The 68,322-nt window shown below is 41.3% G+C and overlaps 4 protein-coding genes and 1 pseudogene across 4 annotated transcripts; 2 read left to right on the top strand and 3 right to left on the bottom strand.

Moving 5' to 3' along the window:
* Nucleotides 1-18,087: 18,087 nt before the first annotated feature.
* LOC122669251 (protein DMP2-like) lies at nt 18,088-18,693 on the bottom strand. Its single transcript, XM_043865973.1, has one exon. The coding sequence runs from the start codon at nt 18,649-18,651 to the stop codon at nt 18,088-18,090; it is 564 nt and encodes a 187-aa protein (XP_043721908.1). The 5' UTR covers nt 18,652-18,693.
* A 12,863-nt stretch (nt 18,694-31,556) lies between these two features.
* On the top strand, nt 31,557-32,500 carry LOC122668438 (uncharacterized mitochondrial protein AtMg00810-like). Its single transcript, XM_043865002.1, has one exon. The coding sequence runs from the start codon at nt 31,557-31,559 to the stop codon at nt 32,364-32,366; it is 810 nt and encodes a 269-aa protein (XP_043720937.1). The 3' UTR covers nt 32,367-32,500.
* A 9,130-nt stretch (nt 32,501-41,630) lies between these two features.
* On the bottom strand, nt 41,631-42,189 carry LOC122669636 (protein DMP2-like). The gene has a single exon (XM_043866439.1). It carries the CDS (start codon nt 42,142-42,144, stop codon nt 41,635-41,637), a length of 510 nt encoding a protein of 169 aa, XP_043722374.1. The 5' UTR covers nt 42,145-42,189; the 3' UTR covers nt 41,631-41,634.
* A 15,795-nt stretch (nt 42,190-57,984) lies between these two features.
* Nucleotides 57,985-60,013, top strand: LOC122666726 (probable indole-3-acetic acid-amido synthetase GH3.6). Its single transcript, XM_043862784.1, has 3 exons — nt 57,985-58,315; nt 58,423-58,530; nt 58,626-60,013. The coding sequence occupies exons 1-3, from the start codon at nt 57,990-57,992 to the stop codon at nt 59,962-59,964; spliced, it is 1,773 nt and encodes a 590-aa protein (XP_043718719.1). The 5' UTR covers nt 57,985-57,989; the 3' UTR covers nt 59,965-60,013.
* Nucleotides 60,014-67,240: 7,227 nt separating this feature from the next.
* Nucleotides 67,241-68,322, bottom strand: part of LOC122668437 — a 1,265-nt pseudogene continuing 183 nt past the window's right edge.

Genomic DNA, 68,322 nt, shown 5'->3' with positions numbered 1-68,322 from the left:
AATTGCTTCTCTCCCAATCTTTGTAGTACTAGGCGGAGATGGTCTGCGTGCTCTTCTTCTCTCTTGAAGTAAACCAAGATGTCATCAATGAACACGATGGCATACTTGTCTAGGACATCATGAAACACTCGGTTCATTAACTCCATAAAAGTTGTCGGGGCGTTGGTCAATCCGAAGGACATGACCAGAAATTCGTAATGACCGTAGCGAGATCTGAACGTTGTCTAGCTTATGTCACTACCTCTGATTTTCAACTGATGGTACCCTGATCGGAGGTTAATTTTTGAAAACACCTTGGCACTTCGCAGTTGATCGACCAAGTCATCAATTCTGGGTAAAGGGTATCGATTCTTGATCGTGAACTTGTTAAGCTCACGGTAGTCGATGCACATTCGCATACTACTATCCTTCTTCTTCACAAACAACACTAGTGCTCCCCACAGGGATACACTGGGTCTGATGAAACCCTTCTTCAATAGGTCTTGAAGTTGTGCTTGTAGTTCTTTCAACTCAAATGGTGCCATCCTGTAGGGAGCTTTAGACACTGGGGCTGCACCCGACATCAAATCAATCATGAATTCTGTCTCTCAGTCCGGTGGTAACCGTGTGAGGACTTCTAAAAAGACATCCGAAAATTCTTTCACCACATAGATTTCCTCGAGTGGTTTCACCCTTGCCTCAACGTCTATCATTGACGCTAAATAGCATTGGCATCCCTCACTTATCAATTTTTGGACTTGTAATGCGGAGACAATTAACTTCTTAGGTTTCTTGCATTTGTTGCCCTTGAACTCAAATGTTACACCCTTCCTTGGTTCGAACAATATCCTCCTCTCCACATAAATTAGGCTGGCTCCGTGCACTGACAACCAATCCATCCCCAGAATTACGACAAAATCCTTCATGTCCAGTTCTATCAAGAGGGCTACCATCCCTTTATCATTTACCCATACACTTGATTGAGATTGGTGACACTACCAGTAGGCGTACTAACCCTCAAGCCTTGAGACAACTATCTCGGCTTTGTGCATATCTTCTCAGGAAATGATGGGGAGATGAACGAGTGAGAAGCCCCTGAATCAAATAACACATATACAGGTTGTGAACTTACACAGATTATACCTGAGATGACATTAACAACCAATCATAGCAATAAAATCTTCATATGTGTACCATATCAAGGATTGAGTTGTGATACCTGTAATAACGTTTGTATCAGCCTAGGCCTCCTCATTAGTGATTCAGTAGACACGCCCTTGAGTTTGACTCGCAGTTGGGACAAGATGTGGATGACTCATAGTCCGTGTTTGGGAAGCCTTAGAAGGAAGAGCAGTAGTAGGGCCTCCCTGTCGAGGCTATGGATAGTCTCTAATCATATGCCTAGTTTCATTGCAGTTATAGCACACTAAAGTCTGTGTGCCATAATGAGGTGATGCAGTTGTCTTGGGCGCTTGAGTCGTATTGGGTCTATACTAGCGAACCGGGGATTCAGTGGTGTAGGATCCTCTCTAGAATTTATTGGCCCCGTTGTAGCCAGGTGAACTCATGGGCCTCTTGCCAATTTGTATGGCCTTGTAGCTTTCCCTCTGCTGATCCTTGATGATCTTAGCATCCTGAACCACCTCAGCATAGGTGGGGTAGTTGTGTAGCACCACTGAAGTGCTAATGCTGTGCCTGAGTCCCTTCTCAAACTTTCTGGCCTTGATGTTGTCGGGCTTTTGGTGTTCTGGGGCAAAGTAGAACAAGTCCTTGAAGCCTGTTGGTACTCAAGGACTGACTTAGATCCCTGGCTCAGACTCAAGAATTCCATTTCCTTCTTGTTGTGAAAGTTCCATGGAAAGTAGTTCTCTAAGAAGGTTTCTGTGAACTGGGCCTAGGTGGCATTAGGGTACTAGGCCCAAAAAATTTCCTTGGAGGAATGCCACCAAGCATCAGCTTCACCTCGAAGCTGAAACACAGCGCATCTAATCTTGTCCAAATCATTGCACTGTAGGACTTCAAAAATCATTTCAAGATCCTGGATCCAAGTTGCCGAAAATAAAGAGTCATGGATCATCTTGGAGAATGTTGGGGGACAGTGCTTTTAGAACTTCTCCGATAGCTTGGAGGCATTGGCCCAAACTGGCGCCACAGCTTGGACTTATGGAGTATCAAGAGTAGGGGGAGGAGGTATTTGCACCACTTGTGCTAGAGGGGTGCCGACAGCAGCAACAGGTGCCGGTGGAGGAGTTCCCGATGTAGTAGCAGCCACAGGTGCTAGTGGGGGAGGAGCCACTGGCACCACAAGGGGCACTTGTTGTCTTTCCCTCACAATGACCCTGAGTTGGTTAGTCATCGTCTACATGAAAAGACATTGCTACTGTTGTGCATCCCTGTGCTCCTGTTGCATGACTCGAAGCATATTGCTTAGTAATGCGGTGGCGTCCGCACTGTTGTTGATTGGAGGTGGCACCGGTAAGGCCGTGTTTAAGGCATCACCGACATCGTCTCTAGGAGGAGAGTGGTTCTTATTCCGGGTATTAACCATGGTGGACACCTGTTCATGTTCAAGTTATCCAATATGGTTAAAACATAAGTCACACAGAAGTTACAAGACATATGATAGGCAATAAGCACAAGTACTAAAAGAGGGTGCATTAAATAGGGGTAACATACAAAAAGGTAAAAGTGGGGGTCCTAATATAGGTGCCCACCAAAGTTCTGTACAAAATGGCTTTTAAAACTCGAACGGAACTACGGATGGAAGCAGTCCTATGAGTCCATTCGTTGTTCCGTTCCGAGAGTTGGCAAACTAGGAAGGACGAACTTATGGACAGAATCAACTTTGTGGTTCTGTTCGTTACTCCGCCGTAACTGAGTTTTTACCGGGTGGAATGGAACATCAGACAGAACTTCGACCATGGTTTTGTTCGATAACTGCCTAGTTCAAAAGTTCGATTTGCTCAACCATTACACTCAGCTGATAATCGGACGAAAGCACGATAACTGGTTCCGTTCGATCATCCGTCGTGAAATTTTTATAAGTGACCCAGTCTATGATTTTCAAACTCATTTGGGGCTCTTGTTTTGGACAGAGGGCAGAGCAAGGAGAGTCAGCAATGCATCCGTCCGACCTTCCACTCCCAAATCCTTGCACTTGGGAGCCTTCAATCAACCTCCCAACACCTCCAAATCACTCCAGGTATGGTTTCCCTTCTCCATCCCCTGTTTTCTTTTCCAGATTTCTAAATTTCATTATAAGGTTTGGGATGTTTCTCTTTTCTTCTTCTTATTTTTGTGAGGCTTGTAGGGGGTGTTAATTGCATCATTATTTTGGTTCTATGAATGGTATATAAGGTGCACATTATCCTCATTTTATCATGTTAGAATCAACTAGGGCTTGAAAGGACCAAGTCCATGTCGAATTTGCTTTCCACTATGTTGGGACATCAGCATTGTATGATGAAGTTCATGATTTCCCTCTAATCATTACTTATACTTGTTGATTGAATACCTTTACTCCTACTTGGATTGTTTAGATGGTTTCTAGTTGATTGTTTACAATGGATTCCATCACTACATTGGATTTCTTCCAATTCTCCTTAGTTAGGTATGAAATGCTCATAAACATTAGTCTAAAATTGTTTCACATATTTGCTTTCATTCAACCTCATCCATTACATTTGTTTAGATTCCTTTATGAATTTATTTCCTTGTTTAGGTTAATGCTTAAGGAGGTTTAAATCCCTAGTTGCTGCCTTTTTAGGAATGTTTGGGTGATAGGCCCTTGAGCCTTTGACCTTTTCATTACCATTTGTAGTTTTAGGTTGGTTGTTGATGACTTCGAGTTTTATTTGAACTGACCTCCCCTCCTTACCTTGTTTCTTTGGGTTTTCTTGTGTGTAGGCAAAAGGTCATAATGGTTAGAGGGTGAAGAAATACCCCGGCTGCGCCACCACCATTGCCTCCATTCAATGCGAATTGGTTTGTATCTGCAGAGGCTGAGGGGAGGTTCAACCAATTCCTCCATAATAGGATGATTCTCACTGGGAGAGATGTGGTGGTAGATGAGGTGATTGCCTTCAAGGTGGGGCAGAGGTTTGATAGATTGGGATGGTTCAGCATCCTTTCGCTTCCATCCTACTACTACCCAACTTTGATTAGGGAGTTCTACTCCAATCGAGTCCTCATCCACGAGGGCGAGGTAAAGCGCAGGATCACCTCCTTCGTGAAGGGAGTACCCATTACCTTTGATGAGGTAGAGTTGGGAGCGATGCTTGATGTGTCCCATGAGGGAAACAGAGTCTACCACCTGCTAGGGAGAGACCCCAATACCTGCCTTCCTAAGATAGCCTACAAGAACTTGTGTGAGGTCCTCACAGACGGCAAGTACACTTACAGGGAGAACCTCACCACTTTTGGCCTTTTTCAGTGAGTCTTGACTTACATTTCCAAGACCAATTTGGTTCCAGTCAAGGGAGCCCTCACTCATGCCTGCCCTATGCCATCATCAAGCACATGGCCTAAGCAGTCTCCAAACCCTAGCATAAGGTCACACTGCCTTATGGGAGGCTACTTACTCGAGTCTTCCTGCACTTTGAGGTAGACCTGGGCAGTGAGGCTACATTTGAGAGTTTTGAGGAGCCATTTGGTTACAATGCTTTCGCCAGGATGCATATATAGTATGATGTCTTCAATGATGGGGAACCTGTTTATCCAGAGGCAGAGGGTGAGGATGATTAGGAGGAGGAGAATGATGAAGAAGAGCATGTGGAGCCAGTATAGTATACTGCGAGGGCTTCCAGCTCAGGGAGTACCGACATGGGTACAGTTCTTGCTGTTATTGGTCAGTTGGGTACTAGTATGACCCAACTCAACACTAGCATGACACAGGGATTTGCTAACATTAGGGGTCAGTTTGCTACGTATGACAAGAGGTTTGAGAGGCTCGAGAAGGAGATTAATGACATCAATGCCTATCTCTAATACGAAGGCAATGATGAGGAGGAGGGGGACGAGAGTACAGTGATGACATAGAGGATTAGGCTCCATAGTATCAGGGTTATCTTTTTCTTTTCTTGATTTAGTGTTGTGGTTGTTTTCAACTTTTATTTCTCAGTTTGTGTATGGATTCTGTGATATCAGCTAAAATTTTGTAATGTTTGCTTTGGTTTCGGACTTCATGTACTCACCTTCAGGGGAGGTTTTTATGTAATCAGTTGAAATATTGAAATGGAATAGATGTATGTATACGGTCTCTTCTTCCCAATGTAGTCTCCTATTATTTGCTATAGTATTCGGCTTTCACACCTAGCTAGTCTTCTTCCTATGTTCGCACACATATCAATTATTTTCTTTGAAAGCTTTTAAATTAACCCTAATTGTGTAGAGTAAATCAAGAGTCTCTGCTAGATTGTGGTTGGTGCGAAGCATCACACTCTGATACCATGCTTTCACACCCCCATTATAATAAAGAATATAATAATAAATAAAGGGGTGACTGGGACGATACACGTCATCCCAAACACTACCAGGATCATAGATACAGTGTCTCAATCCATAATCCTAAACTAACATCAATGTTACATTAATATCAAAGTACAGAAAGGAAATAAATATTACATTCCTAAACATCAAATGTATAAGTGGATGCGTTTAAAAGGGGGTAGTAGTTATAGTATGTTCAACCGACTAATGATACATAATACAGTTTTATTACCGTCATCGACTGACCATGACATAACTACACAAAATATAATATAATATGAATGTTTATACAAGGCTCGAGGCCCAAAAGTCAACAAAAGGGGACCACGTCCCAAGAATCACCATGGCCCGTAGGCACAATCATCACACGGGCATCCATCATCGTGTTCCTCGATCACAGTCTCCGGATCCCCAGTGTCGATATCATCATATCCCGAGGGCTCTACCTCGAAACCAACAAGATAGTCAGTACCTGTATCATCATCTAAAAAGATTGTGTACATGGGGGTCAGCTCCACTGAGCCTGTGAGGGGATGGGGATGCACATACACACAACAACACAAATAGTCCTTGGTGCATGCCATTATTAATCCAATTACCACCTAACACACAATGCTAAGTCAATAGGTATATGTTACTATGGTAATTTGGGAATACACTATGGATTCTTCCTTTCGATGCCACAATGCAACCTCAATTACCACATTGGAGACCATGTTGGTCGTAGTCATCACCACCCAAAGGCAGACCCCAATAACCATTATTCCAATAACCATTACTACCCCTGACCAGGCCTCTCTAACTCTCCAAAGGTATTAAGTGCTCTGGTTACCCAACACCTAAACCCCTGTTGATAAGGGTCGTAGCATAAGGAACGAAGTCCTAACCACAGTTATACTACATGGTTCCTATCTTGTCGAGAGGTATTCCAGGTGTATCAACGTCTCATTCCTCTAACACCCGGGTACCAGCATAAGACGACGCATACAGGCCATCATGACATGTAATAGTAGTTCTCAATCCTGGGTCCCAGTGCCGGTTTGATCCGACACTAAAACCCACATACCAGTATAATTCAAGTCACATCACTTGCATTCCATAATCCATATCATCAGTATCCAACAAGAGATAGATGCAATAATGCAAGCATGATCATAATGATGCAAGCAGTATCATTAAATGTATAGATGCATATAGGCAAACCCAAACAGCCCAAACCCACTCACTTGTCATCCACGTATTATTTGGTGCATTTATTACAGATTGCCTAGATACACACTCCATCATATTAATTAGATCACCTAGGGATGCGTGAACATGGTTAGAAAGTGTAGGAGGGGCCCCAAGGGGAGTTCACCAAAATAATTATTAATTTCATTAAACACAGCACAAATGGATTCAAGGGCAGAGGCAGCAGGGTGAGTCAGTCCCTGGATCAGCCCAGGCATTTGGGCTCAAATAGGTGGAACGGAACATCGAACGGAACCTACCACTAGTTTTGTCCGTTCGTTCGTCCATGACTGAGACCAAACTAAGGGGAACGAAACATCAGACGGAATCACTCTTAGGGTTCTGTTCGTTGTTCCACCCAAGACTGAGGGCTTGCTGGGAGGAATAGAACCATGGACGGAATCACTCCTTGGATCCGTTCATTGTTTCGCCCGACCATGTTACCCAATTGCATGGAACAGAACCACAGACGGAAGCACGATAACTGGTTTCGTTCGTTGTTCCGTTCGAGGCAACACATGCATTTTGTAGGTTTCCATCTCCCAACCTTTTCCCTTTGGATTCATCAGCCACAAGGGCTAGGAGGGGGTGTCCTAAACCTTTCTAAGGTCACTAGCACTAGGTTACACCATTGGCCTCGAAGAATCCATAGATTGTTCTCCCAAGATCGATTTTATTAGGGTTAGGGTTGGAAGGATCATTGGACTGCAACAAGGTTGCAATTAGGATTCCATGGGAGTTGAATGTAGAGGGTGGAACCCATTGGGGAGGCTCATTGCATAGCATAGCCCAAACCTTGGGTCCCAAGTGGAACCCTAGGTGAAACCCATTCCCTAGAAGATCCCCAAACCCAAAATAGAATGGAGGGAGAGAGAGAGAAATGGTGTTTACCTCAATCAATGTAGGAGTTTAATGCAATCTCCCCCAAGTTGGAAAGCATTCAAGCCTACCACCTCCTTCTCCACCTTTCCTTCTCTTCTCTTCAATGCCCCAATGGATGTGGTTGGAATGAATAATGGCCAATGAGGCCAAGGGTCTTATTTAATGCAAATGGCCCTAAGGCCCTGTTTAGTTTACCCTAAGTCATAAAACTCACTTATTGTCTAAGTTGAGCCCTGTGGGCCTGCCTATATGGCCCAATAAGGTAAGTGAAGGCCAAGGGTGGGGTCTACCACACTCGGGGGCATGGACACTATATCCGGAGTGTGGGGTTATGGGTCCCACGCACCAAAATTCCCAAAATAACCTTGACAGCTAGAACGGACGATCGAACAGACTCACCAGCAGTGGTTTCGTTCGTTGTTCTGTTCCTGCTGTCAAGGTTGAATAAGCCAAGAAATGTCATGGGCTTTGACCCGCACTTAAAGGGCTTCGAGGAGGGTCCAACCATGTGAGTGTTGGGGTAAGGACTATGCCCATTGTATTTGCCCACCTTTCATCCAAGCTCAGTTCCCGGACCCCAAATAGTAGTCTCTTTTCAATACACATGGCACAGAGGCACCACTTGTTGATGCAAGTGACCACCGGGTTCTCCTTGCGATCCTCTTCGCTTTTGGGACAAGTGCTAGGAGGGCAATCTAGGAAATCACCATCCATGAACCTTTCCTAGTCTCGGTTAAGGAACCTCTCTTCAACCGGGAGTCCAGTGCTTCGATCGACGATCTTATGAGTTGGCTTGACGACCATTGCAAATAATTCCCCGGCGTACGCTGCTGCCTCGCCTACGTGGCACAATATTACAATTTTATATTAGCTCTCTGGGTGCGGTTATAACATTAGATGTGTCACACCCTCATCCCAATAAAGGATATATTACAAGAAAAAGGGGTGACTAGGAAGATATGTGTCATCCCAAAACTACCAGGATCATAGATACAGTGTCCCAATCCACAACCTACCCAATATCAAGGCATGATAGTGTTAGGGTGCGTAAACCAATGGAGTAAATCATTCCAAGAATAAGTAGATCGAATTCAGCGGAAGCGCAAATCATTTTTAAATTGAATATTACAAGAATGTCGGTTCACTGATGATAACATATATTACAGCTACTATATCCCGTATCCATTTAGTAAATTCCATAAATTTATACGTGGAGTCCGTTTATGACTAAAGATGATTACTAAAGTAAAAGTTTAAATTACGCCACAAGGGCACCATTCTTGGTGTACATCAAGATCCAAGTTCAAGTCACTGGCTCCACTTGATTCGCATCAAAAGTAGCACATCAAGAGATTACCTGCATATTAACTAAAAAGAGGTTGCTCAACGGGATTAGCTCCACAAGCTAGTGAGAGAGCAAGGGGAATGGACATACACACAAACACACAATTTGAAATCAATCCATGATGCATGCACATGTTAGATTCATGTTTCACCTAGCACACAATTCTAAGTCAAGTGTATACTACTATGATAACTCGGTAGACACTGTAGGTCACTTAACTTATCGCCACAATGAAACCTCAGTTATCACAAGGGAGCCTACGCTGGTAGAAGCCATCAGACTATCCAATGGCAGACCCCGATAGCCGTCACTACGCCTGACCTGGCCTCTCTCCCCCACAGGCAATAGGTGCTCAGACTATCGAACACATAAACCCCTGTTGGTAAGGGTCGTAGCATAAGGGAATAAGAATCCTAACGACAAGTATACTATATGCAAGTCCTATTGTCCCGAGAGGTATTCTGGGTGCATCAATGTTCCATTCCATCCAGTACCCGGGTACCAACATGACACGGCACATACAGATCAGGATGACAACCAACACATTTTATAAATATTTCTGGGGTTCCGGTACCGATACACCCAGTACCATGACCCGATACAATAATGAAACAATTAACATATCCACTTTCGAACCAGTTCACAATCAAGATAGATAATGCAAATGTGCAAGATGCTTATAAGTCGTATAATAACATGATATGAATAATTAATGTATAGCAAACCCAAACAATCACCCAAAACCCACTCACCTAATTCGGGTATCACCCGACGTGGTTGACATGAATCTCACCGGTGCACGTTCTTTCCAACGAGTTGGGTAGCTTAAGGACGCGAGAGCAAGTGTTAAAAGATGTATAGAGGGGTCCTATGTTATTCCCCCAAAGTTAAAATTGGCTTTCAAACAAGATAGCACAGACGGACTCACGGACGGAAGCAACAGGGTGAGTCCGTCCCCGGCTCCGTTCAGGCTAACAAGTCAAAATACAAGGGACGGATCCACGGACGGAACCTCCACATGAATCCATTCCTGCATCCGTTTGTAGACGCTGAATTTTGGCACCTTGAAAGTGTGACTTGACAATGATGATCAAAGCTTGACTGGCTTGCGTGGTGACCAAATGGTAAAAAGTTACCAATTTACCCTTATCCCACTTTTTGTAACCAAACTGTCCCAAGTAGAGCCCAAATCCCTAGGATAGCCTTAGTTAGCCATTTTAAGCCCACATGTGAAATTTCACTCCAATCTGACACCTATTGTCAAAATGATTGTTTTACCCCTGGTCTGGTTCTCAGTATCTGGACCGCCCGATTTGGCCCAAAACACTTTGGATGACCTTATTTGGTCATATTAAGCTTGGATGTAAAGTTTAGGCCAATTCAGATAACTTTTGTGAAAATGACCGTTTTGCCCCTGACATGGTTCTTGGTACCCAAGCCACCCGATGTGACCTGAAACCATTTGGATAACTTTATTTGATCATATTGTGCTTACATGTAAAATTTCATGTAATTCTGGTCATTTGGACCTTGATCAATGTGAAACACCATTTATGTACTTTCCTTGATATCCGTGCCATTTTAAGGTAAAATCCGGCCATATCTGCCACACAGATGGAAAGTACGTGTTGAGACCTTCGCGGAGATATGTGGTGCGTCAAAATGGGCCACACGGATTGGGAGATATCAGTGCTTGAATATGGACCCTTAAAATGGAATCTTTTGAAAAAAAGAGAAAAAGAAAAATTAAAAAAAATGTTGATCAACCCAAGCCAGATCGGATTAACCTGACCAGACCAACCCAAGCCAACCTAGCCTGGCTGAGCCAAGGCCAATCCTTTGGGAGCCACACTAGGCCCACCAACCACCCCCACATGGGCTTGGCCCCATGCCCACATGCATGTGTGCCAGCCAAGACAAGGAAGGCTGCACCTGCTTAGGCTGCCCAACAGGCCTAGGCACACGCAAGCCCCAGCTGCCCACCCACCTTATCCCCAGCCATTAAGGCCCAAGGGTCTTTGAGACATTTCCTCGAATGGATTTTCTCCTATAAATAGGAGGTATTTTGGAAGGTTGAAAGACCCAGAAACTTCATGAAAAAATTATTTTTGTGAAGCTCATTCTCCCCTTTGTCCATCCATGCCAGATACATCCCTAGATCATGCTCCCAAAGACATATAAAATTCCTCAAATACCCCTTGTTCACCACTCTTGCCATTCGGGGCAACCACACTTGGAGTGGCTTTTGGTGCTTTCCAGCGATAATTTCGGCCATCCAAGGATATGTAAACTGAGTCCAGACACTTCCACGCTTCAAAGGTAGTTTTTATATATTTTTATTTATTTGTTATGTATTTCTTTTGATTTTTTTTAGTTAAAAGAGGCTGTTTTCAGTTAAAAACACTTCAAAATAACACAAGAGTGGTAAATTTCTGAATATTTTAGGGAATATGTTTCCCGCTGTGCTTGATGTCCATTAATTTTCCTGAGATCCAAATCATGTTTTATGTGACACTTTTGCCCTTGTGAGTGTTTTAGAGTTATATGCATTCTGATCCTGTGGGTGGGGATTTGGACAGAATCATTTTGACCATGTTAAAGAGCAGGTTTCCATTAGTGGTTGTGGGCTTTGGTTTGACCCAATTGGGATCTGGGATGGGGATTTTGTATTTTTCTTTGTTTTCCCTTCTTTTCAACACTTCAAAAACATAAACAAAAAAAATAGTATAAATGCATAAAAATTCACAAAAAATTTATGGGATACGTATTTCATCAGGCTTAATTTTATGGGATCATTAGTCACTGACATGAATGTTTGATCATTTTCATGTGTTCCCTACCCCGCTTAGGGACGTAGATGTCATTTTCTATTTGTTGTGAAAATCCAAGAAAATTAGAAAAACATAAAAAAATATATGTATTTCTAAGCATTAAATTCTGTTTTAAGTTGTTTTAGAATGTTTTCATATGCATACATGCCCTCCATGAATCATAACCATGTACAAAAAGTCATTCTTGCCCTCGGGGGCATTTTGGTAATTTACCAAATGCAAGCCCATTATGCCATCCGGTAGTCTTACTCGACATGTTTAGTAATTTCAGGTTTAATGACATATCAAATGCCTGAAATGACTTAAAAGTTCTTGTTCTAGCATTTTTACCATTTTGCCCTTTAGGGGTATTTTGGTTGTTTTGTGACCGAATAGTGATTAGGGCCCCAAAAAGGTTGCTGTCATTTCCTTTGCATTTTTTAACATTCATAAGCATGTCTTAAGCATATTTTTTTCTTTTTCATGAGTTTTTCATGCATTTTGCCCTCTAGGGGCATTTTTGTAATTTTGATCATTTTGATGCTTAAGCCATTTTGTTTATCAAACTTATCCATGATATTACCATTGCCCTAGGATCTTAATAATTTTGCACAATTGACTATGTTTTTTACCATAGAGTTAGGTTTTCTAACTTAGGTAAAATAAATCAACTAGATTAATTAGGGCGCATAATGTACATAATCACCTAACTTAGGGGTAGTAATTAGGATTAAAACATTAATTTTAATGAGCCTAATTAGGTCCATAAATTTCAACAAAGATAATCAAAACACAAAAAAAAAAGTTTAATTAGGTACATAATATGTATAACACAATAGTATACAATAGAGTTTGGTCTATGAAGACCGACCGTAGGCCGGGCGGTTGTTGGGTGCCTAACACCTTCCTAGCCTGTAATTTGACACTTACCCAGAGATCTGGAGCAGACCATCCATTGAGTCATTGGAGTTAATTTAGCACCTTTCTGCGAAGGATGGGCATCATTTGTGGGTCCTAGACCCTGATCTAGGTGACGACTCCCTATACCATTAACAACAATCCCCGCGCCGCTCCCATGCTCGGGTGCACCACTCCAGAAAGAGGTCGCGGATCAATTTTCGTTCGTTGCGCCTCCACCGTTCAAACCCTGAGACATTTCTGAGAGGGAACGGAACCACGGACGGAGGCAACAGAGTGAATCCTCGCTTGAGCCAGTTACCAACATACAATGGACGGAACCACGACGGTGGCTCTGTTCGTGCATCCGTCGAGATTCTTTCCGAGATTTCATAAGATTTTCTTCTCCATCTTGGAACCTGGAGTTCACATGGCCCTCAGGGTCAAGGAGGGGAGCCATAGGCCTTCCTAGGGTCACTAGAACCTAGTCCTACCTCTTGGGTCCAAGATCACACAAGGATCTAACTCCTTTTGGTCCAATATAGGGCTTGGGGTTTGAAAACCATAGAATAGCAACAATGGCTGTAAATTGGCTGAGTGGAGCTGACATTAGGGATTGGTCTTCATTAATAGAGTCTCATTAAGGACTAAGCTCCACCTTGAGTCCCAAATAGAACCCTAGGTCAACTCTACCTTAATAAACCTATCTGAACTTAAGAATAAATGAAAAAGAGAGAGGTACCATGAGATAGAAACATACCTTGGTGAGTGGAGCTCAAACACCAACTCCAGCCAGCCTTGAAGATCCACCTTCTCTTCTCTCCTTCTTCCCTTTTTCTTCTTTTCTTCAATCCTTGCCTGGACAGCAAGAGGAGAGGAGGTAGGGCAGCAAGACTCCTCTTGCTTCCCCTTTTTCTTCCTTCCCCTCCCATTCCTCTTTCTTTCTCCTTCTTCTCCTCCACGGTTTGGCTTGGAGGGGGAGAGTTGGGAGAGCTTAGAGTTGCGCCCTCTCTTTTAAAAGATAAAATGGGCCTTAGGGCTTGTTTGCCTAGGTACCCCCAAGGCTAAGAATCCTTTAAGTTCAAGTTGGCCTTAAGGCCTGTTTGGCTAAGGTTACAAACCCTATTAGGTCTAATTGGTTAGGACCACTGTTAGCAAAAACGCATTTAAAACTCCGTTTTAAACACGTTCCTGTATTTTACCGTTTTAAACACGTTTTGCTGTATGCTTTCCAAACATACGGTAAAAAATGGCAAACGGCAAGCATTCCCGTTTTAAACGCATTTAACACACGTTTAAAACACGTTCCCCTTTTTTTGGCATTTTTTAAGACCTTGGACTTAACTGATCATATCTCTCTCTCCCGAACTCTGATCGGCTTGATTCTTTCACCGACGTAAAGATGACTCAAAGGGCTACATTTTTCATGGTATCACCTTCAATTCAAAGTCAATGCATGAATACCGAACATAGAAGCATGTATTTCAAATAAAAATTTCTCAATTTATATGAGAATAGTGGCCTTTTTTTGGTTCCGTTTTTTTGAAATATAAACGTTTAAAACCCGTACCGCCCATTTTCTGTGTTTTACCATTCTCTGTTTTTTTGCCCGTTTTATTTGACCGTTCGTTTACAATTTTTTACCGTTTAAAAGTTGTACCGTAAAATTCCGTTTTATTACCGCTCCTGTTTTTGCTAACTATGGTTAGGACACATTTGGCTTAGCCTAAGGTCCTATAAAGACATTTTAGTTTTAAGGTTTGTTTGGCTCAAGCTAAATAAAAGACCCCATTGTTCATTTAAGTTAATTCTTGTGAGCCAATTTCATGGCCCACAAACCAAGAGAGGGTAAGGGTGGGGAGTCATCTTGTCCGAGGACCTAGTTACTGTGTCCGGAACACGGGGACGTGGGTCCCACATGAAAATGTAACAAAAGGGCAAAAAACAGCACAGATGGATCCACGAACGAAACCAGTTTGGTGAGTCCGTTCATGACTCCGTTGCTGCTGTAAGGACCCAAATTACAAGGAAAATTACGGGGCTTTGACTCACACTTCCAGGACTTCGAGGGGATACGTATAATAAAATTTAGGGTTCAAGTTTTATCCAAGGTGGGGCCCAATCGCCCATCAAGGTGTGAATGCAACCCTCGAGTTCTAACTTTCCTCCTCTTGACTGTTACAGTCCAAGGTCACAGGTACTGACCATTGGCATCGTGGCATCACCCGTCAGGAAAAGTTCAATTTGACCCGTGGTATTAGGGTGTATTTCGGGTATGGGTGTAACAAGATGTGTATGAAACAATATAATTTCTCTCATGTAAAAAGAAAATGAAAAATAGAATTAAAGGGTACAAAGGTGAAACCGGATCTGAACCGATATTATAAATTATATGTAAACTGATTGTTAACCGGATAACGAAAACCAAATAGAAACCATTACAACCACACCATATATAAAATAAATCTGATTTTGAGTGATTCTTATTCGACGTGATTTTGATTTCTACCTTACAAAATGTACTCCAAACAAAAATCACATCGTATAATCAAAACCGCACCGTTTAACATTCTGACCTACAAAGTCATCTTAGACAGTCCCTCTGATAAGTCCAATCACCGAATTTAGCTTGTGGGCCAATGAGGGGGTGTTTAGATTGAGCACGTGGGGGTTGAAATTCGGCCCACTATTTACTGGCAGAAAAAAAATGATTGTTGCACTTTTTACCGAAAACATGTCGAATGGGAATGTAGTTTGGTTGGGTTGAGTTGGATCGGTATCAATCCTAACGCAGTCAAGAGTACATTCCCCAATCTTGATCCTGCCAGGCCCAATTCTACGTGAAAGTTTATTAGCCCTAACCCAGACTGGCCCAATTAACCTTACAAATTTGGGCCAATGGGCCCAATGACAAGTTATGTCCACCACAGGGCAAATCCATTAGGCCCAAATTTTATGGAGAGATTCAACCCCTTTTTTGTAGGAGAGGTAAGCTCCTAGGTCCCTCGGACGGATATGCTCTGTGGGAGAGCATGATTGAGAGAGGTGTAAGGAAGAGAGTTTGTAACCCTTTTTTTGCATTGCTAGTGAAAACTACTCTCATCACACCGTGGATATAGGCATCTTGCTGATCAATCCACACATATCCTTGCATCGTGATTATTTGATTATTTTTCTTTTTGTGTTATGTTTTCTGCATTGCTAATAGGGTTTCGTTTCTACAGTTGGGACATATTTGAATCCCTAACAACCGCAAAGGAATTCAAGAAAGTGGATCAACTTGGGGGAGGATACATTTGTAAAAGGTTACCACCATCCTTGTTTCAAGTTCGGACCGGTTCCTCATAGGTGAAGGCCGGCTTCATGTATGGTTTTATGATGACACAAATTTTCTTTGACTTTCACAAATACCCCTCTATGATGCCATTAAGAGTATTTAGAAGGGCTTTGTGGAAGATAAAGGACACATGTCACCATGAAATTATACGTGAAGAGTCGTTACACTCCACACACGAGGAGTTGATCCATACTCCATTATATCATTTGATCCATCTATGATGGGTCATAGAGCAAATTAAGCCTAGCGAACAATGTAATTGAGAAAATAGTCCCACATCTGTTACCTTTGCAGTCTTTTGTCCCCTCATATACCTGTGAGTCACTTCATCCAAAAGTTAGTTAAGAGTTTCTGAGATGGACATCTACATGGTATGAGAGAGAATTTTCTCTAGTCTTGATGCAGGTGCCTCTAGACCTATCTTCATTTATCTGAATCTAACTCCTCTTAGGTTCCCTGTCCGGTCAGGTTCTTAGGTTCCTCTCATAGGGAGCCGGAAATGACGACCTCACCCCTTGCCCGAACACATTGCCCGGGTGGGGTGAGGTTGTCATTTCCGCCCTCCCTATGAGAGGAACCTATGAACCTGATCGGGCAGGGAACCTGATAGGAGAAAAATTCCATTCATCTGTGCATGTGTAGGTAGTTTTGTCCCCTTACATGTGAGGGGGAATTGTGAAAATCGTTTAACATCAATTACCTTAGGGGTTTTTCGTCCTCTCATATACCTATGAGTCCCTCCACCCAATTGTTTGAGCTTTTAAAATAGAAATTTACACACAGAACCAAAACAACATCAACATAACATCTTTCGTAAGTTGCCTCCATTGCCAAGTTTGCCTTCTGTTGCACTATATCCCATAAATGGATGGAAAGGAATTTCAGAATCTTCCGAAACAAAACCCAAATGAGATCAGCTATCATCAGAGCTATTCGCATGGATGTGGAAGATTGTTGTCGTGCTTCTCTTCCCAAGGAACACAAGTTCTCTAGGAGCTTGATTCTATCTGATAGATAGGGGGTGCATCGCTTATGGACCCTTAGGTCTTGGCCTTAGGTTTTTCTTGTTGGTGTTGTCTTGTTGATCCCTTCTCTCGGGGTGGGCTGGCTCTCTAGGGGTTGAGATGGTGGGCTGTAGTTGGCCGAGGATCCTAATCCTCGCATACAGGTACCACATGTTCATGGTAGGTTATAAAATTGCAATCAGCTAATCTAGATTGGTTTGGAACAGATATTCCGATTCAAAAAGAGGAGCTAGAGAATCAATATGGCTTGTGGACTGCAAAAATTCCAATTCAATATGGGTGATTCTGCCAATTTGGTTCCAATTCCTTGAACAATATATGCTAAAACCTAATCCAATTTTCTATTATTAAATAATCTGTAAATGGACCTACTTATGTCAAGTGTGTTCGAACTGAGTCACGTACGGGGGCTCTAGGGTAACTAATGTGAAATTATATGGCGAGGAAATCTTCTTGGTTAATCGAAGACAAAATTAATAATACAAAAAAATAATGATATCCAATTTTTTAATTATCTTTTGTCTTATATGATCGTATCAAATAGTGACAGATTGACAAATCAACATAAATTCTTAAAAAAAAAAAAAAACAAAGACAAATCAACATAAATCATGCATGGTACATGGAGAATATACTCTCTCCTAAGAATATTGAAGTAAGAAAAAAACAAATTATAACTTGCGTACAAGAAAATCCTTTGAAGAAAAGAGAAAATTAACATTCAATGCTAACATATTAGAAAAACAAGAAATTCCACAATGCAAGCAAAACACAAACTTCCCTAAACGGGAGATTGTGTTTGTTTTATTTGTTGGGGAGGGTTGGGAAGGGAACCAAGAGTTCATCTTATTGAGTTGGGTTCTATCCTCTGCAGTGCGGGAATCTGGCGGTGCACTGCAATGTGGCTCTGAGAGCTCAACATGTAGAAGAAGCTTCATCCAATGGAACGAGCTCGATGCAAAAGGCAGTTTTTTTTTTTCCTTTTCTTCTCGATACTGTTGGATGTCGCATCTTCCACATGTCGAGTTTTCAGGGCCGCATTACAATGCACCGCCAGATACCCACACTGCGGAGAATTTTTTTTTCCGATTCCGACTAGCTTGCAGGGTACCCAATCCCGTGACGTTTGTTGCGGAAGATGAAGAACACTGCACTGGCAAAGAAACCAACCAAGGGAGGCAAAAGCATTACCAACACCTTCTGAGCAGACTCGAACGATGGATAGTAGCAGTTTACGGTGTTTGTGTCCAATAGCGAAACCACTGCAAACACAATCAGTGTCCAGAATGCATGCACAAAGTCTCGGAATCTAAGCTTGTAAGACGATAAATTCACTTTCTCTGATGCTGGTGATGGCCAGAACCCATTAATGGTTGCAATCCCATAATGAACCAACCCATCACTGCCCGTGTAACTATCTGTAAAAGTTGAGAAGAAGCAGGAGAAGCCACAGAAAACAAGGAGAATACCGGTTAGGTATTTGTTGATGGTGTGAGGACAACGTCCGTTGTCGGTGAAGACTGGATTTAGGAATCGAAACAAGAAGACAGTCCCAGTAGGTAGAAGCTTGAGGAGGCTTCCCATCCCTTTTAATGCTTTGTCTGTCATGCCTTCTTTGGTTGTCCCAGAAGTTGAAGATGAATTCTTGTCTTTCGCCATTTTTCTGCTCTAAAATATGCTCCCCTTTGATGTTCCAGAACCTAGTTATATAGGGCTTCCTCAACTTTGGTAGATCCTTAGAGCCATCATATTTAGGTTCATATATAGTAGCAGCATTGGCAGTGAGAAAGAGAGAGAGCGAGAGAGAGAGAGAGAGAGAGATGAAAGAAGCATTTCTATCTTGCACGTAAAATGGAATTGGGCAGCTGAGGCTTTGACCTTTGGTTTAACTTGAAATCTTGAACTTGATGTGGGCCTCTTTACTCCTTTATTTATCTCTATGTAGTCATCAAGTTAGAGAAATCTCGTAGCTACCAGTAAACAAAAGTTAGCAGAAGGGATATTCAATACTGGAACTGTAGATGAAACCCATATGACTGATTAATCTCCAATTGCCTCCATTCGTCTCTCAATAGAAAAGAAGATGGAATTGAAGCAGATAATACTGTTTAAGGTTTAAACAGAAAATAAAATGCATATTAGAGCAGAAATAAAAAGGAAAAGTTTTTGCTACTACACTTGTAGCAGGAATGCTTGCAGCCAAGGAAATGGAATAATTCACTTCTCCTATGGGTTTATAAATACCCTCTTAGGTTTTAGTATTTTCTAAAATACCCTTTAAGATCCCATTTCCTTGGCTGCCAGCCTTATAGCAGGAACATTCCTACTACTAGTGTAGTAGCAAAATTTCGTCTAGAAATAAATGTTGATGAGAACAACTTGTTAAAAATATGTGTCCATCAAATTCAAATTTGATTGAATAAATAATTATTTTATTTTTTCATGAATTTATTTGATTGACTTATAAGATTGTTCCAAGGGTTTTCACACAAAACCGTTCTCAACTAGGGATATGCTCGAATATTCTGTCTAAATGGTCGTTATAATGTATGTCACGAGAAATGATGATTTCAAATTATATATCAAGTATGTGTATAGAAAAAAAAAATCTCATACAAATCTCATATTTGTTACTGCCTGTTGTATAAGGACGAGATTCGTACCCGTAACATTTAGACAAGACCTGACATCCTGTCTAAATGGTCATTACATTATATTTCACAAGAAATGATGATTTCAGAACATAACTGTAATTATATATCGTGTATGTGTATAGAAAAAAAGTAAATCTCATATGTGTTATTGGCTGTTGTATAAGGATGAGAATCGTACTTGTAACATGTTGACCCTTTTTTACCTAAAAGATCCTTATGGTTACTGTGTTGCATTACGGGTTTTGATACACCAAAGGGTTGATGTCTCTCGGACTACATATCGGTGTGCTAGATTCAAGGTGATGCATCGTGAGCGAAAGAGATGCTCAACATGGAATCCACTACCCTTGATTGAAAAATATCAAATAGAGAGAATGTTTGTGATCGATCAGACTGAAATTTGGATCCAATGATGTTTTTGTAAATTTTGTACAAAAATTATTTTCATATTATCGCATATATTATAGTATTAGTTTAATGACGTTTGAACAGGTTTTTGGCGTCCGGTTGTGATCACAAAATCTGATAAGAACATGTACAATATATCGGTGTTTGGCAGTATTAAATTACGTGCCTTATTATTTTTTAGAGATATTGTTTAGTGAAGGGTCCTATGTACAAATTAAAAGAGTTTAAATATGCACGACAATTATCGAGAAATAAAAATAAATTAATTATCTTTTTAATTATGGCAATGAAATATACTTTAATTAGATAATTGCCTGTAGTGAGTGAGTAATTGTTTCTTCCTCAACTTTAATAGATCATAAGCCATACCTAGGTTCATATATAGTAGCACCATTGGGAGAGAGATATATATAGTAGCACCATTTAGAGAGAGAGAATTTCTATCTTGCAAGTAAAATGGAATTGGGCAGCTAATTCTTTGACCTTTGATTTACTTAAAATCTTGAACTTGATATGGGCCTCTGCTCCTCTATGTACAGACAAAGAGTTTCTGGCCTCAATCCCTTTCTGGGTGCACTAACAGATAAAAGATTTGGTTAGTAAAGACAAAAAAAATCACTGACTTGTATATATCCATTTGCATTGTTGCGTGGAAGAGAAATCTCATAGCTACCAGTAAACACAAGTCAGCAGAAGGGGTATTTGATACTAGAACTGTTAGATGAAACCCATATTGAATAAACAAAGAATTGAAGCAGACAATACTGTTTGAGTAAGGTTTAGACAGAAAATAAAATAGCTAGCTAGGTAGATTAAGTAGCACTATCAAGGCGCTGGAAGAATGTTAGTTGTTACTAGATGATACAACTTGGGTGAAGGCATGAAGCTCTGAAGTAGGAAAGACTCAATTCCCTTTTTCTTCTAACAAAGAGTTATTTAGTTACACGACACTATATTAAAAGAGAAGGTTCTCTGAGAATGAGGAGCACACCAATGAGGTTTGACAAAATGGCATCATACATTATCAAAGCCCACGTCGTCCGCCTAAACAGAAGTCTCTTTTTCTCGTTGGTCATGGATAGAGAAAGATTTTTTACCAAAAAAATGTATAGAGAAAGACTCTAAAAGAAAGGGCAAGGGATTGGTACGCCGCCCGCTTACTTGCATGCGGGTGGCTGGACCAATGGGGCACATGCATGAGAGGGGCAGCGAGCCCTTTCCAAGGGTTTGGAGAGAGAGACAAACATAAGCTGGGCAGATCGGTGGCATGCCAAGCCTTTTCCCAAAAAGAAAATACTTCACATGTTAACTCATATAAATATTCATTGATTTCTTTGAATTGATTCTTCACAATATGGAGTATATATAATTACAAGAGATGTCATAGTCGGTGAAGATTTACAAGAACATCACAATAGGATTTGGAATCTTTGATAGATAGAAACTAATATCACATGTGATTGGTAGAATCCATATCACATGTGTTTCCTAAAAAGAGAGGATACCGATCTTGAGAGTCCATAACAAGTTGGATTCTCAAGATTGGTTGATACACCCCCTCAAGTGGAAGGTCCGTGAGAGTAGAGCTTCAATTTGTCCCTCAAAAATTTGAATCGCGCAGCGGAGAACGCCTTGGTCATGATGTCCGCAACTTGGTCATTGGTGGAAATAAACTGAACCGAAAGTTACTTTTTGGCCACCCATTCATGAACAAAGTGGAAGTCGGTTTCAACATGTTTGGTATGAGCATGAAATATTGGGTTTGTAGACAAATAGGTAGCATCAGTGTTGTCACACCATAGGATCGGGGGAGCCTTGATTGGAGACAATTTCATTGAACAGTGACTCTAGCCAAATGAGTTCAGTCGCCACATCAGCTAGGGCTTTGTATTCTGATTCAGTAGAAGACTGAGCCACTGTTTTTTGTTTCTTGGAGCCCTAGGAGCCAAGGTTAGGGCCAATAAAAATTGCAAAACTCCCAGTGGATTTGCGATCTACCCCATCACTGACCCAATCTACATCGGAAAAAGCTTGGACATGAAAGTTAGTTGTACGATGGAACAAGAGACCATGATCCCGAGTGTGCTTCAGATAGCGTAAAATACACTTGACCATGCCCCAGTGTTCTTCAGTCGGGGCATGCATAAATTGACATACACGATTAACAGAAAAGGAGACATTCGGTCGAGTCAGGGTCACATACTGTAATGCCCCAACAATTGAGCGATACAAAGTAATCAGGAAAAGGGACACCCCTTGAATCAAACGTTTTGCTACTAGTAGCCATGGGAGAAAGGACGCCTTTACAATCAATCATGCCAGAACGATCTAGGAGATCACCAATGTATTGGGACTGAGAGAGAAATAACCTGGGGGTGCAGTGTGGCCTCAATCCCTAAAAACAAATGCACTGGACCCAGGTCCTTGATTGAGAACTCGGATGCAAGTGATGATAGCAAACGAGTCACCTAGGCTGTGGTGCTGCCAGTAATCAAAATATCATCCACATAAATGATAACATACATCAATGTGCGGCCAGTACAGTAAATAAAAAGTGAGGGATCTGTTTTGGAAGCCAAAAATCCAAACTGCAGTAGGAATTGAGTGAGGCGCTGATACCAAGCACAAGGTGCCGGCGAATCGGCCAGTTGTGGGATACGGCAAGGGAAATAATGGTACGGATTGTGGTGGGTTTGACCACAGGGCTAAAGGTGTCAGTGTAGTCAATCCCATGTTGTTGGTGAAAACCCTTCGCCACCAAACGGGCCTTGTAGCACTTAAGGGTGTCGTTAGCCTTGCATTTAACTCTGTAAACCCACTTGCATCCCACTAAATTCATGTCAGGGTAGGGGGAACTAGGGACCACGTGCCATTATGGACCAATGCATTGAATTCTTCAGACATTGTTGTTCTCCATTCAGGGATTTTATTGGCCTGGGAAAAGCAAGTCAGTTCAGGAGAAAAGGTAGAAGGAGAGGATGTATTTAGGGCTTGAGGAGGGTTGGGCCTAGCACGAAGCCGCATAGAGTGCACGCGGTTGTTGGGTGGAGGTAAGGGTGGTGGGGCTGGTATGGATGGGGAACCAGCAGGTAAACCATAAAAATCCTGAATTGGGAGAGTGCTTGTGGTAAGGGGGAAGCCATACGGCTGGATTGAGATTGGGGATTGGGGGAAACAAGTGGGATGGGATGGGGAGCCACAACAATGGAGGGACCGCCAATGGGAGCTACAGCCCAAGGAGTGTGTGGAGCTGTTTGGGATGATGGATGGGGTCCAAGGAGAGATGAAGTGGCAAAGGAAAAAATTGTTTCATTGAAACGAACATATCGTGCAATATAATAACGTCTAGTGGCATGGTCAAGGCAGCGATAACCATGCTGATTAGGACTGTACCCTAAAAATACACACGGAACAGATCGATAATCCATTTTGTGGCGATTGTAGGGCCTTATTAGGGGATCACACAGACAGCCAAAAATATGAAGGAAAGTGTAATCTGGACTCTTATGAAGAACAAGTTGGAACGGTGAAAAATGATGAGATACTTTGGAGGGCATACAGTTAATAAGGTAAATTGTAGTTTCAAAAGCAAAGTGCCAGTATTGCCATGGGACCGATGCATAGGCAAGGAGTGACAGACTAGTCTCAACAATATGGCAATGACGCCTTTCCACTGAGCCTTGCTGCTCATGAGTATTAGGAGATGAAACACGGTGTGAAATCCCAAGGGAAGAAAAATAACTTGGGAGAGAGTGATACTCACCACCCCAATCAGTTTGAATGGACCTAATCAGGCAGGAGAATTGACGCTCAACCATTAGCTGAAATTGACGAAAAATTCCATGCACATCAGATTTGTTTTTCAGGCAATAAAACCAAATAAATTTAGAGTAATCATCTATAAAAATAACAAAATAACGATGTCCGTCAATTGAAGGTTCCGGGGAAGGACCCCATACATCACTAAAAATCAAATCAAGGGACAAGTAACTACGAGAATTAGTTTCATTTAAATGGAGACGGCTGGCCTTGCCTAACTGGCAGGCAGGGCAGAGATTGCATAGATGAGAAGAGCTACAATGTAAGTTATTAGCACGCAACATTGATCGAAGAAGGTGTTCATGGGGATGACCCAAATGAGAATGCCACCCATCAAAGCTGGTCCGTTCAACTAGCAGAAGGGAATGAAGAAGAGGATGGGAGGGTGTACAGTCCATCCTTACTCGGTCCAGTAAGTAAGGTCGCTTTGGTTACCTGATCCTTGACACAAAAATAGGAAGGATGAAATTCAAAAAGTACGCCATTATCATGTGCAAAGCGTTGAACTGAGAGAAGAGGTTTGGTAATAGAAGGAACATGAAGAATATTTGATAAATTAAAAGAGAGAGAAGGAGGGGAAAGAATACCATTACCAACATGAGAAATGGGCAGCCCCTTACCATTGCCAACGTAGAGATTATCAGAACCAAAATAGGTGTCAAAGGAAGACATAGACTGTAAGTTAGGGGTGACATGATGGGTTGCGCCGGTGTCAGGGTACCAAGTTAAGGCAGTAGATGGAGGGATTGGAAGGGTAGGGGAGAAGGGGAGGTTGTGCATGGTTAGCCTGGGGTGAATACGGTGGAGGGGGGTAGTGAGGTTGATAAGGAGATGGAGAAGGATAAGGGTTGGGTGGGCGATAAAAGCATGTCTGAGTGAGATGGTTGGTTCGATGGCATAGAGTGCAAAAAAGTCGTCCACCTGGAGAGTAACCACAACCACCACGGCCAAATCTGCCATGCCCCTCATGACCACGAGATGAACCGTGACCTGATGAAGAAGAGCCGGGATCACTAGAGGAGGGGGGACCATTGAACGGTGTTGGCAGAAGGCGTTGGTACAGATGCTGGAATGTCTGTAAGAGAGAGGTTACTAAAAGACAGCATACTTTCATGGCTGAGGAGAAGCCCATGGAGTTCAATGTATGTGGGAGGCTGAGGCCGATTCGGAATCCCAGAGACGACGTCTTGAAGATCATCTCGAAGGGCACGAAGAACCTGCACATTAAATTCTGTGGGCTTCAGAGGCAGCCAATTCGTCGGATATGGACTTGGCTCGTTGAAGGAGAAGGGTAACACTCTCGTCTGGTTTTTGCCAAAAATTAAGTAAATCAAGTTAAAGGGACACGAGCCTGGCTATTGATGCTGAACCGAAGGCCTCATGTAATGCATCCAACACTCATGGCTGGTTTCTTTTTCCAATAGGAGAGGAACCAGTGTCTCTGAGAGAGACGCTACAAGTAGGCTGACCAGTTGTGAATCTTGCTTGATCCAAGCAGTAGCTTTAATGGGATCGGTCGGGCAAGGGTTGGACCCATCGAGATAATTGATAGGCCTTGGCCTTTGAGGAAGGGCACAGCCTCTTTTGCGTCAAACAAGAAAATTGGTTGGTGTGAGTTTAATGGAGAGCAGATGGTAGGCAGATGGAAAAGTAAGTGGTGATGTGGTGGAAGAAGAAGTGGAGGGGGGAAGAGAGGCAGCGGTGTAGGATTGAGTGGAGGGTTCGGTTGCCATTGGAAAGAGCACCGACTATGGGAAAGAGGAGGGCACCGCCACAGAAGAGGATCACCATACTCGTTGGAGCCAAAGGCGCTACTCGGTGGAGCAGAGAAAAAAAAAAGGCTCTCTGATACCATATTAACTCATGTAAGTATTCATTGATTTCCTTGAATTGATTCTCCATAATATGGAGTATATATAATTATAAGAGATGCCATAGTCGGTGAAGATTTACAAGAAGATTACAATCGGATTTGGAATCTTTGATAGATAGAAACTAATATCACATGTGATTAGGAGAATCCATATCACATGTGTTTCCTAAAAACAGAGGATACCGATCTTGAGAGTCCATAACAAGTTGGATTCTCAAGATCAGTTGATAACATGCATTCATCGATTGGGAAATGCAACTCCATAATGACAATAAGCATTACCTCAAGTGCAATGAAGTCATTTATATGAAGAGGAGAGAGATAGACACATAAGTGCTAGTATACCCTGCTCCAACAGCTCAGAGAACCTTATCCCCTATTTTAATTAGGATGAATTTCAATTTCTCCAATATCCTTATTCATATTGGGTTTGATCTCAAAGTCTATTTGATTTTGCAATTTTTTCTCCAAGGCGAAAGTTCTAAGGAGAACATCAGATTTTCATCCATTTTCCTCTCAAAGAGAAATATTTTATCATCCTTTTGGGAAAAAAAGGAATAGAGAATCACCAACTAGATTAGGGTCTAGCTAGGACTCACAAATAAAATGACTCCACAAGTGACTCCAATGGAGATCAATCAAACAAAAAGATTAAGATACAAGTCAAGTTGCGGACCAATCAAGAACGGTGTTAGGAATCTCAGTCCATTTGGTTACTTGGTCAAAACAAATTAAACATAAAATAGGAAAGAAAAATTAAGATATGAGTAAGAGTAAATACATACCTTACGCGTTTGGCGTTACAAAACAATGATTAATATACACAAAATAAACTAAACATACACATGCTTGGTAAAAAAAAAAATATATACATATATATATATATATATATATATATATTTATTTATAAAAATACCACTAACTAACTAGCTTGCAAAACCCTAGCTAACCAGATTCAGGAGCTTACGAACAAATAGTTTGATCTAACATGTATATGTATTTCAAACTACCATATCAATGCAAAAACAAATAACTAAATAATAACAAGCAAATAAAGAAATACAAACAATATTCTTTAAATCATCCCATATGAATGTTTAGAGACATGAAATAAGATCCTAAAAATATAAGAAAATATGAATACAAGAAGAATGGTTTTCAACACTTTTACCACAATCTAAAATATCATAAAAATAACATAAAATAAAAAAATCCTAAAAAAAAAAGTCCTAAAAATATGATGAGTGCAGATCAATGACAAAACATAAAAAAGGAATCAAATCCATAATTGAAAACAAAAGAAGACTCTCCTATATGACAATAAAGTCTATATGCAATATGCATAATAAACATAAGCAATGTTGAAATAGGAAACTCAATGCATGAATGATGAGAGTATCCTTATAGTATGAAGAAAACACTAGAAAGCTAGCGAACAAAAGTGTAAGAAAAAAAAAAACAATGTTAAAATAGGATTTGATCCATACTAATGTCTGCTACTATTACACAGAAAGGTAATAATAATATATACCTCTTACCATGCAAAATATGAACAAAATATATCATCAATAAATTAAGGGTAATAGTAACATATACCTATTATCATGCAAAATATGAACAAAATATATCACCAAATAATTAAAAAAGCAATTAAAAGTAAAACGGAAAGGGATATACCTAATGAGAAAAAGCACCAGAATAATGGGGTGGAGGGCGCTCCAAACTAAGGTGGAGGCCCTAACTTCTCTCTCAAATTCTAAACTTGAGTTACAGTTGTAGGGGTGCTTACACTCTCTCAAATTTTTTCTTAAACATGGGGAAAGGGGTTATTTATAGGAACAAGCAACCTCGTTAGCCTCTCTACCTGGAGGATCTTACCCAAAACTGATAGATTTTGGGGGAGAACTAAGTGGGTTCTCATCAACAGTTGAAAAAAGGATAAAACTCTTCAACCAATAGAAATCAGGTAACATTGTGGTTTATCACGACCCAAAGGATTTCTTATGGTCCAAGAAATGTATTTGGACGATATATACTAAAGGTGTATCAGTTTCTCATTAAGGGTATTTTGGTCTTCTTGGGTAGATTAGGTTTATTGTTTATACCTTGTTTTGTCTCTTTGTATACATGATATTGAAGAACAGAACTTGGCCGTATGGCTTTTCTCCCAAATACGAGCATGGCCTTTCTCATGGCCTTTCTCTCAAATTAGATCATGGTATTAGAGCAGCCTCTTGGGATATGAACCGTAGCTGCTGCAATTTCTCGTCATCGCATGCATTTCTTCTATTTCTCTATTGCAAGCATTTCTTCATCGCACAACTTCTAGTCGGTTCTCTCCTCTGGTTGCACATTCTGGTTCTGCAGCAAGGATCTCTCCATTGCACAATTTCTGGTCGTATCCTCTGGTCATAAACAACTTTTGGTTCTATTGCATAAACAAGTAGCACCCTCTGGTTCTCTCCTCTTTCACAAATCAAATATCATTGTATTGCATTTTTCATTTGCAAATTTGACAAATATGGATGAGAAGAATCAACCAATTAGCATTCGATTGAATGGGGGAAACTATTCTTATTGGTCATCGGTGATGGAAATTTTTTTGCTTGGCAAAGGTCGGTGGGGCTATGTAACTGGTACATCAGTTAAGCCAACTGACCCTAAAGAAGAGACCTATGCAACTGCCATTGGCAAGTGGGAAATGGAGAATGCACAAGTTCTCACTTGGTTACACAACTCTATTGATCCTAGCATTGGAATGAATTGTTCTAAGTATAAAACTGCCAAGAAAGTTTGGAGTTATTTAAGTCAGATGTATCTTGAATCTAATTTTGCCAAATAGTATCAGCTAGAAATGAAGATTAGAAGTGCCAAGCAAGATGGTAAAACTATTCAGGAATTTTATAATCAGATGAGTGCATATTGGGACCAGCTAGCACTCATGGAACCTCAAGAACTTCAAGCCTTCAACAACTATATTTCTTATACAGAGCGCCAGAGGCTAGTTCAGTTTCTTATGGCTCTCCGGGATTAGTTTGAACCCCTTCATGGGTCTATCTTGCATCGCACTCCTTTGCCTACTGTTGATGCAGCCATATGTGAGTTGATCACTGGGGAGACTCGCTTTAAAGTTGCTCAAACAACCTCTCCTCAGCAATCTGTTTTTGCTACTTCCTCTGCACCATTGCTACCTACTCCCATGGCTCAACTTATTCAAGTTACAAGGAAACCAAAGCCTCTTGTTGCTATTGATGAGTGTAGTTTTTATCGTCAAAAAGGACATTGGACATCTTCTTTCCCGGCCTAACCTCCAAAAAGGGCGTTTCACTTCACAAACTCTGCAACAACCTCCTCGTACCAACTTTCAGCAGCTCACTCATGGTCTGACAGCTCTAGCAACTACAGCACCTACTGCATCTGCATCGAGTGATCACCTCTTTGCCTCTATGGTTCAGTCTATGATTGAGCAGCTGCATTCTATGCTTCATTCTCCTACTCTGGATCAGTCTCATATATCTGCCATGACCACTACACACACAGGTTTGAGTGGGTCTCATGTTTTTGGTTTAACCCCTCATCATTGGATCTTTGATTCTGGTTCTTCACACCATATGACACCTAATCTTTCATCTCTTAGCCATTGTGTTTCACCATCTTCCCCTGTTCATATTTTAACTGCAACGGTTCTCCCATGCTAGTTGAATCTATTGGTTCTATTCTACCTTCTCCCTCTTCCCCTTTGTCTATACCTGATTTTTTTATGTTCCACAATTATCTCTTGGCCTACTTTCCATTAGTCAATTGGCTGATTCTAGTTTTGATGTTCTTTTTTCTTCTACTGGTTGTGTTATGCAGGAATGGAAGTCACAAAAGCTAGTTGGGACTGGGCGTAGATCTAGCAACCTATATGTTTTGGAGAGTTTACATCTTCCTGCTTCTAGTTTTTCAGCACTTTCTTCATTTCAATTAGATAACAATTCTTCTTTTTATTTATGGCTCTCTAAGTTGGGTCATTTATCTTGTGATCGTTTGAAACATTTAGTATCCTTTGGTGTTTTGGGGAAAGTTTCTTTTAGTGATGTCTCAACTTGTAGTGGATATAAACTTGCTAAGATGATAGCATTACATTTTAATCTAAGTGCTTCTTTGTCTATTTCTCCTTTTTCCCTTGTGCATACTGATGTGTGGGGGGACCCTCTCGTGTTCCTACAAAGGGTGGCCCTGTCTATTATGTTTCTTTTGTTGATGATTATAGTCGTTACTGTTGGGTATTTCTTATGCATCACAAATCTGAATTTTTTAAGATCTATCGCAACTTCTCTTCCATGATTTAGACTCAGTTCTCTACTACCATCAAGATACTCTGCTCGGATTTAGGTGGGGAATATTTATTGGGAGAATTCACAGAATTTCTTGCTACTTTTGGTACTATACACTAGTGTTCTTGATCTGAAACCCCCCAACAAAATGGTGTTGCTGAAAGAAAACATCACCATCTTATTGAAACTACTCGAGCCTTATTACTATCCTCTTCTGTTCCCACTATTTTTGGGGGAAGTTGTCCTTACTGCTGTCTATCTTCTCAATTGTATGCCCACTCCTCTTCTTTCAGGTATTTCTCCTTATGAAAAGTTGCTTGTCATGTTCCCAATTATTCATTGCTTCGTGTGTTCGGTTCTGCTTGTTTTGTTCTCCTCCCTAAACGTGATCGTAGCAAGCTTACTGCACGGTCGATCATGTGTGCCTTCTTGGGATATGGTCTTCATCAAAAAGGATATCGTTGTTATGATCCCATATCCAACAAGTTATATGTCTCTCGTCATGTGGTTTTTCTTGAACGGATTCCATACTACACTATTTCTTCTTGTGTTGCCCCAGTTTCTAAGGAGGATCTTGTCTCTATTGATCCTTTTCCTCTTGAGGTTCCCTCGGATGAGTTCACATCTACCATGGATCCTTCTAGTCTCCCCTCTCTTCATTCTGATGGTTCTAGTTCTTCTCTCATGTCCCCTTTTTCTCATGTAAACTCTCACAGGGAGACAGTGACTGCTAGCTTGGATGCGCCTACTCCTAACCTGCCCATTGTGCCTACCGAGACTGCACCATCTGATAGAAGGTATCCTCTTCGCACTTGTCATCCCTCTGTTTGTCTTCTTGGTTTTACTAATACTTGCTTCTCTCCATCTTTTCGTTCTTTTCTTGCCTCTATTCACTCTTTTCATGAGCCTCAGAATTATAAAGAAGCATGTACTGATCCAAACTGGGTGAAAGCAATGCAAGATGAGTTAGCTACTCTTCATCAGACTTGTACTTGGGATTTGGTTCTGATGCCCATTGGTAAAAATATTATTGGTTGCAAGTGGGTGTTTAAGGTTAAGACCAATTCGGATGGGTCTCTTGAACGCTATAAAGCTCATTTAGTAGTAAAGGACTTCACTCAGGAGTATGGCATTGATTATGAGGAGACTTTTACTCCTGTTGCTAAGATGACCACAGTTCGCACATTGATCTTGGTTGCTGCTATCCGTCAATGGCCCTTGTTTCAGATGGATGTTAAAAATGCTTTCCTCCATGGCACTTTGACTGAAGAAGTTTATATGCATCCTCCTCCTGGTTTCACTCATCCATCAGGTCATGTTTGTCACCTGCATCATGCTCTTCATAGGCTCAAGCAAGCCCCTTGTGCATGGCTTGAGCGCTTTCATTCTACTGTCACTCGGATTGATTTCAACTCCAGCACTCATGATTCTAGCCTTTTCGTTCGCTAGTCTCCTACCGGTCCTATCATATTGTTATTATATGTTGATGATATGATCATCACTGGTCCGACTCATGCCAACATACAGACTGTCAGACAACGTCTCCTGAGTGTATTTGATATGAAGGACTTGGGTCCTCTCCGTTACTTCTTGGGCATTGAAGTTGCTTCTTTCCCTAAGAGTTATCTTCTTTCTCAGTCCAAGTATGCCAATGAGGTTGTCCATCGTGCCGGGTTGACGGATGATCGTGTTGTTGCCACTCCAGTCGAGTTAAATGTCAAGCTTTCTGCTTCTGATGGTGCTCCTTTGGATGATCCTACTCTATATCGTGAGTTGGTTGGTTGTTTGGTTTATCTCACCGTGACTTGCCCCGATATTGCATATGTTGTCCATGTTGTTAATCAGTTAGTCTCTGCTCCCCGGACTACACACTGGACTGCTCTACTTTGTATTTTGCGTTATATACGAGGTACAATCTTTCATAGTTTGTTGCTTTCTTCTACATTCTCTCTGGAACTACGTGCCTATGCTGATGCTGATTGGGCTGGTGACGTCAATGATCGTAAATCCACTACTAGCTTTTGTTTATTTTTAGGTGATTCACTTATTTCCTGGAAGAGTAAGAAACAAAGTGTTATTGCTCGATCTTCTGCGGAAGCTGAATATCGTGCTATGGCACATGCTACTGCTGAGATTGTTTGGCTTCGTTGGCTTCTTTTTGACATGGGTGTTTTTCTTTTTTCCTCCACTCCTCTGTATTGTGACAACAGAAGTGCTATTCAGATTGCCCATAATTCTATTTTTCACGAGCGGACAAAGCTTATAGAGATTGATTGTCATTTTGTTCGCCAACATCTTTAGTCTGGCACTATCACCTTGCCCTTTATTTCGTCCTCTTTTCAGTTGGCTGATTTCTTTACAAAGGCTCACACAACTACGCGTTTCGCATATTTACTTGACAAACTCACGCTGTTCTCTGCTGTCACATCCTGAGTTTGAGGGGAGGGGTGTGAGTTGGATATATACTAAAGGTGTATCGGTTTCACATTAAGGGTATTTTGGTCTTCTTGGATAGATTAGATTTATTATTTATACCTTGTTTTGTCTCTTTGTATACATGATATTGAAGAACAGAAGTTGGTCATATGGCTTTTCTCCCAAATACGAACGTGGCCTTTCTCTCAAATTCAATCAGATTTTGGACCCGAAGATTCCTTCCAAAAGTTATGAGGCAATGGATTGCACAAAAACCAATAAGTCAATTTTCTACAAAGCCTAGATTTTTGTTGACGCCTAAAGCATGAACTTCGATGTGAAGAGTGTGTCAAAGGAAGCGTTTGAAGTTGATATGGGCATGTTGAGTGTCGAACAAAGGCCAATGTATGTTGATACATGGCTCTGGGGTATTCAATTTTGTAATAGGCTCTGTTTGACGCAGAGGAGTTTTGTCGACATCGAGTAGGCATTGAAGAAATCATGCTCGATGTCGAATTGAGTTCTATGCGTGCTGAGTTGGAGGTCATTCGGAGTCCGAGTTAAATTTTTTGCATGAAAGCTTTGGGGTAACTTGGTTCTAATTTTAATCGGGCCAAGCAGGGCCCAATCCAAATTCATTGAAACTTTAAAAGGTTATTTCTTTGAATCCAAAAATTCAAATAGGGTAATTCAAAAGTCATTGTAAAGCATTTTCAAATACTTTCTTATGGTATGAAATTCGGGGATTGTTTTGATCAATAAAAATTCATTTCAAAGTAGGTCCCACATGATTAAAATGAAATATTTTCTAAATTAAAGTGCAAATATACTTAATCTCAAATCAAACTTGAGTATGATGAAATATAGTATGAAAATTGTTACCAAAAAAAATAATATAAAATCATGTGATTTAGAAATTTGAGTGAATTTAAGGTCAATCAATCATATTTAAAGTTTTAAACCCCATTATCCCTACTGGGTCATTTCACTTGGATAATCTTCAATGTTTTCGAAATTATGAAGAATCTCCTAAACTTTAAAATAGATCTTTCCCTTGATTCTGGAATAATTACTCACAATCACGTTAAATGCGTTCTGGTATGACAAAATGAGGCAGGCATCTCATCCTACCAAATTTACCCTCCTTTTGACAATAAGGGGACAATTTTGTTTTGTCCCCTAATGATAGTACAAAATAGGGAAAATTATAGATCACCCCTTAGTTTTTGAAAAAAACTCAAATGTCTCCCTCTACAGTAACGGTGTTAGTCTGTTGTTAGTTATTGGTGTGAAATGATTATTTTACGCTTATACTAAAACATTATAATTAAATTTATAATACTACCCTTCCTTCAACTTCAACATTGGTCAAGGGTAGTTTAAAGATTTAAATTTATTTAACAGGCTGACATCATCACTTAACAGCATAAAACTAACGTTAGAGACTAATTTGTCATTTTGGGTCTAAACAAAGAGTGATTTGAGTTTTTTCAAAAACCAAGGGGTGATCTGAATTTCGATTAAAAACCAAGGGGTGATCTATAATTTACCCTACAATATAACAAGGATGTCAGTTTTCATAATCTTTTGTACTCTTTTATATGGTTTACATCACATGGTGATAGATCTCTTTCACCATACGTAGATACATGGAGAATATCCCATATTCTAACACTTTGAAATAATTGTTTTACTAACAAATTTTGTTTTTTGAGTATTCTAATATTTAAAATCACTTTCAATTTATGTTTCATCCAACAATTGAAAATTGATATTTTTTAGTGTATCAAATTGACGCATTAATATGATCAAAATTATGATACAGACAGTAATTTGACATGATCAAATATAATCGAAACGCAATCGCTTTAAATAATTTTTGGAAAGAATTGCTTTACCAACTTTCATTGTTTGAGAGTATTCTAATACTTTGAACTCCCTTTCGTTTCTATGCTTCAATTAAGAAATTAAGAATTTATTGAAATTCGATTTCTTGTATTTCAGATTGACACACTAATCTATATGATCAAAATTATGATTAAGACTCAGAAATTTAAAAAGGAATATCTGATCAAAACCCTTATGAGGGAAAAATATCTCCTATGATTCTCTGACCGGTACAGTTCCCCTAGTACCTCTAATAAGAGGGGAGTGGACCGCACCCAGGTAGAGTGTTCGGTCAGGGGTGGAATGGCCATTGCGGCCCCCCCTTGTTAGAGAATCGCAGGAACTATACCAAGCAGGGAATTGCAGGGAATAAAGATGCCATAATTGAAACGCAATCTACTAGCTTTAAGTAATTTAAAATGATTTCTGATCTAACCCTTTAGTGCAAGGTCACTAGAGTCACCCATTTAACTTCCTCCTGTCACTCTTCCTGCACTTAATGTTTTACCCTTAATAAATGAAAATTTTTAGGTCTACTTTTTATTTTTCTTTAGGGTAGAAGCAATACTTCTACCTCCAAAAAAAAAAAGGGGGAGGGGAGGGTGTTGTTGGGTTAGAAGCAATAAGTCTCAAGTGTCTGAATGACACCTCTACAGCTGTATGTAGAACTTGACAACTTCAGCTAATTGTCTCTTGGCTTATTCACAAAAGTTCTTTAAGATAAATATATAATAAAATATTTTTTAAAAATATTTTGAAAAGTAACATATCATTTGTTTTCTCTTAGTCAAAGTAACATATCATTATGTCAGACAAAAATGTCATAATGATATATGCAAAATTGTATATATCATACTAGGGGAAACATATGGCCCATGTGCATGCACAAGGCCAATGAGAGTGCAAGCTAAAGCATCATGGGAGGCGGGATTTCCACCTTTCATAAGGGGCAGGAAAGTCATCCCCCCCCCCCCCACTGTGTCTGGAAGTGGGAGGTGCATTCCTCTCTAAAACTTTTCTTCATCACACTATTACCCTAATTAGAAAAATAACTATAAATCATATTGAAACTTTGAAAGAGCAAAAAAGTAAAATTACAAATTATTTGACACAAAGAAGTGTCAATAAGAAAATCCTGATAACAAATTCATACTTTAGACATCAAATGTCATGACAATGAATTTTATGAAACTTACCTTTAAACTTATGAAGAAGCTAAATACTTGTGAAAACTAAGCAGCAAGAACAAACCTGCAGGGAACCAAATAAGGAAAGGGGGGTTTTGTGACACTAAAACTAAACCGGACCATATCGAAACCTATAAGACGTTGAACTGAACCTAAAAAAATGGACTAAAACTGATATAACCTGATAAGAAACCGATACCAACCCAAAATTCATTAAGAACACTTATTTTTTCATACTTCTGAATATATTTACATGGTAAAACGAGACAAAATAGAAACCAAATCTATAGTAAACCGATAAGAAGCTTAAACCAAATCAAAATCGAACCAAATCCAGTGCACCCTTCTTGGATCATGTTTTGGACTCACTCATTCTCACACCGAATACCAAAATCTAGTGAAACCGATCCAAACCCACAAATTGAAACCCCTAGCCAAGAATGATTCTAATTCTGGCCTACCCCTATTGCATTTCTACAATTAAGTAAAGGCCTGGGCTGAGATACCCTGGCCCTGAACTAGGCTGGGCTAGACTGGGCTAGGCCAGAGTTGAGGCCTCAGACTGAGGTCGGGCCAGGCCAAGGTTGAGGCCTCGGGCTGAGCCTAGCCCGACCCTATCCTCTTTGTCTCCCTATTCTTCCTCTTTATTCTACTTCTTCTCCCCAGCTTGGCCTAACCCCTACATCTCCCTTCCCCCTCCCATGGTTAGGGCCAATCAGAATTAGCCCGGCCCAACCCTGAGGGCGGGTCAGGGTTGGATTTTTCTAGCCCTAAGTCAGGGTCGGGTCGGGTCGGGCCGGGCCAGGCTTGGACCCAGCTAAGTGATCTCTCCTCTCAAGGTTGAGTTGGGGTTTTAAAAAGCCTGACCCCTGTTGTAGCCCTACACCTATACGAAATTAACCAAGAGTTGGGGTCAGGAACCACCGATACCAATCTAGATCGAACAATTCCACCGACCAGCAACCGATCCCTAAAACCACATTTGAAGTTCCATTCCTTGTCGTGGGAGCTAGTTCAAATTTCAAACCATGTTGATCATTGCTTCTTCGATCTTCTTCAAGACTCAAAAGTGATAATAAATTAAGGGAAAATTACATGATTAGCTACTTTTGGGTTTTCATTTACAAAACTATCCACCCTATGTTTGAGTTAACAAAAATAGACAAAAACAAGTTTAGTTTTACAAAACTAGACAAAACAGTGACTCTCCTTCCTTCCTTGGCAGTTCCTCTCTAAAAAAATCTCTTTTTTTTTTCCTCTGTTGCTTGGGGTAGCAGAGAATGGCGGTGGCTGGGACAAGGGTAGGGTTGCAGGGAATGGAGGATGCTTGTGCAAGAAGGCAATGATAGGGGTAAAAATGTCTAAAAAAGTAAGTGTGGGAGGGAGAGATACTATTTTGTCTAGTTTTATAAACCTTAACTTGTTTTTTTCTATTTTTGTTAACTCAAACATAGGGTGGACAGTTTTGTAAATGAAAACCCAAAAGTAGCTAATCATGTAATTTTCCCATAAATTAACTCACCGACCCCTACTTCCCAAGTTCCTAGTCTTGGATCTTGGCTATTGAGTATATTTGCATTTACAACCTTTTATGCGGGGAAAAGGCGTAGGGGATCGAGAGTGTACTTTTGTTTTCTCTCCTTCCCTCGTTCTTTTCATTCCCTTCTCTGGGGCAATTATTATCACTACCCTACACTTAGCCTATATGTACTAAAATTATCCTATCTTAAACTTATTTTCTGAAATTACCTTGCTTTTAAACTTTTACTTCTCCTTCTACCCTCATGTTTTTAAATACCTAGATTGCCCTTCCTTTTCACCTAGTAACCTACTAATCTATTTAACCTACCATTCTTCTTCTATGTTTGACTATTTTTGTCATTAAAATAGTAAAAAATGAAAGCACTCGACCGCTTATTCTCTCTCCTATTTTTTACTCTATTCGGGTTTTTTTTTTTTTTTTTTGTTTCTTCAATTTTTTTATTTAATTAATTTTTTATTGACAAGAAGGTAGAGATAATCTAATGATTGATCTTGTGTCATTTTATCCCATGGCTGCGAGGTTAAGGAGAGATGAAAATTGTCGTGTAAAGATCAATTGTAATGGAGAGGGAGGGTTGCCTTCTGCTCCTGTGAATATGAAGAGGGAGAAGAAGAGTGACAACTCAAGAATCGCGTTGTAAGTTAATAAAAAATAAAAAACACGAAAAGGTAAATTGAATAAAAAGAGAGTCAATCTGTTCCATGGTTTTAGTGCACGGTATCGGAACGGGTCTCGGTAACTTGCAAAATCGATACGATACCGATATGGTATTGGCTGTATCAGACAAAATTACCCCTAAATCTCCATAAAAAATGAGTTTTCTAACCATTTTACCCCTTGTCTGTACCGTGCTACTGATACAATATCGGCACGGTATCAGTATCGGTGACTAGCAAAACTGGTACGAATCCCCCGATACAAACGATACGATACCGATACTCAAAACCATGATCTGTTCGAAGAAGAACAATGATGATGCAATGTTGACCATGAACCAGTCCTCGATCTCTCAGTTTTCCAGAGGATTTCCTATTTCCCTTCTAAGTCAAGTCCAATCACAAACTTACAAATGCGTGATCCCACAGGTCCACCAATTCTGGGTTGAACATAGTTGGTTGGGGTAGCACCGTAGCAACGGGGTCGTCGGACAGATGGATGGGTTCAGAAAAATGAAACGGCCTTCCGGTCGTACTCCGTTCACTGCACTCCCATCTGATGTTCCCAATGTCGAAGTTTTTCGTGGATGGAGTTGTTGGCGCTGCGGCTTAATTCTCAGATGTTCAGTATCTGGGTCGCAATTCCATTTACAACCTCATTTTCATAAGACTTGTTGCACCAGAGGAAAATTATCACCTACGTTACCTGCCCAGTACGGTTTTTTAGTGTCTCTAATAAGAGGGGGGTGGATCTCACTCGGGCAGTGTTCGGTCAGGGGGTGAAATGGTCATTTCGTCTCCCTTGTTAGGGAACTATAGAAACCGTACCGGGCAGGAAACCGTAGGCGATAAAGATCCTTGCCCAAGATGTACAATTTGGCTCTCCTCCAGCCGTGGTGGGAGCTGGAGGGTCCAACCCCCAAAACAAGGGTGGTTTTGCTAAGCTGGACCCTCTAGCTCCCACCACGATTGGAGGAGAGCCAGATCCCAAGATGTCGACCCATCTTATTAATAAATCCAAACTTAAAAGGGCAAGTCTTACAAAAAAAAAATTTAAGCGGCAAGAGATGGATGTCTCCTCGTGTAATGCCCGTACCAAAGTGGTGATTAATAAGAATACACATAAGGGCATCAACATAGAAATGATTTTTTATTTCATTAAGGGAACGACGATACAATTTCCTAACTTAAAATTACCTTTTAGCTTTTCTTTATACAATCATGTGATCGTGAGTGAGGGTATTAATGGGTTATTGAAAAATAGGTTACATTGTTTTGTAACTTACCACAATTATAACTAGACAAAGCCATTATATAATAAGGGCATTGTTTGGTCACGTAAGACCTACACCAAATGGGTATAGAGCATCAATATGGACGGGATTTTCAATTTTAAGAGCAGCTAGATGGTAATTTTGCGTACTCCTATGTTTTGGTACAGTAACCACGTGATCAGGTAGCGGTTTTATTTTCCTATTACTAGGGTAAAGCTTTTTGTATCCAACGTGGTTACAATGGATGGTTGTAACCGTGTTTTCCTTCTCACTTTTGCCCCTAAGTCACATTTTTTCTCTTTCATTTTAATTTGAGGGTTTTGTTTAATTTCCCTTTCTCCCTCCCCCTCTCCCTCTCCCTCTCCCTCTCCCTTTCCAGCGCCGGCTTTCCTTCCCCAGCTCTCTCTCTCTCTCTCTCACATCGTCTATTCTATAAGAAGCACTTCCAAATAGAAACTTCGAGTGTGCTCTTGCTCCAAAATTGACATCCGTTAGCCGCTGCATCCACACCAGCCACTGCTTCTTTGGTGAAGACTCCGCCGGCTTCTACGACGTCCTTGATGGCTCCGAAAAGAGAGTTTATATGGTGCAGATTTGAAGTAACAGAACAGGGCCGATTGAAAGTGAGCCTGGCTTGCTATGAGAGAGAGAGAGAGGGAGAAAACGCATTCAATGATACAGTAGGGGAAATGGGAAGTTTTAATCACTTGACGGAACAGTTTCTCAAATTCTTCTCTCAGAAATTATTGAACGAGAATTCCAGCATAATTAGAACTACAGCTGATAAGAATTGATGACCCTAAAGAAGAAATTGGGGAATTCAAAGGAAAGTAATGTTGGTAGTTGAGAGAGAGAAGGCCGATACTTGGCTTTGATTGGGCCCTACCAAGTCGTGCAAGTTGATCTGAGAAACGCCCATAAACAGAAGCTAGATACTTCCAAATCTTTTTGTTCCAATGGTTCATGGGAATTAGATGAACCAAATCGGATTTTGTGGAAGATGCAGCGACATAGGTATTCCGGATTGGACTGACGATAATGACTTGGACTTTCCCATTAGTAATCAGCAGTTGCAGAGGGGAGCACAGGACAGAGGAATATGGCCGTGAGAGACTTCTAAGGGTTGAGAGGCAGGAGAAAGGTGAAGAAAGGTTAGACTACACTGTGAAATTACATCACTAGACACTCTACTGTTGTGCCACATCATTGTATAAAGGGTAAAAAAAACCGGTTACAAAGTCTGTTTGTAACTTGCTTGGTTACAAACAGACGCACCCTGACTTATTGAAATTACCCTACTCATTTTCAACTTAGTTTTATTAACTAATCAAACTCTATCCTATTCAAAATTGATTTTAGGTTTTCCTTAAAAAAAGCAAATGTTCCCCTCTTGTTCCCCTCGAGCTAGCAGAGCTAGCAGTCGTTGTATCTCTCTTTTTTCCCCCTTTTAAAATGGCTCCCCTGCCTTTCCTAAATGATGCCCCATCCTACATTCCCATTGGTGCTGTCTACTAGCGTATCACATGGGGGCGGTGTTTCTATCCCTCTTCTTACTTTAAAATTTCAAAATTATCTCTCACAACGGGTCACTCCTGGCCTGCTGCCCCAGTCGGTCTCTCTCCCCCACGGACTCTCACTACATCTCTCTGTCTCGCCCCTCTAGCTTGCTGCAATCTCTTGTTGTGATCTTCTGTGAGAGAAATAAGAAGCTATTGTGCTGGTGTAGGACATTGCCAATGATGAATCACTGATCAGACAATACAAAAGATTTACCGATGAGAATTGAGGAATGTAAATGAACGAACCTACCCAATTGATCAAAAGTATGCTACCAAATGCCGCACTTTATCTATCCAAGAATTAGAATTGCTACATCTTGCCTGGTAGCACAACTAGCTGAACAAATCAAGAAAGCACTCTCTTAATAAGACTATGTATGCAAAAGACATTTTCCCCAATGGCACAGGGTGAAGACAGAAGAGTCAAGGGCCTCAAGGCACCAATCAATTGAGCGAGCAGTTGTCTTTACCTTATGGCATCTTTGAAAGCATATCATATTGGTGTGTGAACCACTTTAAATTTCTCGATCATCTTTGTTTGAATATGCTTTGTTTCTTCGAGTAGAGAGGTGGTCTTCTTTGTACAATTAAACAAAAAATAGTATCATACACGTAATTAAAAGTTCAACGTATGCAGATTTTTTAATGGTATTATACAGATTTTTTTTAACGATATTATACATCATAATTAATTTCAACAAGGTATATATATATATATATATATATATTTGTTTTTCTTTTGTCTTATGGTCATGAATCATGATTACAGAATATTCCTCCTTTTTAATTGGATATCCACACACTGTTTCGATTAAGTTATTAAACTTGGTGTAACGAGAGGGACTCTAACAAGAATCATCTCTCAATCATTCTCTTATAAAAATATATTGAACTGAGAAATTAACAATTTTTATTTGAGTTGCGCTCAAGTAACATAATAGAAACAAACAAGAAATTCCACCAAACACACACACAACCTTCCCTAATGGAAGAAATCAACTTTAAAGTAGAGAAATTCATGAACAAGGGGAGGGGAGGGGTCTGATAATTAGGTTGCAGGGTTCCCAATCCCGTGACGTTTTCTGGGGAAGCAGAAGAACACTAGACTGGCAAGAAAACCAACCACGGGTGGCAAAATCATCACCAAAACCTTCTCACCGATCACAAACGATGGATAGTAACAGTTCATAGTGTTTGGGTCCAATAGAGAAACCACTGCAAATACAATAAGTGTCCAGAAGGCATGAACAAAATCCCCAAATCTAATCTTGTATGATGACAAATTCACAGAATCTGAAGCTGGTGAAGGCCAAAGGCCGGTGAGAGTTGCAATCCCATAATGAACCACTCCATCGCTCCCCACGTAACTGTCTGTAAAACATGAAAAACAACAGGAGAAGGCACAGAAGACAAGGAGAAGACCTGTAAAGACCTTGTTGACAGTGTGACAATGTCCATTACTGGTGAAGAGTGGATTAAGGACTTGAAACATGAAGACAGTACCAGTGGGTAGAAGCCTAAGAAGATTGCTCATACCCTTTAATGCCTTATCTGCCATGCTTACTTTCTCTTTGCTCTTCCAAGAAGAACTTGAAGATGGAATATTCTTGTTACTCGCCATTAATTCGTCAACTCTATAGGACCTCCAAGTCTAGTACTGGGTGATTGTTTCTTTCTTCCTTAACTTTGAAAGATCCTGATCAACCTTATTAAGGTATATATAGTAGCTGAAAAGGTAGCCGGGAAAAGAGGGAGAGAGAGAGAAGGGGCAGCAATTGTTAGCTTGTACGTAAGATGGAATTGGGCTTACCTGTGGATTTTGGTTAACTTAAACTCTTGGACATGTGATGTCAGCATTTGCTCGTTTATCTATCCCTAATATTAATTGCAGCCATTTATTAGTGGATAAGTAAATAGTTATTATTTTGAATGTTAAGTATTAACTAGATCATGTTATGGACAATATGTTAATTGAATTTGAGCCCTACCTGTACTTCAACATGCCATTATGGACAATATATATTGGGATTGCCCCTGGTCTTAAGGGTGTGATCAATAAGAAAATCCCTTATATATATCACATAATACATGCCAATATTTTTTTTTTGGGGGGGGGGGGGGGGTGTGGGGAAGGGAAGGGGAGGGGGTGGGGGTGGAGAATGGATCATTTGCACGTACCAACAGGTGAACGTACATCTCAGAGTCAATCACATTTTAATTTTGTTTCCATAAAAACCCCTTCTTCCCTTGTAAATGGCAAAAATAGGACAGGTGGTTGGCTCTCACATGTATGTTCACCTGTTGGTACATGCAGAGGAACTGAACTCGTGGGGATGGGGTGGGGGACCGGGGAAGGGAGAGGGTGCGTAGGTGACAAAAGAATTTGTCATAACTTGGTACTTAACGTACATCAATACAAGAATGGGTCCTCTACACGTACATGCACATCAATACGAGAATGGATTCTCTGCACGTACGTGTGAGAGACAACCACATGTCCCTTTCGTTTCAATAAATACCCTTCCTCAACTTGTAAATGGTAAAAATGGGACAAGTGGTTGCCTCTCACATGAACATGTACTTGCACATACGTGCAAAAGAATTGAACTCCATCGGTACATGGGTTGGTCCATGTTATAATAGAACCCAAACTCACTGATGATAAACCAAATGCACATGTTAAATAATCCCTTCTTGAAAAACTTTGGGACCTTGGATGCTTTTATATACCAATCGGGCCTCTTCATCTAATTGCTTAAGAACACTCTAACAACACCTCATTGGTTATACGTGTTGTGCAGATGTATTGAATTAGTTTAGCTTTGTTTGGTGTTGGTTTAGGCCCAATCTCTCTATATTCATGGGTGGGAGATACCCCTTTTGGGTTTTTGTTGCTTTGGCTTGATTCTTTTATATTTATTTTTTTAATCTTTTTTTTTTGATAAATTGATATTGCCTATAATAATAATAATAATAATAATAATCTCTTTCACTTGAGATGCATGGGTTGGTCCATGTTATAGTGGAACCCAAACCAATTAATGTAAGGGTGTCAAATGGGACGTTTCTGGGTAATTAGGACGGTTCCTTCCCGGTCTAGTCCCAAGAGGGATGATCCTAGAATCTTCCCATTTACTAAGCAATCCCAAAACTAGGATTTATTCTTGTTTAATAATAGGATGGTCCAGTTCCTTAACGGTTCTGAGCACTCATGCAATTATCAATCTTAAACAATGTTCAAATCTCAAACTAATGCGTGCTGGGGTCTATCAAATCAATAAATTTGTAAATAGATAAGCCCAATGGCAATTCTGTAATTACTTCATGTAATCCCTATGTGATGTGAAAAACCAAGTCAAAATACCTAATTGGGTTCAGTGTGAAACTAACGCTGTAAACGGATCGGATTCGGCTCGGATAGTGCTTCCACATCCGCATCCGATTAGCTATCGGACGGATTCAGATAGTGCTAAATGGATATGGACACTGATACGGATCAGATATTTTATCCGTTTACATGTAAATATAGCTTTTCGGATAGCTATAGTCTATCTGTATCCGCATCCGTTGAGCTTTCGGACGGATTCGGATAGTGCTAAACGGATACAGACACAGATACGGAAAGGGATTTCGGCTATTCATTTACACCCCTATGTGGAACCACCCAAGTACACAATAGGCAATATCAAGGGTTAATGGCAGAACCATAATTATTTCAATGTGAAAAGGGAAAGGCATGGCTGTAATTTAGATGAAATTCAAGTAAAGCACAAGCAAAGCCAAGAGTAAACTTGTAATTGAAAGTAAAATAAGAATAAAGAGGAAAATAGTAATAGATAGGGTTATTTTGGAAACCAACAAATAAAGTAAGCCACAACCAATAAACCATGGGAAAGAACTCATAACCCACACTAAAACAGAAGGAGGAAAGGATATAAGATGGTTTAGTATCGTAGTGCAAGGGAAGACTTGGAAGCAAATGCAAATAATGGATAAAGCAAGAATAATAGTAATTAGGAGGGGCATTAATGGAAAACTAAATTAAGTAATAAGACAGGGAGAAAGTTCTCTCTCCAGGAGTGTGGCCTACGCCAGTATTCCCATGAGTCTACCTCTCTCCTCCCCATAGTAATTACCGTTTTTTAAGAATTTTTTGACCGATCAAATAAAGCTTGAATTTTGATCATTTTTTGACCGATCTGGATCGGTATTGGATTAGTATTGGCCTTGACCGATCCTGAGTCCAATACTCAGATTACGAACCTTGGTGGTCTTCCTTGATCCAGGATGAGTTCCGTTTACTGGGTGTCCCTCTGAAGCTTGAATATTCTTCCTCTTTGTTCCCCTTTTTCTTTTTCTTTTTTTTTTTCAATCCATTTGATATTATTTATCAAAGAAAAAAAAAACCTTAAATAAATAAATATGCATCTTAAATTGGTCCTGTTGCATCAAGAACTGGGGGGAAGCGTGTTGTTCCTGCAAAGAATTAAGAAGACAACAATAGAGGACCGGGCTGAGCCGATTTGGTCGCTCCAATGCCAAAGTCAGAACTCTAAAGCAACAGAGGATCGTAATTGAAATCAGATGATCATAGAAGGAGGTTACTTAGTTATTTATAGGTGGTTGAGAGAGTCCCGCAGGCGGTGATGTGACTTAATAGGAAAGGGAATCCTCTCGGCGCAAGTTTAGCCGGCTTGGAGCCTTTTTAGGGCTGGGGATAAGCTTTCCAGCCCATCACACCACCTCAGGCTAGATTAGTGCGGGCCGTTAGGGCCATTCTGCGCTATTTTCGGGGCATGATTCCATTGCCCTATCCAGATTTGGCGTCGGGGCGAGGTCGGCCCCTCTTAGGGTCGAGTCGCTATCTACTCCAGGTCGATTCTACCTCGCCTCGTCCTCGGTGGGATGACCTAGTCGCGGGCATGCACCGTCCTCGCCCACATGGGGTTTCATGTGTTAGAATCCTATCGGGTGCCAGTTTTATGACGTATCTCGAGCCCCCCACTCCTTCGGACGCTCGCATTCGGAGGAAGTTGAATCGCCCCCGTATGGGCTACCCCTCTGTCAGGTTCCTTGCTTCGAGGCTGTCACTAAGATGTGACGATTGAGCGTTACGTGATGATTCATACCTCAAGCAACACGTGGCTTTGAATCATCATGGTGCCTTGGGCAGGGCTATCGATGCTCGCCTTCCGTCGTTGATGCCTTTCGTGCGTGACCGTTGGATCCTGACGATCCTCCTTCTCCTAGCTCCTATAAATCTACAATCTCTTCTTCCCATTTCTTCTCCTGTTTCTCTGGTTCTCCTGCTACTTCCTGCTTCTTTGCCTTCTTGTTCTCGGCTCGTTCCTTCACTCATTCTGCTCATTCTTTGCGCGCTTGGTCGTTTTATTTTTGCAAGTCTTCCGCCTCCCTCTTGAGCCAGTAAGTATTTTTTTTTTCTTACCCTCTCCAATGTCTTCTAGTTCTTCTTCCCAAGAGCCCATCCCCTACTCTCCTGATGTTGCTGGGATGAGTGGGGACTCTGATCCGGAAGTGAGTTCCAAGATGAGTCACGAGGACCAGTTTGTGTTGTTTGGGTCTAAGAAGTTTGAGGCCCGGTATGGCCATCTGGCCAGTTCCTCTCGAAATCTGCTAAGGAAAAGCGACCATAGAACTGCCCAGGCCCTTGAAGAGCGGACCGCTACGGCCCTACTCATGATGAGGAGGGGGATGAGGCCCAAATGGTAGATGAGGCCAACGTTAGGGAGGATGACACTGATGAGTCTGATTCTGACGTCGGTGATGATGGTGGGCTTGTCAGGGGGTTGAACTCTTACAAGAGCATCCTGAATGATAGGGCTCTAGCAACCCTACAGAGTCGGTATCACATCCCCAAAGAGATCCGGATGCGCTCCCCAACCTCAGATGAAAAGGCGTGCTACTTTTGCGAGGGAGAAGTATGCTTGTACAAGGTAGCATTTCACCTGCGACCTTCGCCTCCTGGGCCGGAACATCATGGTAGACCTCCTCAACCATTTCACGCCCTCCCCAGGATAGTTGGTCGCGAACTCCTTGAGGCAGATCTTCAGGTTCTCCTTGTATTTTGCCTAGCTTGGCCGGGAGGCGACTGCCATGCTCTTCGCCTACTTTTTCAAGCTGAAGACGACGGCTGAGGGGTGGTACTATCTTTCTCTTCGCCCCCTGAAGGGGTCGCTAAGGTCGGTCCAGATGATCAGCCACATGCCGCAATCGACTAAGAAGTGGAAGGCCCGCTTCTTCTTTGCTAGGATCCACGGGGATACCTTTTGGATAGTGTGAAGGGTGATACGTCTTAGGGCCGTGAACCGCCTGCCCGAGCTCAGCCCTTATGACCAGGCGTGTCACGCCCCCATCCCAATAAAGGATATATTATAAGAAAATGGATGACTAAGACGACAAGTGTCATCCCAAAACTACTAGGATTACAGATACAGTGTCCCAATCCACAGTCTATACCCAATATCAAATCATAATAACACCAGAGTGCGTAAACCAGCGGAATATTTCATTCCAAAAAGGGATCGAAGTCAGCGGAAGCATTAATCAATTTAAAATCGAATAATACAAGGTGGTCATTGGCTAATGATAGTATATATAGTAATTACAACTTTCCTATAACCATCAAGTAATTACTCTAAGATATACACGGAGTTTGCATATGACTAATGATAAACATAAAATAAGGAGTACGATTATGCCCCAAGGGCACCATCCTCGAATGTACATCGACATCTAAGTCCTAGCCACTGGCTCCACTAGATTCACATCAATAGGAGCTCATCGAATTACCTGCATATCAACTAAAAAGAGGTTACGCAACGGAGTTAGCTCCACAAGCTAGTGAGAGGGCAAAAGGGGAATGCACATACACACAAACACACAATTTCAACAATTCATGATGCATGCACATGTTAAATTCATTTTTCATCTAACACACAATTCTAAGTCAAGTATATGCTACTATGATAACTCGGGAGACACTGTGGGTCACTTAACTTATCGCCACAATGAAACCTCAGTTATTACAAGGGAGTCTATGCCGGTCGAAGGCACTAAGATCACCCAGTGGCAGACCCCAATAGCCATTACTATCCCTGACCTGGCCTCGCTCCCCCATAGGCAACAGGTCCCCGTCTGTAAGTAGATGAGGCCGACCTCCGAGGTGATGATATAAACATTTAAAAATTGACAAAGATCAACCACGCATATGTATTCATAAAAGCTGATCTAAATAAAATATATCTAAAAGTATCCATAAAACAGAATAGTATAAAATATCCAAATAGCATAAAACATTCTCTCAAAAACCTCCCCTCAAACATTCTCAAAAGAAAAAAGGAAAGAGAAATTAACAATAACAGGAAGAAATTAGAACTTTCCAGTTAAGGAGGAAAAAGGAAAATGAGGAAAAAAGGGAATGGTGGAGAATCCACCGTGCTCAAAAACTTGTAATATTCTACAGAAAAGGCCCCATTGGAAAGCTCCCTCAAGTTGTTCCGGTCCCGAGGAAGTCGACACTTAGAAACCCATTCCCTGGCGATAGCACCATCATCCATCACCAAGTTGCCAACCTTCAAATTTCATCTAATTAAATAGTTCGGCTCAAGGTCCTTCTCCCTCAGCCTGGAGTTCACTTTCTTCCCCTTTTCTTTGGGAGACAACTTTGCTTTCTCCAGCTCAACCTATTTTACAGGTGACGAGGGAATCTCCTCCCTCCTTCTCTTCATATGCTTCCTCTCTCGCTCGTCTCTGCAGAGCCCGTCATCCTTGTCGATAATAACAACCGCGGATTGGGGAGGTACCTTTGAATTGCCCTTTAATGGCTTTGAAGGAACCACCACACTCGCTTTCCCCTTGTCCTTGAGATTGGTCAGGCCGCACCTCGGCTCGATTCACCCCTTTTCTGGGATTCCTTTTCCTCTGTCATCTTCCTCTTCTTCTCAAATGCGGCTCGGGCAAGACTCTCCTTGTCCAGCTTGAAGGTCACTGTGGAAAGAGCGAAAAGAAAGGAGGGTTAGAACCAAAATTGAAAACTGAGGGCTGAGCCGGGCTAACTTAACTCACCCAAGTTCATTTCCTTTAGGAAATTGTTGGAGTTTAGATTCCTGACGTCAAACTTCTTTGCCTTTGCGGCTTGGCTCAGGCAACAGCTTTCTCCTCCTTGTCATTTAAGGGAATGGGCCGGTTCACTATTTTTAATTTAATCTCGAGCCACTCCAACCTGAAGGGTGACCCGGGGATGTCGGCATAAAAGAACCGATCTTTCTACTTCTTAACTAAACTGGGCATAGCCACAAAGAGCTTGACCCCCTTTTTATTCTTGCCCAAGTTACGCCGGGTAAAGTAGTACCACCCGTCCAAATTATATTTTTTTAACATAAAATAAAAAGAAAACAAAGGCAAGGTCAGCTCACAATCGATGCTCTTAAAAAACACATAAAAACGGAGGATAATCCTCTAGGAGTTCGGAACAAGCTGGTAGGGGGTCAGAAGCCAGTGATCAAATATCTCCTTGATGAGATCCAAGACAGTGAGCCTCAACCCATTGAAAAAAGACATTTCATAAAGACTGACCCAAGGACTCTGGGTGTGGCATGCCATCTCTTCCTCGGAGGAAACTTTTAGGATGACCTGATCTGGAATTTTGTATTTTTTCCTTATCTGAGCCAGATCAGATTTACCCAGAGTACTGGACACATTATACACGCGTTGCTTCTGATCGTCCGACCTAAACTCATCACTATCATCATCATCATCATCATCTTCATTGTCGTCCTCTTCGTCGGTGCTGACCTGACCACCTTGGACAGTCTATCTTGAACCCCATGATCAACTGAACCCTGGTTCTCCGCAACCATAATTTCTACTTCTTCGGCCTCGTCCGCCTCAGCGATAGGACTGGCAGTTTGAACTCGTCCCCCTAAATTGGGATGAGCAACTAGTGGTTTATGGATCTCACAATCGGGTCCCACCACCACATCCTGATCAGGACTAACATTGTCGAGAAGCCGAATTGAGGAGTTCTTCGACGTTAAGACTACTAGGCGTAACAAGGTTGGATCCTTGGCTAAAGCCCTTTATAGAACCACTCACCCTAGGTAACTTATACTCATTACCACTATAAGCCATGAGTAAAAGAAAAACTTACTTTTGGCCGATCCGATCAAAGATACTTCTCGAAGCAAGAGGAGAAAGCGTTGACCTAGGAAGCGATCCGAACTCAAGGAATGCCAGCAATCAAGACAGTAGCGTGACCTTTGAAAGTGAGCAAAGAATGAGAAAACGAAGTCCAATGCTCTCCTATGTATAGCCAGAAGAAGCGGCGATCCAATGGACAGCAGTCAACGCGGTGGATGGACACAATTGAGGGGCATTTCAGTTACCTGAGGCTTAATCATGACACCTCAACACGTGGCTTGGCAACAGTAATCTGCCCGAGAGCAGATCCCGTGAGAAATCCTAGTAGAAGCACGGCCCGACTCATGCAAAAAAAAAAAAAACAATGACGTGTAAGGAAAGGAATTTTAGCACGAAAACTTACTGCAAGGAAACTCGCTCAGATCATTACTGAACCAAGCGAGTGGGGGGGCATTTGATATACCCGTTTCTACCTAGCCATTAGTGCATTGACCTGTGGCACGCACGAAGGTCAGACAAACCGAGCTGACCTGAACTGCTGAAGACTGGACTAGAATAGACCGGCATAACGAGGCAATTCATACGAAACTACAAACGAAGATCGGGTCGGTATAATTGTGATAGAGCCGACCTTCTGGCATCCATCGACCAACCCAGGCGACAGGGACTGGATTGCTTCACCCAAGTCATGCACACCGTGTGAGGACGCATGACCCTCTGGGACAGGTGTCCACACCAGCAGAGCTTCACCCATGCATTTTGTAGATCGAAGTAACGGTCTAGCATCGACAAAGCTTATGATGGTCTATGATCTAGATCCTATAAATAGCCAAGCATCACCCCGGTAAAAAGGACTTAACTTCTCGGGTTTTCCAACTTTGAGATTTTTTGTGGTTCGTGATCTAGCTTTGGCATCAAAGCTTACTCCGCGGGCTCATACTGGCATTCCTTAGCCAGGGTTAGTTATTTTGCAAGATGGTTCGACACCAAGTCAGCACGTCTAGATCTCGTCATAGCACTTCTCAACAAAACGATCATGCTACTCCTCTCTACCACATAAGGAGTGTGGTGGAAATTCGTCCCACACTAATTGGCACATTCAAATCTGAAGTGTGTAATTAAAATAAACACGTTAAAATAAAAAAGAAATAGACAAGATACGTGGTTCAACAACACGATGACCTATTTCAACACATGGAGCTTACTACACTATTTCAGGGAAAATTAAAACTTATACTCCTCACCCACAACATTGTACGTAAAACTCATTGAACAAAGAATTAAACTCTCACACAAGACCACTCTCTCAAAATCCCACATGAGAATAAATACAAGGAATAAACACCCGCTGAAAATAAATCCTACAAATGAAACCCAAACCCAACTCAAGAAAACCATTCAAAGAATGCTTGAGAAATTTTCTTGTATTTATGTTCTTTGCCCAGCGTGGAACTCCGCCCCTTCCCCTATTTATAGGGGCTGAGCTCCTCTCCAGGGAGCGTAGTGCCTAGGGAGTGCCCAGAAGAGCATTCAGCCGTTGGACTATGTTGCATACATCCCGATGGCTGACTGGGAACACAGCGAGAGGTGTGGCACAGTCCAGCCCTTGAATTCCCCTTGGGCACTCCTTGGGTGCTGAGCTCCCTAGAGAGGAACCGGATCTTATGTATAGACGATAGGAGGATTGGGCCCCTCTCCACTGAGTGGAAAGCGCAATGAGGTATCCGACGGCCACGATAAGGGATTGTACTTCATTAATGTTGTTGCTCTCCCAATTTGCACCTGCGTCAATGTTGTAGGTGCTTAGCTTAGCTGCCTCACTCTCCTCTTTTTCAATCCATTCCCCCCTTTCTCGAATTTTTATCATCTCCTGTTATAGCACGGTGCTGTAATGCATCGTACTGCAACTGCAGAGGCCATGTGCGTCATATAGGGCCCGCTGTACCACATGATCTCTGCAGTACCGCACGATACGTTACAGCACCGTGCTATAACAGGAGACAATAACGATTCCCCCTTTCTCCAATCTTGATATGCTACTGCCGACACTAAAGACTAAGGAGAGAGATATAACGAGAATTGTACTCTCATTTTGTAATGTTAACATAACAATGCTGAGGTGAGATATTATTATTTGACTTTATTGTTAAGCCACTTTCATAAGATGTTGGGAAAAAAACTGCTAGTATAATCAGTATCGTAAGCATAAATATTAAGGATGTCAAATTCGAATCGGAATTGAAAACCGAAAAGTAATTGCATTGAATAAGTCAAACCGCATCGAACCAGAAAAAAATATATTAGGTTTGAGTATCGGATTTCACAAACGATTCGGTTATTGATCCAGCAAAGGAACTGAATTCCAAAACCAAAATCGAATTGAATTTGTATATTATTATATTAATATAAGACAAAAGAACGTTTACCTGTCGTGTAGCCCCTGCACTAATTGCACCGAACAAGTCAAATCGAATCGAACTAGATAAAAATCTATTAGGTTTGAGTATCGGATTTCACAATCGATTCGGTTACTGATCCAGTTAGGACTGAATTCCAAAACCGAAACCAAATTGAATTTGGATATAATTTTATATTAGTATAGGGAAAAAGAGCACTAACCGGTCGTGTAGCCCCTACACTAGTGTGGGGACCAATGATAGTGCGCATAGAGGCGTTGGCTTGGAAGGGATTTTTGATATAAATGGGGTTGAATGGTCTATTTGTGTGGTCCTGTGTCTGGGCACAGAAAACACACTGCAGACACGAACATGTAGCATTCTTTTTCCCATTAATATATTATTATACTAATAGATATACTATATGGACCGAGTACAAGAACTAAAACCCGATTTGTGTAAGAACCAAATCTTGGAATCGAAACCGAATCGAACTGAGCAGGTTCAGTTTGAGTATCGAGTTTCATAATCGATTTGATTAACCGATTCCAAACGGATTTACACCCTTAATTCTGATTATTTCATAATCTAATTGTTGGGTTGGATAAAAGTTTTTAAAGCATACAAAGAAATGGCACGGTGTACTCATGAATGACACAACATCTCATAGTAGGAGGAGGAGGAGGAGGAGGAGAAATCAGATTTAAACTAAAGAAATTTACACAAACTCTGTCAAAGAAGCATCAGATAAGAAGATTGATAATTGTTTCTTTCTTTCTTCCTTGGGGTGGGAAGATCACTAAGAGTTATCTTGAGCCGTAGAAGTATGGCTTGAAGGGTTCCCAATTCCATGACGATTGTTAGGGAAAAGAACGAACACTGAACTAGCAATGGCACTAACCACGGGAGGCAACACCATCGCCAGCATCTTCCGGGTGGACTCAAACGAGTGATAGTAGCACCCCATGGTGTTAGAATCCACCGCAAACACAATCAGCGATATGAAGGCATGCACGAAATCCCCTACTCTAAGCTTGTAAGATCGATGATAAGTTCACTGACCTTGAGTCTCCTGACGATGGCCAAAGACCTTTAATGGTTACAATACCATAATGAACCAACCCATCACTTCCCTTGTAACTATCTGTGAAAGATGAGAAAAAGCAAGAGAAGCCAGAGACACCAAGGAGAATACCAGTTAGGTACTTGTTGATGGTGTTAAATTTTTCATTATTGATTAAGACTGGACTAAGAAATTGAAACAAGAAGACAGTTCCAGTAGGGAGAAGCTTGATGAGGTTGCCTACCCCAGTGAATGCCATGCCTGTTAATCCTGCTTTCTGTTTAGTGTTCACAGAAGTTGAAGATGAATTCATGTCTGCTCTTAACTACTACTCCCCTATGGTCTTCTTGAATCTAATATCTATGGCTTTATACCCAAATGGGTGTTTGGTTTTTTTTTTTTTTTCTCAAATTTGAAAGGTTCGATCTCCACCATACATATATATATATATATATATATATATATATATATATATATATATATATATATATATATAAGATGTAGCAGATATAGCAACTAGGAACCAATTTCTTGCACGTTAAATGGAACTGTTTGATTTAGTAGAAAGCCGACGAGGGAATGGACTTTAGTTAAGCCATGAATTGAAGCCCTAAAGTGGGAATACTCAATTTCTTCCTGTTTCCTTTCTCAGGAATTCTTAAGTTATAAGGCACTCCATTTATAGGATGAACTACCTACAAATTCTTCAATATTCATATTCCATTTGATCTCTTAAACTATTGATCAATTTGGCACTTAATTTTCTCTAAGACCCAAGTCCTTAATCTTTTTTGGAAAATCCCATTACCTGTCTCATTGAATAATTGAAGTTTGATTTTTGGATTTTTTGTGTTTTGGTTTGAAGCAAGATCAAAATTATGACTAAGACTATTAGTTTCTGCAAAGAATATTAATGAAATCCGTGTTAGGCTATACCTATTTCAGTCCTATATATAGGGAAGGTCAAGTAGGTATAGGTCATCAATTTAACTTCCTCCATCCACTATTCCTGCACTTATTTTTGTATACCCGCAAGAGGAAATACCTAGGTCGGCATTCTCTTCTGCTAAAGCTGCCTATTGAGGGTAAGTGTAAGACATATGGCCAAATGTTCTTTGTGCGGCGCCCAGACATATGGGGGTGGATGGAATGACCACCCTGCCCCTTTGAATGGCAGGTCCATATATCTAGGTGTAGGCTACGCTGCGGCACAGAGAACATCAGCCCTATATGTATATATACCATTGACTATAAGGCTATTCTCCATATTGACAAGTACTTGATGTTACATGTACTATTTTCAATCAATCCCTTTGGAAACTAACTTGATAACTAAAAATGTTAACAAGGAATTCAATAAGTCTGACAACGGATGGAGATAAGCATGAAGCCAATCAAGAAGATGTCCAACATATCCAAATCATCCTTCCATTTTTTGTCAAGAGGATCTATGTAGCTAGGCAAGCTTAATTGGTCATATGATACTGATGGTACGTTAACCTTCTACATTACCATATATCACAATCTGATATTTCCAATTTAAGGTTTGCCAGATTATGATAATTGGATGGGCATGCATAAATTTGATTGAAACCCTTACACCCATCGTATAAATCAAATTTTAGTCATATTAGTGTCCAAGCATTTCATAAATTGAATTGAGAGAGAGAGATTCTACTACAATAAAATAGCAATGTGAACTAAATTTCCAACTACTTGACATCTTAGTTGCAAATTTTGCTCCTAGAAATGAAAATTTTTCTGCAGTTGCTAGACTCCAAACAAACAAAAAAAAAAAAGGTACTGTTATGCACTTATAATCCTTTAACTTTTTTTTTTTTTTTTTTGGCAAACGCCTTTAACTTTGTAGTTTGTACAACACATGCATGAACCTTATAAAGTGTAATTCTATTTCAACCCTTCAAACTAATGTCCAGTCGTTATACCATTTTTAATGGGATGGTCTCAATGACACATTTATAGGTGTATATAGAAAATATAACTTTCTTTGATTGCCTTTTTTCTTATTTTTAAAAATTCTTAAAGTTAAGATTAAAAGAAGACTATCAAGATTATTTGAAAATGATTTCCCAATATGTCAATTTCAACTAAAACATCGGCTTTAACTTAATTTGAAGCACCATCAAAATTATGACTAAGACTATTAGTTTCTGAAAATAAAAAAATATGAATTATGAATGAAATCTTTGTTAGACTATACCCATTTCAGTCCTATATAGGAGAGGGCAAGTAGCTAGGTTTAAGTCACCAAATAACTTCCTCTTTCTACCATTCCTACACTTACACCCTTGCATACCCACAAGTGGAAATTCCTAAGTAGGCATTCTCTTATTCTAAAGCTGTCTATCAAGGGTAAGTGTTAGACATAATACCATATTGACTAAAAGGCTGTTCTCCATATTAGTGAACTAACAATTTGACAAGTTGATATTACATGTACTATTTTTAATCAACCCCTTTGAAAATTAACTTGATAACTACAAATGTCAGGAAAAAAAAATCAATAGGACCAATCAAGAAGAAGCTCAACAGATCCAAATCATCCTTCCATTTTTTTGTCTAGCAAGCTTGGTCATGTAATATGATAATATTTCCATTCAAGGCTAGCCGCCACAAAAAAAAAATTGGACGGCAATGCATGAATTTGATAGAAACCCTCACACCAATCTCACAAATTTGAGAGAGAGAGATGAAACTAGATTCCATTACAATACAATAAAATTGCAATGTGAACTAAAATTACAACTAGTTCCCACCTGAGTTGCAAATTTCGTTGTGATGGTCATTTTGATCGTCCTTAAAAATGATTACTTTTATTTTTTTTATTTTTTTTATTTTTTATGATATTTGACGATTTTAGAATTTTTGGTTCACATGTATAATAAAATAAACGGAGATAAATTGGTAGAGCCTAAAAAAACCAAAAAAACAATGTATCGTTGTGCACTTATATTAATCCAAACGGAAGGGATCATTATAAAACATCGGCTTTAACTTTGTACAACACATGAAACTAAAGTGAAATTCTAGTCCAGCCCATCAAACTAATGTCTAAGCCCATTCTAAAGTACACTATTTTTAGTGGGATTATCTCAGTTACACTTGCACCTCTATATATATATATATATAAGTGTATTTAGAACATGTTATTTTCTTTTAATTATCTTTTTTCTTATAGTCAAAGGTTTTGTGCATGATGGGTATACGATTGTACACAAAACGTCAGATGGGCCGATGGAGACAATAGGGGATCGAAAAAACCAAAACCCAGTATTTGACGAATGATTACTTCCATGTGTGATCCTGCATGCATGAACTCCTCCTTCTCTCGTTCCCAAAAGTTTTTTATAAGTTAAAGATAAAAGAGATTTCTAAAATTATTTGAAAATAATTTACTAATATGTCTATGGGTGGAAATAAAACTAATTTATCATATGTGAAAAGTTTGTAATATGTTGATTACAAGGTTTTGTCAACTACGGAGCGACATTTGGCCAAACTATCATGCATATCATCGACAATGTCTTCCTAACAAAGGAGTCAATCGGATCATTATTGCTTTATTTTCGTGTCCGGTCCATTTCCCCAAGTCCCTCTAATAGGGATAGAAATGACCACCCTACCCCCTACTTGAATACATTGCCCAGGCGGGATCCACCCCCTCCCCCCCCCCCCCCCTCCTTGGTTCTCCCATGGGTGGAAATAAAACTAATTTATCAAATGTGAAAAGTTTGTAATCTCTTGATTATAAGGTTTTGTTAACTACGGAGCGGAATTTGTTCAAACTATCATACATATCATCGACAATGTCTTCCTAACAAAGGAGTCAATCGGATCATTATTGCTTTATTTCTGTGTTCGATCCATTTCCCCAAGTCCCTCTAATAGGGATAGAAATGACCACCCTACCCCCTACCTGAATACATTGCCCAGGTGGGATCCACCCCCTCCCCCCCCCCCCTCCTTGGTTCTCCCCCCTCCCTCCCTCCCTCCCTGGTTAGATAGACTTGAAAAAATGGACCGGATAGTGGTAAAGTGGTATTTTCTGCCTTGTTTGTGTGCGAAGGCACACACAATAGTACCAGACAGACGGAAAAAGAAGATTTCGATTCAATATAACACACTAAAAAAATCAAAGACACTTTCCACATCGATAGGTTTCATGATTCGGCGAAGTCGCTTAAACAGCGGAAACCCACCGAAATCAGGGTATATAAAATTCCGAAGCATTGAAATGAAAATTTTCTGTGTTTCGTGCTGATCAAAATTGGCGGAAACACGCAAACGACTTTCACAAGCTTGTAAAATGTCCATGTGAAAACTGAAGACTGAAGAATGGGGGTTCTGTACTTCACTACTTTCCCTTCGAATTTCGATGCCATTGGAGATGAGTTTGGACTTCGACGAGGGAAATAAGACATTGGTTCTTGCATGAACTGCATCTGACACGACAGCTTCGAGATAGTGACACTTTTAAAGTCAACAAAAACCCCAATGCCCCGCCGGTCCCTTCTCACAAAAGATAATGGTATTTAGGTCTCTCACCTTTCTGCAGATAATCCATGATCAGGAAATTTTGATTTTCCAATCAAAAAGAAATTTCATTAAATCCATAGCATTTCCGCCGGTCCATTGGCCAACAGATTTACAGAAGAAAGATGTCCTAGCAGACTAGGGACTACCCTGGAGAGCATTCAAAATTGACGAGAAGAAAAACCTGGTCGCTGCTTTTCCTCCTCTGTTTTTTTGTTTTAGAGGAGGAAGATGATGATGATGATGATGGACGAAGGCAACGAGATACTGAAGAAATTGGACGATAGCACCCGCGATGCCCAGAGTCTCCAGTTCCAGACCCTTCAATCTATCCTTCAACGCAACGCCCATGTTGGTTACCTTCAACCCCATCTCCAACCCTCCCAACGCCATGATTATGATAATGATCCTCCCACTCTCGCCCACCCAGACACCTTCCGCCGCCTTGTCCCGCTCTCCTCCTACGACGATTACGCTCCTCTTATCAACGGCATCGCCGACGGTCTCCACCCTCCTTCCCTCCTCTCCTTTGATCCTCTCCTCTGTTTCTTCTACAGGTATCCATCTTTATCTTTCCTTTTCCTAATCGAATTCAATGTACGATTTAGGGTTTTGTTTTTTGTTTTTTTAGTGCCCGACTTCAACCCGCTCTTGATCTTGACAGCTCCGGAACGAGTTCTATGAGACCAAAATTGATCCCTTACTTCGACTCACCACACTCTAAAGCTGCATCGTTTTTAGCTCACCAGGCAAGTGCCGCTATCCTTCGAAGGTAACCAGTCTGTTGCTTCCTTCCCTCCCTCCTCCTTTCTTCATTTTCTTACTCTTGGGGTTCTAATAATTGTCCTTTCTTCATATTTTTATTAGGTTGTTTCCTCCCCAACCCTCCGGCGATAAGATCCTCTGGTTTCTCTACGCTGGTACTGTCACAGAGACCAAAGGCGGCTTCAAAGCAATGGCAGCCTCTGCATTCCCCTTCCACAACAACAGTGGCAATAGATCCTCCCCTATACTCTCTATCTGCGCGAGCCCCCAAGAAGTCATCTTGGCCACCACAGATATTCACCACCAGACGTACTGCCACCTCCTCTGCGCACTCCGCAACCCCGATTCGATCAGAGGCATTCGAACTCCCTATGCTATCGGCTTAATACGAGCATTTCGCCTTCTTGAATCCATGTGGGAACAATTCTGCGAGGATCTCCTACTCGGCTCTGTTAGTCCCCACATCACCCATGTTTCAATGAGAGACGCCGTCTGTACAATACTTGGTGGCCCACAACCTCATCTTTCCAATCGAATTCGAGCCATTCTTGAAGCAAGGCAATGGGGTGGGATCTTGCCCAAGCTCTGGCCTAATGCACGCTTCATTGCGTGTGTCACCACTGGAAGCATGAAGCAGTATTATCAGAAGCTCAAGTTCTACGCAGGAGAGATGCCAGTATTGGGTAGTGATTACTTCACTTCAGAATGCCCTGTGGGAATCAACTTGGATCGCACCCAACCACCTGAGCTGACCAGATACGTGATCCTCCCCACTGCAGCCTATTACGAGTTCCTTCCCTTCGATTTGGATGGCACAGACATTGGTGTTGCAGGGGAAACTGTGGATATCTCAGGAGTAGAAATTGGGAAGGAATACGAAGTGGTTGTGACTACTTACAGAGGATTGTTTCGGTATCGTCTGGGTGACATTGTGAGAGTTGTTGGTTTCTATAATTCGTCCCCGCAACTGGAGTTTATCATGAGAGCTCCTAAATCTACTGCCGAAGACTTGACGGAGAGGGATTTAATGTCTGCCATGGAATGTTTCCAAATCATGCTAAGAGATGAAGCCATGGGAGAGATTGTAGAGTTTGCAAGCCACATGGACTTGGACTCAAATCCGAGGCATGTAACGATTTTTGTTGAAGTTGGTGAAGAGGGTCTGTCCCTATTGAACGAGAAGTCAGTTGGTGTTCTAAGGAGGTGGTGTTCATTTCTTGAGGAGTGCTTGGGAGGTATATACAAGGTGCAGAGGAGAAGGGGTGATCTTGGACCTTCGGTGCTGTCCATTGTGAAGCCTGGTAGCTTCGATGGATTGCTCCTCGCAGCTGTGGAGAAAGGAGCTCCTGCAAATCAATACAAAGCCCCCAAAATCATTAGAAACCCTTGGATGATCGATTTCATGGAAGCTTCTGTTGTTTTGCGCGCTACCATTGAGTAATTGATTCCATGGAAGTTCCCAAATAATTGACAGATCTATACAATTTGATATTTTCAGAAGCTTAATCCTAGTTTTTAATCCTGTTTTTGTTGGTTTTAGAAATTTAAACCTTGTATAATTGTATTCTATTTGCATTTCCTTGTATTTTAATCATCTATATATTTTTTTTTTCAACTAGTTTTCAGAAATTTTACTGTACAGAAGTATGTTACGATTAACGGCCGATGTCCTCGTCGGCCCACTCCGGATCAGGTAGTCCTTTCTAGGCGGTTCCACTCTGCTCCAAGACTTTTTTCTGGCGGCAGGTAACCCTTTCCTAGTGGCTCGCACTTTGGCACCAGGTCGCCCCTCTAAAGTAGCCAATCGAAAAGGACGGGTCAATGAAAACACCAATGTTACGATTGGAAGAACTCACCCTCATAAACCGGTCTACAAGAGGAGGGAACCCAATATCATATATGCCCACATCCAATCTCTTATGGGACCGATGTGGGACTATTGCACATAACAAAGTATTTTTGAGACACGGTTTTATTAGCTGCTTCTTCCCTAATGAAAGATTATTTTGTTTATTTTAATCATTTGATAGAGAGGAAATGTTTTGGAGTTTTGTACAAGCCACTTGTAAAATTTAACAGTCCATATTTATGGCCTATTCCAAGGATTCATGTTTTTCATATAATCTCACATATATTTGATATATGGTGAAACACATTAATTTTAAAAATTAACCCATGACTTAATAACGATTTGCTTAAGATATATACAAAGTTTGGGTAACAGATAAACTAGTCAAACCATTCGATTGGGAAAACCAGAAACCTCCCACCATTAATTGTTTACAGGGAAAAAAAAACTTTGTCCAAGAGAGCGGCCTAGGTCAGCGCTCCCATGTGTCTATCTGTCTCCTCCCTTGTGAAAAAACAAATCTGCCCCTTCCCTTCTTTATATATGACATTCTGTATTATTGTCGAAATCCATCGGGGTGAATCCTGCACACCAATGAGTCAAGAGAAAAACATATAGAAATACGGAGTGGGCTCGGGGAACTCTCCGATGCCTAAGTCAGATCTCAAAGGAAACAACAGTTATGGAGCTAAGACAGAAAGACTAGAAAGAATAGTAGGCTTACTATAGAATGAATTCTCCTTTTGTCATTTGGTTGTTATGGCTGTATTTATATATCCAAGGAGGTTAGCTCTAGGTTCACGTAAGCTTTAGGTCCAAGTGGTCATGAGCTTACATCAGATGCGCCCTTCCTGAACGGAACCGTCTAACCGTCTTGCAACTGATATCATGGGGAGTCCCAAGTTGAGTGGCCACATGGAGGGCTTCAGTTGTTGGTTTGGTCAAGGGAATCTCGGCCTTAATGGCTTCTTCGTGTTTTGGAACTAGGTATGACCCATGTGTGGGAGGTGGCCTACACTAGCTGTAATGGAAGTTGATATTTTATGTGATTTTTCTTAGATTGAATTACATCTGTGAGTGTATAAATAGGTGAGGGGAATCCACATGTTGGAAACTCAATCACCTATAATACACATACCATAAAGAGAAGATTATAATAAATCATATCTACTATATTATTGCGTGTGGAAATCTCCAACTCTTGGTTCGCCCACGGATGAGCCTGCAAGGACCAAGTGATGAGCACAAGAGGGCCAGTGTGGCTCCGGCCTAGGACTCTCCGATGCTCAAGTTAGATCACCAGCAACAACGTAACAGCTAGTAAAAAGCGAGATGAGGAATGGTGCTCCATACCTGGGTATTTATAGAGTGAGGATGAGATGAGGCGGTTGGGAGAGTCCTAGAATGGTAGGAGTCCTTCTTTCGGAAGGTTCTCTCGCGTAAAGCGGAGTGGAGAGCTATTTTCGGGGTCGGGCTCTTATTAAGGTAAGAGTCCATGTAGAGTGTGATTTCGTGTTGCGCGGGGATCGTGGCTTGATCCTTATCCCATGATTCTCGGGATCCGCTGACGTGGCCCAGAGATCCCCGGTGGGGTGCTATGGCAGCTTCAATGGAGGAGGGCTCGGCCTCGGAGGTCGGCCCAGGGGGTCTGCAAGGGAGGTCGGCCTGAGAGGTTGGTCTCGGCTGTAAGCTCGGCCAGGAGTCTATGGCTGACGTGTATGAGCTCGGCCTCAGCCACCGGCTAGCTCGCGCGAGTCTGGCTCTGTCAGGTGGCTTATCGGAGATGGGGTCGGCCCGGTTTCCTGCTCGGCCCAACTCGGTTCTCGAACTGAGATTGGGTCAGCCATGTGGCAGCCTCTGATAGGTGGGGTGTTTTATGCCTCATCATATATATATATGAGAGATTGAGGGAGATGATATAAAGATCATGGATTGTCAAGGGATTGCATGCTTGATGCTCAAGCAATGGCAAACATAGAAAGAAATCGGATATGGTGTGGTATGGTCTGATACACCCCCTCAAGGTGAAGATTGGAGCGATCGAATCTTCAGCTTGTCCTGAAGAAACGAGAATCTGGCCATACTGAGTCCTTTGGTCATAATGTCTGCAATCTGATCTTTGGTAGAAATAAACCGGACTTGAAGATCACGTTTGACAACTTTATCGCAAACAAAGTGGAAATTGATTTCCATGTGCTTGGTACGAGCGTGAAAAATTGGATTTGCCAAGAGATACGTGGCACCGATGTTGTCACACCATAACACAAGGGCTAGAGAAGTAGAGAGGCCAAGTTCACCAAACAGAGACTGGAGCCAGGTGAGTTCAGCACAGGCGTCGGCAAGAGCCTTGTACTCAGACTCAGTGGAGGATCGGGCAACAGTCTTCTACTTCTTGGAAGCCCAAGAAATCAAATTATGTCCCATATAGATGGCATATCCACCAGCAGATTTACGATCGTCACCATCACCAGCCCAATCGGCATTAGAGAAAGCTTGGAGATCTTGAGATGAGAACTGAGTGATATGGACCCCATAGTCAACTGTGTGTTTGAGGTAGCATAAAATACGCTTTACCATGGTCCAATGGTCTTCTGTAGGGTTCTGCATGTATTGGCAGGCACGATTCACAGAGAAAGCCACATCTGGACAGGTAAGAGTAATATACTGTAATGCACCAACTATCAATTGATACTTAGTTGGATCAGAGAAAGGTACACCCCCTGCAATAGATGCTTTAAAAGTGGTTGCCATGGGTGTAAGAACCGGTTTGCAATCAGACATGCCAGCCCATTGGAGAAGATCGGTAATGTAGCGGGCCTGAGATAAAGTGAGACCATTAGATTTGTATGTTGCCTTGTCCCCAAAAAAAAATTTAAGTGGCAGAGATCCTTAATCGAAAACTCAGATGCAAGCTGTTGTAGCAGAGTATCAATATGCATGGGTCGATTACCAGTAATAAGGATGTCATCAACATACACAAGAACATAAGGGATCGTGGGACCTTATGTGTAAATGAACAATGATTGATCCGTTTGGGAAGACCAAAAACCAGATTTAACCAAGAACTAGGACAACCGGCTGAACCAGGCATGAGGGGCCTGTTTGAGGCCATATAAAGATTTGTACAACTTACATAAATGAGTTGGCCAATTAGTATCTTCGAACCCTTGAGGTTGAGTCATATATACCTCCTCATTAAGTACACCATGTAAAAAAGGCGTTTTGGACATCAAGTTGTCGAATGCCCCATCCATTGCAGACAACCAATGTTAACACTGTGCGGATAGTGGTAGGCTTGACAACAGGGCTAAAGGTCTCGTCATAATCCAAGCCCTATTATTGATTAAACCCCTTTGCCACAAGTCTCGCCTTGTATCGCTCGATAGTCCCATCGGCCTTGCGCTTGATCCTGTACACCCACTTATAACCAACCAAATTTGCATTAGTAAGGGGAGGCACTAATGACCAGGTGCCATTTTTTAGTAAAGCCACAAACTCATCAAACATGGCCTGTCACCATTGAGAACCCTTCACAGCCTAAGTGTAATAGGTAGGTTCTAAAGGGGGAGAAGGGTCATGGGTGATTTAGGTAATATTGGCATGAAGGGCTGTGGAGGGGTCATCATAAAGCTCACTTAGAAGGCGTGTGCAAAGTGGGGGGATCGGTGGAGGGGTTGAAGATGGGGAGGGGTGCGGACTAGGGGAGGGTAATATGGGATCAACACCGGGTATGGGGGATTGGGGTAAGGGGGTCTATGGCTAGTTAGGGATTGTGGGGTTGGACTATGGGTAATGGCAGATCAGGTAAGATGGTTAATGGTAGAGAAGCCCATGGTGGTGAAGGGGATGAGGGAGAGGGAGGGTAATGGGATTCACGAAATGAAAATCTAAGTTCATCAAATCGGACATGGCGAGCAATGTAAATGCGACGGGAGTCAAGATGCATGCAACGGTAGCCATGGTGGTGAGAACTGTACCTAAGGAAGACACATGGAGCAGACCGCGGATCAATTTTATGATTATTGTAAGGGTGAAGAAAAGGGAAACAGAGGCACCCAAAAACTTTGAGAAAACTATAATCAGGTGTTTGAGATGTAATTAGATGGTAGGGGGATAGGTTCCCAAGGGTGGGAGTGGGAATTTGATTGATTAGGTATACGGCCATTTCAAAAGCATAATCCCAATAAGATTGAGGGACAGAGCCATATTCATAAGAGTTAGCCCGGTCTCAACAATATGGCGATTACGCCTTTCAATGGTGCCCCTGTTGTTCATGAGTGTGAGGGCATGAAATACGATGGTGAATGCCAAGAGTGGCAAAATAAGAATGGAGAGAGCAGAACTCTCCCCCCCCCCCCCCATCAGTTTGCACATTTTTTATTTTAGTAGGGAATTGATGCTCAACTAATGCTTGAAATTGCTTAAACACAAAAAAGACATCAGATTTAACCTTAAGGGGATAAAACCAAATATACCGAGTGAAATCATCCACAAAAATTAAGAAGTAACGATGTCCATTAGATGAAATAGTCGGAGAGGGTCCCCAAATGTCACTAAAAATTAAAAATAAAGGAGAACTACTACAATGATGTGATTCACAAAGGGTCAAAAGACATGATTTGTCTATTTGACAAGCATAACACAAATGCAGAGACGAAGGAAGCTTGACCTCATTAAACATGAGACAAAGGGAGCAGTCATGAGGATGACCCAGACGTTGGTGCCATCGATCACAGGAGGAAACTTGTGCAATATTGGTGGAGGGAGCAGGCAACGGTTGAGATGGCAGGTAGTAGAGACCGTCTTTGCTAGGCCCCATAAGCAAAATGCAATTTGACGTCGGATCCTTCACATGAAAATGGGTAGCATGAAATTCAAAAAAGACCTTGTTGTCAGAAGCAAATTTATGAACTAAAAGTAAAGAATTAGGAAAAGAGGGTACATGTAAAATATCGGAAAGAGATAAAGAATGAGAAGAAGATGGGATAGAAGAAGAACCCATATGAGAGATGGGAATAGAGTTACCATCACCAACCAACAAACCGTGCTTACCATGGTAGGGTGCATATGACGAGAGAGACTGCAAGTCAGGTGTCGCATGATGAGTAGCCCCTGTGTCTGGAATCCAATTCGCTAGGCCTGGGTTATTGGTGGGTGGGGGATAATGGCTATGGTTTGGGGGGTAGGACTCGGGTAAGGTTGTGGGGTGGGTAGCAATGGAGGGTTGGGTGTGGTAAGGTAGGCAGATGGAGAGGGAGCATGGGTGGGAGGATAGGCGGGTAAAGCGGGTGTCTGATGAGACTGTTGACCAACGGCTTTACTGCGGTAGTAACAAGTGGGTGCTTGATGATTAGTGCGACCACAGACTGTGCAAGGATTATGTGCAAACGCATTGGAGCGTCCAAAACTACTTGGACCATTGGGAGGACCACCACCACCACCACCCCTACCCCGACTGCGACCACCAGGTATGCCATGATCATAGGGCTGGGTAGGAGGTCCACGAGGATATTGAGAAATATTAGCAGTTGCATTAGCAAACTCGGCACGAAGAGGACGGAAAATGTGAAGATTGAGATCCTCTGTGGGGAGTGGTTTGCCGGCTGCACCGAGTTCATCAGAAAGGGCCTTGGCCCGACTTAAAAATTGAGTGACATGTTCTTCAGGTTTTTGAACAAGTTGTTGAAGAGCAGCATTGAGAGATAAAATCCGTGGTATGGAGGCATTGTTGTAGGTGGCATGAAGAGCGTCCCAAATTTCTTTACTGGTTTCACGTCCAACGACGAGGGACATAGCTTCGTCAGACAGAGAAGAGATGAGTATACTCATGATTAAAGAATCTTTTTCATCCCACGCTTCAACCTGCGATGCATCCTTGGGGCAGGGATTGGAGCCAGTAATGTAACCATAGAAGCGCTAGCCTTTGAGATAGGGGACAATCTGGGTTTTTCAAAACATAGACGAAATTCTTAGAGGAGCGCTTGATTGAAAGAATCTGAGTTAGGCCAGGTGTAGTGGATAGGACAATGGTGGAAGTGGAGGTGGAAGAGGAGTTTGGGGTGGAGGGAGGAGAGCCCATGTCATCCAAGAGAGAGAGGACGTTGGAATGGGAGAGGAAATAGAAGGAAAAAATAAATAAATAATAAAGGTTCTCTTGCTCGGTGGAGCTAGAGGCTCATGATACCCTCATAGAAGTTGACATTTTATGTGATTTTCCTTAGATTGAATTACAATTGTGAATGCATTAATAGGTGAGGGGAATCCACATGTTGGAAACTCAATCACCTATAATACACATACCATAAAGAGAAGATTACAATAAATCATATCTACTATATATGAGAGATTGAGGGAGATGATATAGAGATCATGGATTGTCAAGGGATTGCATGCTTGATGGTCAAGCAATGGCAAACATAGAAAGAAATCGGATATGGTGTGATATGGTCTAATAAGCTGCAACTGGGTATGACTCATGTGTGCGATGCATGGGCCGCTGTTGGATTCCATATGCGGCATATTTGCCATCTCCAATGTAGACAGACACAAGGATTGTCTACTTTGATATCTCAACCATAAGTAAATCGATTGAACCGTAAGAGGGGGAGCTGTTCAACTCAAATTGAGCTCTTTCACCTAATTTTTTGGGTTAAGTTTTTGAGTTAAACACACTGCCAAATTAGAAGATCATTTCCATTGATTACAAGCAAACTGAGAACTCGATCTATCCTAAAATAACATAGAACACGACTAGGAAAGCTAATCCTATTACAAGTCTGTCAAGCGAATTCAGATCCTCTCCAATAACATTTAACCACCCGAGTAGATCTCCCACCATCCATGGGGCCGGTGTAAAAAGACTCATAATTTATTTCTTTCCTTCTTGGGATGGGATGGTCACTAGGAGTCTATCTTGTGCAGGAGGAGTCTGAGTCGATGAAGGGTACCCAATTCCATGACGATTGTTGGGGAAGAGAACGAACACTGAAATGGCCATGAAACCAACCACGGCGGGCAACACCATCAACAGCATCTTCCCGGTGGACGACTCAATCGATGGATAGTAACAAGACATGGTGTTGGTATCCAATAGCGCAACCACAGCAAACACAATCAGCGACATGAAGCCATGTTGGATTTTTAATTGTTTTAAAATTAAAGATTCAAAATACGGTTTTGTTGGAGGGTTGAGTGCTTTCCTAATAGACACCTAAATAGCCAATAGGTGCCTATTGGAAGACTTGTTTGAGTGGCTAACAAACAAGCCTTATGGGAAAAGACATGAGTTCGGACATATCTCTTGGAGACATCCCTTAGTGGTGTCTCTTCCTCTCCTATATAAAGAGAGGGGTCTTGCTCATTCTCCAACAATTGCTTTTGAAATTAATTTTAGAAGCATTTTTAGTTCTTTTCCACTGTAATCAATTAGTGTCGATGAGTTAGTGAATATAGCCTTTGGACACCCTTTGTAATCACATTTGGAACTGCAACCTATGTGATTAGAGAGTTGTTTCATCTTGGAGGTATAGATGCATGGTCAACCCAGATTGCAGAATTGGGGCATCTAAAAACCTTAAGGAGAGCATCGTTTGATGCGACTCAACTCTACCATTTATTGTTCGGATTACACAAGAGGACGTGTATTGTTGACTCGGTGCGATACTATTTGTCATACCAATCAGATAAGTCTTGTATTTATTATTTATTTATTGTTTCTAGTCTTATACTTGCTGCCCATGATATTTTAATCTTACAAGCCATGAACAAAATCCCCTATTCTAAGCTTGTAGGACGATAAGTTCAGTGATGATGACGATAAGTCTGCTGATGAGGACCAGAGCCCTTTAATGGTTACAATACCATAATGAACCAACCCATCACTTCCCTTGTAACTATCCGTAAAAGATGAAAAAAGCAAGAGAAGCCAGAGACACCAAGAAGAATAGCAGT

Source organism: Telopea speciosissima, chromosome 7 (assembly GCF_018873765.1).
Source record: "Telopea speciosissima isolate NSW1024214 ecotype Mountain lineage chromosome 7, Tspe_v1, whole genome shotgun sequence".
Classification (NCBI taxonomy): Eukaryota; Viridiplantae; Streptophyta; class Magnoliopsida; order Proteales; family Proteaceae; genus Telopea; species Telopea speciosissima.
The sequence above is the reverse complement of the archived record's forward strand: the minus strand, read 5'-3'. Positions and strand labels throughout refer to the sequence as shown.

Bases quoted from the DNA above. Each gene is read 5' to 3' on its own strand.
- LOC122669636 (XM_043866439.1), bottom strand. From the start codon at position 42,144: ATGGCAGATAAGGCATTAAAGGGTATGAGCAATCTTCTTAGGCTTCTA.
- LOC122669251 (XM_043865973.1), bottom strand. From the start codon at position 18,651: ATGGCGAAAGACAAGAATTCATCTTCAACTTCTGGGACAACCAAAGAA.
- LOC122666726 (XM_043862784.1), top strand. From the start codon at position 57,990: ATGATGATGATGATGATGGACGAAGGCAACGAGATACTGAAGAAATTG. The intron at 58,316-58,422 runs GTATCCATCTTT...TGATCTTGACAG, and splicing joins CTCCTCTGTTTCTTCTACAG to CTCCGGAACGAGTTCTATGA. The intron at 58,531-58,625 runs GTAACCAGTCTG...TATTTTTATTAG, and splicing joins AGTGCCGCTATCCTTCGAAG to GTTGTTTCCTCCCCAACCCT.
- LOC122668438 (XM_043865002.1), top strand. From the start codon at position 31,557: ATGATCATCACTGGTCCGACTCATGCCAACATACAGACTGTCAGACAA.